This window comes from Azolla caroliniana, unplaced genomic scaffold (assembly GCF_043228905.1).
Source record: "Azolla caroliniana isolate FFs.n. ecotype wild unplaced genomic scaffold, voAzoCaro1.0.p SCAF_3, whole genome shotgun sequence".
Lineage (NCBI taxonomy): Eukaryota > Viridiplantae > Streptophyta > Polypodiopsida > Salviniales > Salviniaceae > Azolla > Azolla caroliniana.
The window spans coordinates 8419000-8491088 of record NW_028230438.1 but is presented as its reverse complement, the minus strand read 5'-3'; the positions used below and the strand labels follow the sequence as shown (position 1 = coordinate 8491088).

General features: G+C 42.2%; 3 protein-coding genes and 1 pseudogene across 3 annotated transcripts; 2 read left to right on the top strand and 2 right to left on the bottom strand.

The window, feature by feature from the left end:
- LOC147866151 (uncharacterized) overlaps positions 1-72 on the bottom strand; it is a 950-nt pseudogene extending 878 nt beyond the window's left edge.
- Positions 73-54881: 54809 nt separating this feature from the next.
- On the top strand, positions 54882-59268 carry LOC147866150 (calcium-dependent protein kinase 17-like). Its single transcript, XM_087316514.1, has 8 exons — positions 54882-55607; positions 57134-57277; positions 57564-57716; positions 57799-57905; positions 58050-58217; positions 58325-58452; positions 58550-58649; positions 58744-59268. Exons 1-8 carry the CDS (start codon positions 54977-54979, stop codon positions 58804-58806), a joined length of 1494 nt encoding a protein of 497 aa, XP_087172640.1. The 5' UTR covers positions 54882-54976; the 3' UTR covers positions 58807-59268.
- Positions 59269-64382: 5114 nt separating this feature from the next.
- On the bottom strand, positions 64383-65544 carry LOC147866149 (uncharacterized). Its single transcript, XM_087316516.1, has 2 exons — positions 65400-65544; positions 64383-65183 (listed from the first exon to the last, which is right to left on the bottom strand). The coding sequence occupies exons 1-2, from the start codon at positions 65507-65509 to the stop codon at positions 64976-64978; spliced, it is 318 nt and encodes a 105-aa protein (XP_087172642.1). The 5' UTR covers positions 65510-65544; the 3' UTR covers positions 64383-64975.
- Positions 65545-69755: 4211 nt separating this feature from the next.
- On the top strand, positions 69756-71350 carry ZR3 (Zim17-type zinc finger protein). Its single transcript, XM_087316515.1, has 2 exons — positions 69756-69993; positions 70761-71350. The coding sequence occupies exons 1-2, from the start codon at positions 69882-69884 to the stop codon at positions 71279-71281; spliced, it is 633 nt and encodes a 210-aa protein (XP_087172641.1). The 5' UTR covers positions 69756-69881; the 3' UTR covers positions 71282-71350.
- Positions 71351-72089: the final 739 nt, after the last annotated feature.

Below are 72089 nucleotides of genomic sequence, written 5' to 3'. Positions count from 1 at the left end.
TAACCAATTCATTATTGTTTGATTTGTGTGGTTTACCTGCATCATCATTGCTAACATAGCTTGAAGCATTTGCTCGATTGCATTGCTTGGAGAGGTTTGTTCCACGAACTCTGGTTGCATACTCATTTTGTTGTTGAAATCTAATGTCTGCATCTTTGTGTAGTTGATGCTCTCTTGAATTCGCGTCTTCTCGGTTGGTTTCTTGTGGGCTCAGCGGCTGCCTTTGTGTGATGATCAGTGGGATACTTGTGTGTGATGATCGGTGGGTTGCTTCTGTGTGATGATCAGTGGGTGTGCAACGGTGGTTGATCTAAAAATGGCCGTTATTTCCACCAATGTAATGTGCTCAATTACCGACCCCTATCTCTCTTGGTAGGCATCTCTCTTTATAAGGTTTCCCACCTTTCTTGGCTCTACCCCTAGTTAGTTACAAGTTTGTTGGTTCCTCTTGGGACCAAACCATCTAGTGTGGTCCCCCCCCACACATGACAATATATATATTGTAAATATTGTAGTTTGTATGGTTTCATATAACCTATATATATGGTGATATGTGGAATATGTATGTACATATGTATATATGTAATGTATCTATGTATGTATGTATGTGTATGTAAATTTGTATATCATATAATATGGATGGATTATATGATATGTAGTATGTAATTTATTTGTGTGTGTGTGTGTGTGTAATATATTAAACTTGTTTGTATGTATGTAGATTTGTAATACATATAATATGTAATCTTATATATTTATGTGTATGTGTATGTGTATATATAATATGTAATTTATTTATGTATGTAAATTTTTTGTGTTTGGTATGTATATATTGTGAAATGCACACATGCACACCACAATGTGTTTTTGTATATAATTGTGATTTGTGTGTATAATAATATATGTGTGTAATGTTATGAACTCATGCATAACATGAGTTATGCTATACTTATCTTAGTCTTAAACTCTAGTTAAGAAGACTTCATGATGTAAATAGTATGCATGCATCTCATCATCTTGTGAGTCATAAAACTTATGTATCTCAATCATTTTGAAGATATAGAGATGAGCATAGCCTATGAGCTCTATCTAGATATTGTATTGTGATCTTGATTAATATCTAATCACTCTTTGATCTTACTTAATCACTCTATTCTATAACTTGTTATCAGCATGATTAGCCTCTATTATAGTAATTAATTATTCTCTTATATAAATCTACCTTATTGTTACCATTAGCATGACTTCTCAAGCTCTACAAATAGAGAAATGCTTATTCCCGCCACATGCATTGGATGGGTCCAATTATATGACTTGGATGGTTCATGTCGAAGGCCATCTCACGGCAAAAGATATCCTTCATACGATAAGTGATCATTTTAATGATGCGGAGAACTCAAATACTAGGAAGATGGGAGCGGAAGCATTCATTTTCATTCTTCATCACCTTGATCTAAGCCTTCAAAATCAATACTTCTCCATCAAGAATCCATCAACTCTGTAGAAGCAACTCAAAGCCCGCTTTGATCATCAACGAACTGTTCTTGGCCCCAACACTTTGCATGAATGGAATCAACTTCGTTTTCAGGATTTCAAGACAATTGTTGAATATAATTCATCAGTATTTGGTATCGTTTCTAAACTTAAATTTTGTGGTCATGATAACCTTGTTCAAGACGCGAATCTAATCAACAAAACGTTAACTACTTTTCATCCCTCAAATTTTAATCTTTTCGAACAATATCATAATCGTGATTTTAAAACCTATGCTGAACTTTTATCTGCACTTCTTGTCGCTGAGCAACACCACCAAGTTCTCATCAAGAACGACAAACTTCATCCAATAAGTCAACCTACGGCTTCTCTACAATTCAAGGATTTGACACATGTCGAGAGTAATTATTCTAGACGACAACATCGTCACCAACATCCATATACACAGAGTCAAGGAAGAGGAAGAGGAAGAAATCAATAAAGGAAACAATATCACACAAGTAATCAAGTCAAGTCAATGTATCATCAATCAAAGTCAAGTCAAGATAAGCCTTCATCGAATTCATGTCTTTGATATGGTTTACGAGGGCATTGGGCAAATACTTGCCAAACTTCTAAGTTTCATGTTGATCTTTACTAGAAGTATGGCAAGCAAGGTTGAGATACAAAACCAGAGGCTAATATGGTAGTAGAATCATCAACGATCTCACCATCAATTCCAATCTTGGAATATAGTTTTATGGATCATCCTTTGGAATTTGAGCCCGAAGCCAACATGTTTGAAGCTCATATGATTGATTTACATACAAGCTGTTTTCTTTGTCTTATTGATTGTGCCTCAACACACACTATTCTATGTCATAAAGAATTCTTTCATCATATTAAAGATCAAGCCCCTTTCGACATCAAGACTATTGTTGGTTCTTGTATTGGACAAGGAAGAGGCCAGTATCCGCTAGTATCCAACTTCCAAGTGGTGTTTGCTTAGAAATACATGATGCTATCTATGCGCCTACCTCACTGAGAAATCTTCTTGCATTTGCAAGTGTGCGATGCAATGGACACCACCTCATGACATGGGAACAAGATGGGAAAGAGACAATGCGAGTAGTCAAGCACCTATCAAATACTACCCAAGTTATTGATGAGTTAGAAGTCTTACCAAATCAATTGTATTGTTTCAACCTTAAAGCCCCGAAGATCCGCATGGCTTTCATTTGCCCACTACTCCAATATTTCTTCGAATGTCAATACTGATATAATGGATCTTCGGCATGATAGACTAGGTCATCCTGGCCATACAATGATTAGGAGAATGATCAATAATGTTCAAGATCTACCTTTAAAGTTGGAATACTTGAATCGAGTTCAAACTCGTTTTTGTGTTTCATGCGCACAAGGAAAGTTGGTGATTCGTCCTTCCTTGCACAAGGAACCGTATGAGTCACCAAACTTTTTGGAGCGTATACATGGTGATATCCATGGACCAATACACCCTCCTTCTGGACCATTTTATTACTTCATGGGAGTTAAAGATGCTTCATCACGTTTTTCTCATGTCACACTTCTTTCTACTCGCAATATGGTGTTTCCTCGACTCCTCATCCTTATCATCAAGTTGTGCGCTCAATTTCCAGATTTTCCAATTAAGTTGATTCGGATGGACAACGCTGACGAGTTTACGTCAACAACCTTTATTCGCTTTTGCAAATCTATCGGTATTAATTTTGAAGTTTCAACTCCTCATGTTCACACTCAAAATGGTATGGCTGAATCTTTGATTAAACAAATTCAAGTAATTGTGTGGCCAATTCTTCTCAAATCAAATTTGCCTAGTTCAACATGGGGACATGCAGTACTTCATGCATCGCAACTTCTCCGACTACGGCCATCATCATATCATGTTTACTCTCCCCATCAACTCATGACAGGTTTTCCACCTTCTGTTTCTCATTTACGAGTATTTGGTTGTGCAGTTTATGTTCCTATTTCTCCACATTACCATAGGAAACTTGGTCCTCAATGTCGTCTCGGAATTTATGTGGGATTCAACTCTCCTTCAATCATCCGCTATCTCGAACCTACAATTGGCGATTTATTTACAACTCGCTTTGCCAATTGCCAATTTGATGAATCAACTTTCCCGATTTTAGGGGAAGATAACTAGAAAAGAGAAACATCAAGAAAGATTGATCAAAGTCTAATGTTTAATTGGCCCAAGGATAAACCAGTGCCACCAGATCCTTATATTAGAGAGGGGGACAAAGAAGTTCAACGAATATTACATCTACAAAGTATTGCCAACAATGCACCAGATGCTTTTGTTGACACTTTCAATATGAAGGTCTTCTCAAACGAGGAGTTTTTGGTAAATAGAAGCTATTCAAACTAAGCTAAATAGTCTTCTCAAACGAGGAGTTTTTGGTAAAATTCAAGAGACACCTATTGGTCATACACCTGTTGGCTATCATTGGGTTTTTGTGCAGAAGCATAATGATAAAGGAGAAGTTATCCGTTATAAGGCAAGGTTTGTTGCTCAAGGTTTCACGCAACGATTTGGTATTGATTATACCGATACATATTCTCCAATTATGGATGCAACGAGTTTTCGTTGGTTGATTCATTTCACTATTCAGCAAAGTCTTCATATGCATCTCATGGATGTGGTTACAACCTATCTTTATGGTGATTTGGATAAAGATATATACATGAAGATACCTGAACATCTTTGCAAATCTACGCAGCTTGGAAAATTTCTCAATCCATCGATCAAGTTATGTAAGTCACTTTATGGACTTAAACAAGCCGGTCGTATGTGGTATCAACATCTTTCTCAATATCTTCTTTCTCATGGATTTAAGAATGATGATATTTATCAAGCATTATCTCAAAGAATTTGTCATCATCGCTATTTATGTTGATGATCTCAATATTATTGGAACATCCAATGCTATTGAAGATGTTGTTGCTATGCTTAGATGCCAATTTGAAATGAAAGACCTCGGTTTAACTACATTCTGTTTGGGTCTTCAGATCGAGCACCTATCTAATGGAATTCTTCTTCATCAGAGCTCTTATATCCATAAAATATTAAAACGGTTTTCTATGGATCAAGATCATTCTATTAGAACTCCTATGGTTGTGCGCTCTCTGGATCCTTCTCGTGACCCATTTCGGCCAAGATCTTCTAACAAGTCTGCATTGGGACCACAGTATCCTTACATGTCTGTTGTTGGTGCTCTTATGTACTTGGGACAATTTGTTGGCTCGATATAGTCACGATCCTACCAGAAGACACTGGATTGGAATTAAGCAGATTTTCCGATATTTACGAGGCACTCAAGATATGGGTCTTTTCTTTACCAGTGATTCTATGCACGGTCAATTGACCGGTTATTCTAACATTGGGTTTTTATCTGACCCTCACGTTGGTAGATCACAAACAGGATATGTTTTCCTTGTTGGTGGCACAGCGATCTCTTGGCGATCAACAAAGCAAACATTGGCTGCAACATTTTCAAATCATGCTGAGATATTGGCACTACATGAAGCAAGCCGAGAATGCCTATGGCTACAACACTTAATTGGGCATATTGAAAGTTCTTGTGGTTTTATCGGCCCATCATTACCAACAGTTATCTATGAAGATAATTGTACTTGTATTGATCAATTCAAGAAAGGCTTTATTAAAGGCGATCGAATCAAACATATTTCTCCCAAGTTTTTCTTTACTCGTGAGCTTAATGATAATTATATCAACATACAACCTATTCAATCAAGCAAGAACTTGGCAGATATTTTTACCAAAAGTTTACCTGCATCAAAACATTGGCTAAACATTCCTTCTCTTGGACTCAAAAGATTATCAGAGCTGATGAGCTAAACCAATGATGATGAGATGAGGGGTTATGAACTCATGCATAACATGAGTTATGCTATACTTATCTTAGTCTTAAACTCTAGTTAAGAAGACTTCATGATGTAAATAGTATGCATGCATCTCATCATCTTGTGAGTCATAAAACTTATGTATCTCAATCATTTTGAAGATATAGAGATGAGCATAGCCTATGAGCTCTATCTAGATATTGTATTGTGATCTTGATTAATATCTAATCACACTTTGATCTTACTTAATCACTCCATTCTATAACATGTAATATGTAATATATAAAATATGTTTGTAAGAATGTGTATGTATATATGTAATATGTAATTTTTATGTGTGTATTATGTATATATATGTATGTCAATATATATGGCTTATTCTAATATGTATGTAGAATGTATGCATTTATATATATCTAGATATGTATGCATTATTTATATATGTAGTATGTATTGTATTTATGTATGTCTATGTACGTATTTACATATGGTAATACATATTTGGATTTTTGTCTCTCGTGTGACCTATATACAAATCATTCAGCGGAGCAGGAGAGAAGAACGGAGCAGGAGCGGGCAGCGGAGCAAGAGCTAAAGCGCGCTGGCTGACTTGCTTCTACCTGCCAGTGCAGAGCGGAAGCCAGACGTGGGGCACACAGACCACCACACTCTCTCTGCAAGTCTTGCCACTGCACCTCTGTCACCGTTGAACAGTCGGTAGATGCCACAATCGCCGCCGATTCTTCTTTGCCAAACTAGGGTTCCCCCCGGAGTGGGCCGTCACTAACGTTCGACGAGTGGGCCCCACTAAAGTTCGACAAGTGGACCCTAGTTCAACGAGTGGGACCCCCCCAAAATTTTGATTATTACTCCCACAAGATAAATAATATTAAATAAATACTTAAGAAATAAGGGAAAAAACAAGGAAAAAAGGGGGACCTACCCCCCCCCCCCCCCCCCAATTCGAAGAGTGGGACCCAACCCACCATATTTTTAAATACTACACCCCCCCACCCAAATTTTGATTATTACCCCTACTAAAAAACAAATAATAATAAATAAATACATAAAAAACAGGAAAAAAGAAAAGAGAGGAAAAAAGGAAAAAAGAGTGAGAGCCCCCTTCCCCCCAACACAACTTTGGAAGATTTCTTCAATCATGGAAACACCATACATCGGCACTACCGAACACATATCTCAAACAGGCCCCTCGATCGATAAAGACCAAATGCAAGATCAAAACAATCCAAATACAGGGTGTCCTGTTGAGATTAGTTTCAATACCGACGAAAAGCTTCTACTTGAGTAGGAGATAGGTCGACTCGAGCACATAACGGTCATATGTCGCGTGGTGGGATCACGGCCAAATAGAGGACTATTGTGAGATATGTTGCAAGGCAAATTTCATTCACAAGTAGGTGGAATAAAAGAAGTCCAACCGCTTGGTAAAGGCTTCTATCAAATCATTCTGGAGGACAAGGTGTCCGTAGTGAACCTCATAACCATGTCTCCCTGTCAGGTCCGAAATACTTGGTTATTCATGCGTAAATGGACACGTGGTTTTAACCTAGAGAAGGCAGCGCAACATGAGAATTCCATGAAAAAGGTAACAATGTTGTTTCCTGGATTATCCTTAGAATACAACATGTTACTTCCTACTATTGGCAATTCCTTTGGCATGATGTTGGACGAGGAACTAACACTAGCGGATAGGCTAAAGAAGCACCTGGGCCCTCCCTCTATCTACCTATTGGTGCAGGACATCAACAAACTTCCCTCCAAGATCCTCATTCCCGGGAAAAATGGAATGCATATTGAACAACGCATTGAAGTGATTGGCGCACCGCGGCAATGTTTTGCATGCAAAAAACTTGGTCATTTAAAAAAGCACTACCCCACAAGACGTATTAAAGATCCTATGAAGGAGAATCTGGAAGGTCGGGACAACATAGGACATCAGAAGCCTCCCCCACCATGACCCGATAAGGCTGTGATGGAATGGCGAGTGGTGGGAAAAACCCATGTCCTTCGGAAAACTCCACAAGTACAAAATCCTCCATCGCCCATGAGCCCCAATCGATTTGATCTACTACAAGAGCTCACCCCCATGGACGAGAATTCCCCTAGTTCTTTCTGAAGCCCCCAGGAACGGCCTAAGGTGATACCAAGCACACAAGAGAAAGTTCTCGTTAAAGCTTACAAAACAGGGAAGCGAAGAAGGATAAGTCATGTTAAGACCTTAACACAGAGCTTGAGTGGAACGGCACCCAATGCAGAAGCAACAAACCAAGGCAGAAGTCTGAATGTCACGCCTCATATCATAGTCTTCCCGGACAACAATGAGTGTGATTCCTCTAGCCAAGACCTTGAACCACACCCGTAAAACGCCTTGAAATGGCTAGGTATTGGGCACAAGACAGTGGAAAAAATAAGGGTACATGTATCAGCAGTACACAATAAAGGAGTTTTGACGACCTCAATCTCCTTTCCACTCTTGCTTCCGACACAGGAAGATTGGTCGAAATCCAAGATTAAAGATACACTATGTAGCCAAGCAGTATGCTTTGTAGCAAAAATCAGTGATGAAGACCTCATGAACGAACTAAAGCAACATTGGCATAACACTAAATTCTGGTGCACCATGGATGAAGAGGAACCTCATCTCTGCCACATCCACCTGTGAACTATCATAGACACCCAACTAACTCCAAGCTTTTTCTATTTCTATGAGAAGCATGAAGGGGCGATTGAAGCTCACAAGATAGCCCACAAACTCCACTCATGGATGTGGACCATCATTCCATCAATGGAAATGACTGGCTATCTAAATGGTGAGTGCTCCCCACTCACAGTATGTTGTGCAAAGCATTAGGCACAAATCTCCCACTCCATTCCATGATTATGAAGATTGTAACATGGAATGTTTAAGGGCTCAGGAGTCAACTAGACCAACAACACAGATGGAAATTGAGAAGAGATCTTGAGGAATATATATTAGGGGGTGATGCTAACATCATCATGTTGCAAGAACATCACCTTGATAGTACTCCTTTAAAGGAAGTCGGAGATCTTTTACCATGATCATGGCGAACAATTTGGGAGCCAACAATAGGGGAGGATGGAAATCATGGTGGCATTTGCACTCTAATTCGTGAACATCTAGCCCAAGGCCTCATACACCAGGAATCACTTATACCTGGTAGGGCACATTTTTGCACGTTGGCCATCCAAGGGCAACGTTGGAATTTCATGAATGTTTATGCTCCAAATAGCAGAACAGAAAGGGAAACATTCTGGGAACGCATCCGCCTACAAGTAGCGGGTGTGGAAGAGTGGTGCATTGGAGGGGATTTCAATATGATTGAATCCATTCACGATAGCTCCAACAACAACCCCATAGTTCTACAAGGAAGGGAACATAAACAATGGGAGAAGCTATGTGTACACCTTAACCTGCGAGACATCTGGCATTCTGACAACTTCCAACGAAAAAGGGACTCTCTCTTATTCTCCCGATCAGACGGGCGGAATAGTGAACCCACCCTTTCTCGCATTGACCGCATTTATGTGGGCGAGGCTCTAGAAGCGAAGGGAGGGTGGTGTCGCATAACTCCAGGCATGACTTTCTTTGACCATTACCCGGTAGTTGGTCATTTCCAATTGCACTGAAATGGGGCCCTTTCCAACCTCGCATCCCGCACATTATCTACACAGTTATAGAGGGGAAGGAACAACTCTCCAACCAATGGTCCTTACCCGTCAATGTCTCATCAGCATCTGACAAACTTCTAGCTAAATTAACAAGAGCTTCAACTCTCCTACATGAGTTTGTCAAGACCAGAAGCAAGGATGCTCAAGAAAAGCGACAAAGGACAAAACGGGGCCTAATAGCCTTACAACGACTCCAACAGACATACTCGTCATGTCCTTAGACTGCAGGACAAGTTTCCATGGCCAAACATGAACTCAGCATGGCGGAAAAGGAAATATACGACATGGAGTTCCATGGAAGCATGGCACAATGGATTAGAGTAGGAGACAAAACCACGAAGGAATTCTTCCGCTCCAAATGCCCGAGGCACGCTAGAACAATGATGTGCAGCCTCAACCGAGCGGATGGAACGACCATTGAGGATGGCGATGAAATGAGGAATATTGCCACAGGTTACTATAAGCACCTACTTACTGAAGATACTATGGCCACAGGGGAAGACATAAAAGAAGATATTATCCTCCAAAGCATACCCAAGAAAGTCACGATGGAAATGAATGCATGGCTCGTGCGTCCCCTATCAACCATCAAGATATGGGAAGCCCTCTCTGATTTGGATGTAGATAGTTTCCCCGGAATCGACGGCCTCACTCCTCACTTTTTCACATGCCTTTGGGGCACTATTAAAGAAGACCTCCTCCAGGCATATGAGGAGATCATCACGTTTGGAAACATGCCGGAGGAATTTGGACAAGGGATGATACATCTCATTCCTAAAAGTGGTGGCAGTGCCAACGACATTAGTAAGTGGCGGCCCATAACTCTTCTCAATACTGTTTATAAGTTGCTCGCAAAAATCATGGCACACCGGTTAACATCTCTTCTCCCTCAACTCATTCATCCATCCCAGACAGGTTTTGTTAGAAATCGGAGCATCCTAGACAACCTCTTCTCATTCTGGGAAGTAGTAGCCCTTGCCAAACGTACCAACAACAAGGTAGTGGTGGTGCTACTAGATTTTGAGAAAACATATGATAGGGTTTGCTGAAATTTTCTTGAAAGTGTGTTGGGGAAACTCGGATTTCAAGAGACATGGATCAAAGGCATTGCAGGACTTTATAGGAACGGCAGTAGTTGCGTTTCATTGGCAGGTGAAAGGGGCCCTTTTTTCCAAATATCCCGATCTGTACGACAGGGATGCCCACTAGCTCCATCATTATTTCTATTATACGCCGAAGCACTCCCTTGCTTTCTCAACTCACAACATCTCAACCTACATGGTCTTGTCGTGCTTCATTCTCATCAAAGCATCCTGGATATAGAATTTGCAGATGACACAGCGGTCTACCTGCAAGGGGACTTGGAAACCCTACAAAAGCTCGAAAGTGGGTTAGCCGTATTTTGCAAGAGATCCAATGCTATGACAATTGGCACAAATCATGTGCAATATGGCTTTCTCATGAAACTCATCCTGCGTGGCATCCACATCCCGCTTTCAAATGGATCAACCAAGGAGCAAGCACCAAATATTTGGGGTTTCAAATTGGTTTCAACATACCGCTGTCGTGAAGAATGTGCTTCACGATATAAGAATGAAGCTATATATTGTATTAAGTAAAATTGAGAGACTTGAACTCTCAACCTTGTATGCCAAACACAAAGTATACACCACTAAGCTAGGTTAGTTATTGTAGAATGCATTTTTATCATTATACTTATCCCATATCTATTTTCATACATGGGAGCTCAAGTGAGCATGATGGCTACCATGCATCACGTGCAATACATGTGCGCCAAATGGCGATCATGCATTAGATGTAACTCATGCATTGCATGCATGCCATGCTCCCATAATACATTACCATATGCATGGCAACACCTATATAAAGAGGGGCAAGGAAAACAAGAAATCAATCAAGAGAAAGTGGGAGAAAAAGGAATCTAAGCAACTGTTGAAGATATCTTATTTGATGAAGAGCCTCGCGTTTCAAAGTGGAAGTCGTGGGTTCAAATCAAGGGTCGGTATTGAAAATATTCATCTTACGATCAAGGATTGTAAAGTTGGTAAAATATTATATTTTTAATATACATCATGTTTATATCATATACTCTTGTTTCTAGAATCATACTTTGTCTCAATCTTCTTTCTTGAATCATACATTGTCTCTATCTTTTATCTATGCTCGTCTCTCTCTCTCTCTCTCTCTCTCTCACACACACACACACACACACACACATTACTCGTAACTCTTCGTCTTACTATCCTTAACCATTCTATCATCACCATACAAGCCTTATTAAAAGTTAAGTTTCTTGAAGTCCCCTTAACCTTAGTCCTCGCGACTTTGCCGCACAAACCACAACTACTCCAACACATTTGGTGAACCCGACGTGAAGGCGGCGACGAGGACAAATGGAGGAGCAAATGAGGCTTATGTGTACGATGATGGAACGAGTGATGCGGGAACAAGGGATGATGGCAAGCATCGACAAAGCCGTCAACAATATTCTCGCACGAGTAGGAATCTTCGAAGGTATAAATTTAACAAGATTTTTGAAGATTTATATTGAAGAAATGCTTAAATGCAGTGTCGACGAAGCTGCAAAAATTAATAGCTTTAGTCGAGTCGTTGCGATTGGGCTACAAGAAAGGGTCCAGGAGCTACAGAGAGAGCATCATACATGGGTGACTTTCGAAAGAGCATTATTGAATGAATACAACCTCAACGATATGTCAAGGATGACAAGGAAAGCTTTGATGGATTGGGTAGAGTCTGATAAACATTTAAGTGTTTTGGAAGTATTAAAAGAGTTTTCTGAAAGATTTGAGCAACTAAATGTTAGAGATAGAAATATAATAGTGCCAAATAAAGTCATATTGCTTCTACAAGCTACTAATATTAAAGACAGGAAGGACTTGGGAATGCTTTTAGAAGATCAGAATAGTCCAAGTGGACTTATCGAAGACTGGGAGGAGGTAAAAAGGACGTGCGCCCATTTCTACAAAAGAAAGTTATGGTTTATGAAGTTGCCCGACAGAAATGATGAAGAAACAGGGAACGAGTCGGGAGAGAAGAAAGTAGAAGAATCACTCTTACACGAATTGGTGAAAGGCATGAAAGACTTGTCGATCAAAGTGACGAAACTAGAATCGGGACAAAGCTCGATTTCATCAAGGCAGGGAGGTGGAATGGTCCGAAGGTGTGTGTGGTGTGATAGTATTGACCACCAGAAGAAAGATTGTCAAGAGGATAGGGATGCTCTTAATCATAATAAAATCTACTATCAAGAGGGCAAGATTCACTCAACAGAGACTCAACAACCACTTCAACTCAACTTCGGGCGAGGAGGAATGAAAAAGCTAATGGAAGATGCCGAGAGAGAAACGACTCAAGCGATACAATCCGTGGCAACCTTAGGGTTGCGCGTAGAAGACGCATATGATGGATCTGGATTTTGGCAAGATGTGATGGATTATGCAAGAAAAGGGAAGGTTCGAGTGGATGAATTAAAAAGAGCGGGAGATGAAATACAAAACTTCACTGGATGGAATGATCTAGTAGACGCACTATCAGCATTCGCCCAAGTGAATGCACAAGATGTGGTAGTGGAAGAGAAGCGGAAGAGAGCTGAGGAAGCTGATCCGACAAAGAGACATGAGACACGAGAACAGAAGAGAAGGGAGATGGAAAAGGGTGCTACTGAGCCGAAGGAAGCTGATAAAGTAAAAGGAAAGACATGCCCATCTTTCAAGCTTGCCTCAGACATAGAAACGACGACGGATATAAAAAAGGTACTAGAAACAAGAATACTAAATAGTAAGGTAGAAATTACTTTAAGAGAAGTGTTGGGTATAGCAAAGAAAGAATTTCATGAAGTTATCATAGATATTATTAGAAGGAAGACACAGGTGACGGAGGAAATTACAGGAGGGTGTGCAACAGCACTCCAAGATTTGTATGGTGGCACCATCAATGCTGCAAGTGTAAAAAACCAGAATGATGTCGGCGTCCATGAAGGGGATAGGAGTCACTATACAAGGGACCATTGGGCTCGAGCAACAACGGAGGCACCTGCAAAAATTGGGGAGCAACAACTTCCATGTATTGCTTTGATCGATCGTGGATCCGAAATTAACATGATGTCATCGGAATTTTACGCTCGAGGACGGTGGCCGATCGACAAGAATCATGGGTGGAAAATAAGAGCCGCCACAGAGACTACGAAGGATCTATATGGAGCATGTCCTAGTGTGAAGGTAACAATTGGTGATGTGTCAGTGAATCAAAATTTCTTTGTGCAAGATCGATCAACCTACCCCATCATCCTTGGTCAGCCCTACATCACCGTAGTGAGGATGGAAACAAAGGTTATTGATGATGGTTCGGCTTTCGCGAGAATCAAGAGTCAAGATGGAAGAAAGACTGTCCAATTCTTAACTGTGAGGCCCAACCATGAAAGAAACAAAGAATGCTTGAGGGAACATCCAATTCAAGAGATGGATGAAGAGTTTTCCCAGGATTTTTAGATAGGGATTTTACAGGTAGGGGTTGTGATAGCCTGAACATAAAAGAAAACCCCATGAATAATAATGTAAATAAAGATATTCCTTGTACAATCTCATCTAATGGTGCTACTTTTATACTAAAAGTAAATAATAATAAAATACAAAATGCTTTCGAGTACTTTAAGTGTTCTGGATTAATAGATGGTGATGAAGAAATTCAAGATATGTTTGAAGAATTAAGTTTTGAAGATACAATAACTCATTTGGAAGCAATGGAAGAAGACAATGAAATCCAAGTTCCTGTCCATTCAATCAAGATGTACGAGGTCATTGAAGAAGTTGCTCGAAAGGATCATGAAGCACATGTACTAATAAAGTACAAGACTGTGGAGAAGAAGGTTCTTCCTATTGCTGCTCCACTTCCAAGGGTGAAAAAGCAATCAAAGAAGCAGCCACAGAGCCAATGATTAGAGACCCACGAAAGGTGGGACATGTGTTTACTTCGGAAACAATACAAGGGATGAAAATAGGAGGGGGTGACTTCCTATTACCTTCTGAAGAAAAGCAATTCAGGGAGATGTTAAAAAGGCATGGAAAGGCGTTCGCATTCCAACCTGAGGAAATTGGGTGTGTGGATCCAGAAATTGTAGAGCCCATGGTTATATTCACTATTCCTCATATTCCATGGAACTTTAAGCCAATACCCATGCCTAGGGCTAGAATCCCTCAACTATTAGAACTTCTAAAAGAAAAGATAAGGATGGGTATCTTGGAACCATCAAACGCTCCTTACTCGAGTCGATGGTTCACTGTGTTAAAGAAAGATGGTCGATTCCGATTTATCCAAGATATGCAACCCGTGAATAAGGTAACAATCCAAAACTCGGGAGTAGGGCCAATTGTGGATGAGTTTGTTGAGATGTTTGCAGGAAGAGCTATATATTCAGTGGCAGACCTTTATTCCGGGTATGATCAATTTCAACTTGCTATCAAAAATCGAGATATAACTTCTATCAAGACACCTATAGTATTAGAGATCTAAGTACTAAAGTAAGCTTAAGATAAGGATAAACAAATGATAGATAGAAAGGAGAAAGAGAAAGAAGGGTGCCGATCCACCCGACCACCCCCGAGCGAAGGGATCGAGACGGACTCGAGCCTCGATCGGCGTTCCATACCACCGTCGTGGCGTCGAGTCATACCTGGTGCTGGCGCGCTCACTACAAGAGTTGACCCGCCACAAGAGCAGAGTCTTGATGTAGTCAAAAAGATCATCAAATGAGGGTAGCTAGGCCTCTTATTTATAGCGATACCCAAGGCCCTTAGGCAAGTTCACACTTAACCTAATGGGTTGTCTCAATCCCGAGGATTAAAAGTAATCCTCCCCTTCTTTACACTCTCGTTTAACCCTCATACTTATCCATGTGTATAGAATACTACGGTAAATTCTCACCACGGGATATTAAATGGTCATGCCCGTAACATACTCCCCCTCTTTAAAACATTGCACACTTGCAATGGAAAGTTAGGGAAATTAGTTCTAAGAGTATTTTCGCGTTCCCATGTGGCATCTTTTATTGATTTATCCATCCATTTTATTTTAAATTCTCGGATTTCTTTAGTACGTAATTTTTTTGTTTTAACATCGAGAATTCTTTCTGGTACATGTGGTTTAGAAGATAATTCTTCAGAAGTAACCAGAGTTTCAGTTGTAACTGTATTGTCGCCCGAACCTAGAAGTTCTTTTAGACGACTCACATGGAAGACTGGATAAATTCCAACACCATCGGGAAGAGCAAGACGATAGGCTGATGACCCAATGCGGTTGAGGACTGTAAAAGGTCCACAAAACCGTGGGGCTAACTTAGCGCACTTACCCGTAGACAATGTCTTAGAATTGTGAGGTACACGTAAAAATACCTTCTGTCCAGGGTTGAATACACGAGGTTGCCTATGATGATCGGCATAAAAACGCGCTCTATCTTGAGCTGTTTTTATATTATCTCATGCAATATGCAACATATCTTGCATATCCCGAAGAAAGATTTGCGTACTTCGCAACTCATCATGATGTATATTAACATCAATCGGGGCTCATGCCTGAAAACCATACATCAACATAAAAGGACTATATCCCATTGACGTATGCTTGGAACTGTTATAAGCAAACTCCAAAATTGGGAGATAACGTTCCCATTTTGTTGGTTTTGCACCAACGTATGCTCGAAGCCTGTCCTCAATAATTTGATTTACTCGTTCTGTCTGTCCATCGGATTGAGGATGATCCGTGGAGCTCATGCTCAACGTAGTTTCTAACTTCTTAAAGACTTGCATCCAGAAGTCACTAGTAAACTTTGGATCTCGATCACTCACGATATCCATCGGTAACCCATAAAAACGAAACAATTCGTCAACGAATTGGTAAGCCAATTCAGGAGCTGTTACCATGGTTTTAGTAGCAATAAATCTGGCCATTTTAGTTAGTCGATCAACGACAACCCAGATGGCATCATGACCTTTTTGGGTGCAAGGAAGGCTAACAATAAAATCCATGGATATACTTTCCCACTTATTATTGGGGATGTCCAAGGTATGTAAAAGTCCTGCGGCGGCTTTAAGTCGCTTGGCTTTGTTAACTTGACACTGGTGACATTTAGTCACATAGCTATGTATGTCAGGACGCATCTTAGGCCAATAAAATTGAGTGGAGATGAGAACGAGTGTATGATGTATTCCAGGGTGCCCTGTTGAGGGTGCATCATGGCATTCAAAAAGAATCCTCTTTTTTACCTCGGGTAAATCTGGAACACAAACCTTCCCATTACGGTAGAGCAAACCGTTAGCAATGTGGAAGTATTCCTTCGAGGATGTGGTGGTGTCTGTTCTAGACTCAACTCTTGCCCAGTATTTTGCAAAATAACTGTCATCAGGATACTTTCCTCGAAGGTGATCATAAAGATCTGATGTTATTTCAGTGAAGCTAAGCATGTTAACTTCACGGATGCGACTTACTGCATCAGCGACAGTGTTCATGGAACCTTTATGATATCGTATGGAAAAATCAAAGTCCTGGATGAGATCAGCCCATCGTACCTTATGACCTTTCAGGTTTTGTTGGTCACAAAAATATTTCAAGGACTCGTGGTCCGTAGTTACCACAAAGCGATTTCCATAAAGATAATGGCGCCATGTTTTGAGCGCATGTATAACTGCAAATAATTCCTTTTCTTGAACGGTATACCGACATTGAGCAGAATCAAGTTTCTTACTCTCGAATGCTATTGGTTTACCATCTTGATACAAGACAGCACCTATAGCATAATCGCTTGCATCGGTTTCAACCTCAAAAGGTTTTGAAGGATCAGGTAAAAGAAGTGAAGGAGCCTTGCAAACCAAGTCCTTGAGTTCCTTAAAGGCGAGCTCTAGTGTAGCATTCCACACAATAGGTTTTGTAGACTTACGCGTTTGACCTTTTAAAAGATCAGTAAACGGCGTCGTCAATTGGGAGTAATTACGAAGAGACTTTCGCAAAAACCCGACAAAACCAAGGAATGATCGAACTTCTCGAATATTCCGAAGAGTGGGCCAAAGCTTGATTTTCTCAATGCGAGAAGGATCAATTTCAACTCCTCGTTCGGTTATGAGATGTCCTAGATAAGTAATTGATTTCTTGAAGAACTCACATTTTGAGATCTTTGCATAAAACTGTTTGTCACGCAATGTTTGTAAAACAAAGCGGACATGTCTAGCATGTTCTTGTAATGTACGGCTATAAACTAAAATATCATCCAAGAAAATAACGACAAATTTTCCAAGTTGTTCTCGGAAAATGTCATTCATTTCTTGTTGAAAAGTAGCCGGAGCATTGGTCAAACCAAAAGGCATAACCAAAAACTCGTAATGGCCATAGCGCGTACGAAATGCCGTTTTAGGAACATCGTCCTCACTTATTCGTATTTGATGGTAGCCAGTACAGAGATCAAGTTTCGTAAAATACCGAGCTCCTTGGAGACGGTCAATTAGATCGTCAGCCCGGGGCAATGGGTACGAATTCTTGATCGTCAGTTTATTCAAGCGTCAGTAATTAATACACATATGCCATGTGCCCTCTTTCTTTTTAACCAAGAGAACTGGTGAACCCCATGGAGATTTACTATAACGTATATAACCCATTCGTAAATAGTCCTTGAGTTGCTTAGATACCACATCTTCTTCGGATCGACTTAAGCGATACGGAGGTATACTTATTGGTGCAACACCAGGTTCAATATCTATACGATGGTCTATATTTCGTTTAGGAGGTAACCCATCAGGTAGTTCACTTGGAAAAACATAATGAAAATCATTTAAGATTTCATCAAGTTGTTGTTGTTCAAAATATGTTAATTGAACCGGGACATTATCGATATTGTAAACGTGAATGTCCGAATCAAGTACACAATAAAATAACGTAGAACAAGACAACTCGGATATTGATGGACACGAGGAAACAATTGAGAGGGATTGTTTTTTTACACATTGAATAAAATGCGTTGTCGCATTGTTACGCGCGTGCGTGGAGAAACAAGGCGGGACCACCGGGGTCCTGAACCGAAGAGCAGGTGATAGAAGGGGAAAGAGAAGGAGAGAGACACCCGGTCACGTATGAGCAAAGAAACACAGGGGCGTGGCCCGTCAACACAGAAGACACGAATGGACACAGAGACAGGGAGAGACAAGTGTTTGTATATTAACGAATAACAAGTACACAGCAGAGCACGCGACAGCTACAACCGAACAGGCCGGCGAACAGATGTCGACGCCTGTTCGTCTGCGCACAAAATGGGGATAGGATGGAGGTGTTGCCGGAAGCACACGGGCGTTCCTCGAAGCAACGCGAGCCTCCCGAAACCTGCAGAGAAGAGTAACAGAGAACAGACAGAGGAGAAGCGTTTGGTTCCGGTCCGACAGCACTTCGTCCTCCTCAATGCGCGATCCCCTTCTCCCTGCGTCTGCCGCTCCTTTATAGCGTCAAGAAGGGAGCTGTCTCCCCTCATTTACTTCCTACCTACCGAATCTAACTACCCCGGATCTCTCTCTGTACCTAATTCTCTATTATATACATTAAGAGTGCTCACACGTGAAGGGCCGGTTCATGTGCGCTATTCACCGATTGCGCCAGGGGACGGTTTTCTTCACGACATCCGCCCCCACCTAACCGCACATCCACCAGTATGCACCAAAATTAGTTTCTGGTTGGAGAAAACCGGTCGGGGTTCCGTCCATCGGTTCGCCCTCCGTTTCGGACTGTTCGTCTTCACTGTCCAGGCCTCGTAGGTCCGGTTCGCCGTCATGGCGCTTCTTGAACGCTTTGATCCGCTTTCCCGCCACTGGTGTCGCCATCCTCGTACCGTCGAGTTCCGCCAAGTGATACGTCCCGTTGTCGTTGGCTCTCGTTACCACGTAAGGCCCGAACCACCGCTTCGCGAACTTCCGTGTTGCTCGGTGTTGGTTGTCGAGGCTGCTGTCGTAGACTAGCACCCAGTCGCCTTCCTCAATTTTCTTTGGTCGGAGCCGGTGCGTCCGGTCGAACCGGGCTTTGTTCTTCATCCTCGCCGCCCGAAGTCTCTCCGCCGCTCGTTCCACGTCCCCTGGCCTCCGCTCGAGCTGCCGTATACGCGCAGCTAGCAGTTCTTCCCGACTTATTTCGTCACTCCAGTCTACTGTCGCCCAGGAGGAGATCGTCCGTTCCATCGTCATGATCGGCTTCTGTCCGAACATGAGTTCCGACGGCATGAACCCGGTTACCGAACTGTGCGTTGTCCGGTCCGCCCACAAGGCATAGGGTAACAGTCGTGGCCAGTTCCCGACCTGTCCTTCGCACGCCCGGACTAGTGCTTTGACGATTAGCCCGTGCTTGCGCTCTACCTTCCCGTTTGCCTCTGGATTGTACGTTGTGGTGAGCGAGAGCTTGACCCCTAACCGGTTGAACAGCTCCTCGGCCTCTTCGGCGTCCAACTCCCCGCGGTCAGCCACGATCTTTCCAACGCATCCGTACCGGCATATCACGTCCTCGATCAGGAACCGACACACGGCCGCGGTCGTTTTGTTCTGCAAGGCTCGGCCTTCCACCTGGTTTGTCAGATCCTCCCGGGCCAGCACCAGATATAACATCTGCCCTACGCCCATCGGCATCGTCACCAAATCTACCATCCATTTGAAGTGGATGGCCGGAGGGTAAGTTGGGTGAAGCTCGTCCCGATGTCGGATTATGGAGTGCATCTGACAACTCTCACAAGTTGTCACGAACCGATGCACGTCCCAGTACAGTCCCGGCCACCAGTACTTCCCCTTTAGCTTCTCGAACGTGGCCCACGTCCCACGGTGCCCAGCCCAGGGGTTGTCGTGGTAGGCCTTCAGTAATTCCTCCTGTTCCTCCTTCGTCGCCACTACTCGGGGCGGGATGCCGTTCCTCTTCTTCGGGTGCTTCCACAAGTATCCGTCCCGGAGAAAGAATCGGTACGCTTTCTTCTGGATCCGATTGGCCTCGTCCCTGGTCCACGATGCGTCCGGCACCATTGTCCTTAAGAATCCCCCAATCTGCAGCCACTCCTCGTCGTACTTGGTCTCGTCGAAATCGTTAAGCACCGGAGTGCTTTCCCCCTCGATTGTTGCGTAAGCCGCCTCGAAGAAGTCTACGCCGACTTCCTCGTCCTCCGAAACCATGCCGCCCTCGTCATCAAATCGCGCCCTTGAAAGCATGTCGGCCATGTCATTGTCCTTCCCGGAAATATGTCGTATTTCCGGATCCAGGGACTTGATGTACGCTATCCACCTGAGCATTGCCAGGTCCGGGGTTGCGCATCTGGAAACCATGGCGAGGATCGGCAGGCAGTCCGTCTCGATAATTACCTCTGTCCCGATCAGATAGTCTTTATCGGCCTTTACCGCCGAAACGATACCCCAGAGTTCGCGTTTAACCTGGGCGTATCCTCGCTGTCACTCACTGAGGACCTTCGCGCCGAACCGGATTGGGAACCGAATACCGTCCTCATCTTCTTGGTTGACGACCCAACCGATCCCGGTCGGACTAGTATCTACCGTTATGTAGACGGGGTTGCCTTTCTCGTAGACAGCCTTCCGGAGCACCGGAGCTGCAGCAAGAGCCTCCTTCATTTTTCGAACTGCCTCCGTATGCTCGACTCGCCACTCGAATTTTTGCCCCTTTTTCAGCAACCCGTATAGCAGCTCGGCAATGTGGGCGTAATGCGGGATCCATATGTGGTAGAACGCGCATGCTCCCAAGAACCTCCGTACCTCCGTGACCGAGTTACAGTCGGGCTTCATAGCGGAGATGGCTTCTACCTTGGCCGGAGACGGTTTCCGGCCATACGCCCCACATAGATGTCCGACGACCATGATCTCCGATTGCCCGAAGGCCGATTTCTCCCCGGAGAAGGTGAGCCTCGCGTCCTCTAGTCTGTGCAACACCCTCTCGCAGTCGTCAATGTGTGTCGTCACGAATTTCCGGCATCCGTCCGGTCCGATCGTTTCGTCCTTTTCCTCCACCGGACATCCCTTGACCGGGATGTCGTCCAAGAATGGCATGGTGATGTCCGGGATACAATCCCTTAGCACTTTGTTCATCGCATTCACCATGTGGGCCACCGAGTTCGTCCCTCCTTGCGGCAGGGTGCACATCCGCACTAGGCCGAGAGGAGTCCGCATCGTCGTAATGTCTCTGCTCTCTGCGGCTAGTTGGAACTGATCGTACCCCGAGTACAGATCACCAATCAAGTAGATCGACCTTCCGGCGAAGGCCTCCGCGAACTCGTCTATCGTTGGTCCGATTCCTGCGTTCCGAATGGTCACTCTGTTGACCGGCTGCAGGTCTTGAATGAAGCGCAACGTCCCGTTCTTCTTCGGTACAGTAAACCACCAGTTCGAGTACGGGGCACTCGACGGTTCGAGGATGCCCATATTGACTTTCTGCCTCAATAGCTCCATCAGCTCCGGGATGTGAGCTCTCGTTACCGAAATTGGCTTGAGATTCCATGGTACATGCGGTACCGTGAATATCACCATCGGCTTCACGACTGTCGGGTCTACGCACCCGATTTCTTCCGGCGAGAATGCGAAGGCTTTCTCGTGCCTTCCGAGCATTCTCCGAAACCGGTCTTCTTCCGCCGGCAGTAGGAACCCGCCCCCACTGATTTTGAGCTCCCGTAGCGTTCTATCGGTGAAGGTGTGTCCTATGCAGGCCGGATCACGTAAACTGGGGTCCGACGCGACCCCCTCGATTCGCAACTCGCTGCCCTCCGGTAAGGGTGCCGCGACTGGCCTTACCTTCCGGTCCACAGTCTTGTACTTCGTGTTAACCCGGGCCGTCCGATCCGACTCGAGCCCTCAACTGAAGTCCGCCATGACTTCATACATCTCTTCTGAACAAACTGGTATCGTCTGGTCCTCTTTAAGGCCCTCTCCGACCACCTCTCGCAGTATTCCCAAGGTATCGTCGAAGGAGACCGCCTCCACGGCTCCATTGATTTCCTCGCTGGGCCCGAGAACTCCGCACGCCCGAAGTCGCTCTTTCGCCCTTGTCTTTTCTCGGCCTACGACGCCGACTATCGTACACCCTCCGTTGTCGGAGAAACAAAACTTCCTACTTATGGTACAAGGATTCTTCAATTTTGCTTTTATCGTACATTTGTGGGGTTTTCCCGGAGTGTCGGGACTGTCGCGGCCCCACGCCTCAGCAGCCCTCTCTAAAAATCCTCTCGGTTCTCGGCACCGAGGGACTCGCGGTTTCGCTCGTGGTTGGGTCGTACCGTCAAGAACTGGACCGAATGACGCCCGTCCTGGCTCTTAACCCTCGCGTAAGCCGACCCCTTGTCCAGCACATTGGTCTCCATTCACGCCGCCGTAATGTACGGTTCCCCTAGAATGACCGGGTGCGAGGACGTTTCCTGCACAAAGAAGTGCTGGTCTATTTCGACGTCGCCGATCTTGACTCCTACGTTTGGGCAGGCCCCGTGTAGTTCCTCGGTGGCGCGCGTCGCCGCCTGTATCTTCCACCCGTGCTTAGTGTTGATCGGCCATTTCCCCTTTTTGTAGAAGTCCATGGACATCAGGTTTATTTCCGAACCGTGGTCCACCAGTGCCACCACCGGTTCCTGAACATCTCCGATTTTCACCGGGGTTTCCGTGGTCGCTCGGGCCCAGTGTGGCCTCGAATAGTGGCTCTCCGCCCACTCGTCTTCCAGCGCCATGTCCTCTATGTGCGTCGTCCGCACTTCCACCGGCCTGTCCGGTTCTACCTCCGTCGACAGCCTCTTCCTCTTCACCAAGTCCACGATGGAGTCGTGGAACTCCTTCTTGGCTATCCCGAGCACCTCTCGCAACGACAGTTCCACCTTGCTGTCGAGGATTCATTCTTCTAGGACCTTTCATAGGTTCGTGGTCCTTTCGATCTCCGTGCCCAACCGGTATCCGCCCTTCTTGTGGTTATCTCGGGCACTGGACTCACCGACCTCGTTCCGTTTCGGCTCGAATCGGGTTTCGTATCTCTGTGAGGGTCCGGCCCCTCCGTTTTTACCTACCCGTTTGTCTTCAACCAGAGCCTCGTAGTTCTGGCAAGCTGCTTCGACGAAACCCGTCTTTTCTTCGACCGGGTCACTCCACCCCGTTACCTCCTGGACCCGCTTCTCCGCGCGGTCCGCCTCGTCTCTCTTCAGCCGGGCACCAGCAAGGCCTTCCAGCACCGTCGGCCAGAACTCGGTTTTGCTCTCCTTCCGGGCCCCGCTGCCCCCGACCCGAATACCGCCTGACGCTGAGTAGTGGATGGTCTCGGCGTGCCGGGCTGCCGCCTCTTCCATCAGCCTTTTCATTCCTCCTCTCCCGTCGTTTCGGTTCAGGGCCCTCCGGGTATCGCTGGCGTGCACCTGACCCTCCCACAGGTACACTACTCGGCTTCTCAAAGCCTCCATAAAGTCCCCGCAGTCTTTCCGAATGTGGCCGACCTTGTCGCACCACATGCACCTACTTCCTGCCAAAGGCCGTCGGTCACGAGCCTGATCGCCGCCTTCCCTCCAAGCTTGGGCGATCTAGAGATCCTTTACCGCTCGTGTCAACTCCTCCAGAGCTGTTCTCCCGGACGAACCTCTGGTCACGCCGGTCAAAGACGAACCAGTTTCGAGCCACTCCCGGGTCTCTTCCCTTCGTGCCTGCGGTATCGGTTCGAGCTTCCTTGTTGCGATAGGTCCCGCCTCGGTCGCCTCTGTATCAGCCCACTCCCACCGTTTGTCAAAACGGCCGCAGACTTTCTTTACCGCGGCCCAGTCGGTCGTCAGCCCGTCTTCGGTTTCTAGTAAGGAGCCAACTTGCCCCCGATCCCGTGTGTCAACGGATTTGACAAACAGTAGGACACGACTTGTGTCCAGAACAGTTCGATCGAGCGCCGAAAGGCGCGCAAAGCGTTCCTCAAACTCCCAGAGGAGTACCGACACATTTCTTCCTTTGTTGGGGGACTCCACCCACTCCATGAAGCTCCACTTCGAAAGTCGAAGCGCGTCATCCAGCCCGTATTTCTCTAGGATCCGTCCTTCGAACTCTTCCCAGGTCCGGCTCTCCGCCCGGACCTCGAGCACCTCCGCATGGATGCCCGGCATCGCCACTCGAGGGAATCCGGTAAGACGCCTCTCTTCCGGAATATCCCTCATCAACATCTCCGCCCGGTAGGACGCCAAATAACTTGTGGCATCCTTTCCACTGAACCGGCCGATCGTACCAACGATCGCCTCAATAGCCCTGTCAAGGGCGCCGGTGCCCTCGCGCGCGCTCACTATCCGGTCCACGGCCGAAGCCATGGCCTCTGCAAGATCCGACCCCCTCATCTTCTGCTCCTCTGCCGCCTGTTTCACGTCGGGTTCACCAAATATGTCGTGTTGTTACGCGCGTGCGTGGAGAAACAAGGCGGGACCACCGGGGTCCTGAACCGAAGAGCAGGTGATAGAAGGGGAAAGAGAAGGAGAGAGACGCCCGGTCACGTATGAGCAAAGAAACACAGGGGCGTGGCCCGTCAACACAGAAGACGCGAATGGACACAGAGACAGGGAGAGACAAGTGTTTGTATATTAACGAATAACAAGTACACAGCAGAGCACGCGACAGCTACAACCGAACAGGCCGGCGAACAGATGTCGACGCCTGTTCGTCTGCGCACAAAATGGGGATAGGATGGAGGTGTTGCCGGAAGCACACGGGCGTTCCTCGAAGCAATGTGAGCCTCCCGAAACCTACAGAGAAGAGTAACAGAGAACAGACAGAGGAGAAGCGTTCGGTTCCGGTCCGACAGCACTTCGTCCTCCTCAATGTGCGATCCCCTTCTCCCTGCGTCTGCCTCTCCTTTATAGCGTCAAGAAGGGAGCTGTCTCCCCTCATTTACTTCCTACCTACCGAATCTAACTACCCCGGATCTCTCTCTGTACCTAATTCTCTATTATATACATTAAGAGCACGCACACGTGAAGGGCCGGTTCATGTGCGCTATTCACCAATTGCGCCAGGGGACGGTTTTCTTCACGACAGCGTACAATCGTTCAGTACAAAAGAAATGGAATGGCGAACCCAGTCAATAAATAAAGAAGATTTTTTATTATAAAACCAGGGATAACCCAGTATTACATCGGTGGTACAAAGATTCATTACATGGAAGTCTACTTCCGCTATATAAGTATCAATAGAAATTCCTAATGAATGAATCGCCCCGTTGATGTATTGTACTCTTCCATCAGCCAAGTGCACCGTGTAGGTGTGGTCACTTACAGTGGGTTGGATTCCCCATATCTGAACCAAACGATCATTCACAAAATTGTGTGAGCTTCCCGAATCAAATAAAAATTGTACGGGAGATCCATTGATATACCCGTTTGCACGTACTAAATCATTGGGACCCAATACATAGTGAGGGAAAGAACATTGACAATTACTTAAATGATGTGTATAGACCTGAAGGACATTAGGAATCTGACCTTTATGGTCTGCAGCTTTAGCTTTGTTGTCGTGCTCTTTTCGTTGGAGCTTTCGACATTGATCTTTTGTATGACCCTTCTTTTTGCAGAATACGCAAAAAGGATGTTGTCGCTTACAATCGCGATCCAGGAATTCGTTGGGTGTCTTGCGTTTCCCAACAAATTGCGACTGCTTAGTCCTGGGCGCTTCGTTGGGTTTGTTGTGGTCCTTCTTCGAAGTGCGTTGATAGCGAAGAACTATTTCAACGGCCTCTTCGAAGGATTTTGGATCCTTATCGTGCACTATCCAGTGATAGTCCGAATTGGGGATGCCATTGACAAAACAAGCTATCAACCAATTGTCCCCTTCTAGACCCGATTTTTGGATTTGGGTTCTAGCATGGTGAACATATTCTTCTAGAGAGGAAAATTTCCTGCTAGAGAGGTTCATTAAAGCTTGTGCTGCCTCGGTTTGAGAGGGAGGTTGCAAAAATTGGCCCTTAAAAACCGTGACAAAATATGTCCAGGTATCGGGCAATTTCCCCATAGTATGGAGCCCACGCCACCAGGCGGCGGACTTACCCCCGAGTTCTCGGCCGACATATGCAATCTTCATACTATCTGGCGTGGGATAGAGCTCAAAATGATACTCCCATCGTCCTAGCCATGTGCAGATTGCTTCTTCGGTTCTTTCCTTTTTGTCTCCCGTAAATGGCTTAACGACAAATGATGGTTCACCTTGTCGCTCATCAGGTCTATTAGTCTCACGTTGTAGACTAATGACACGTGCCTCAAGAGCACTCTGAGATTGCCGAAGTTCGGTCATCTGTTGAGCGGTGAAACTAAGGTATTGGGTTATTTGTGCCAAATACATCTCAGTGGACATTTGTCCAGGAGGATTCCCTTGAGTTCCTTCCGCTTGAGCGGATGACATCGGGTCGTTAATTTGAGCCATTAAAGATTATTTTTGGAAAAGAAATAGGATAAGGTCAGAGAGATAGTCATAACATCATGTCGTGATGTAAACATATCATGGGCAAACATTAATCGATATCGTGATCTCACGTTAATACCCCTCTAGACGTATGAGATGAGGTTCAAGATCAGGTTACTATGGTAACACAAAGGTGTTTTAAAAACCATGGGGGTGACAAATAAATGTCTTTCCTTGATCTCTATATCGATTTTTTCATGGTGGCTCCCCGAGGCTCAACCATGTATGTTCGCGTCATAAATAGTTTATACACGAAAAAAATGTTAACAATAAACTATGTTTCGGTGCCCACATATGTGGTTTCAGCTCTTTAAGTCTTATTACGAGGACCCCGAGGTGCACTTAGACCTTAAGTCTAAACATGTGTTATAGTCATATGTATCAAGGATGTTGTATGGTCTTGGTCATATTTGAACTCGAGACCTCGAGAACAAATACATTAAACACTTGAGCCAACCAAGTAAGTTGCTCTTCTTGAATGCTTAATGTTTGATGCGTATAAGAGATATGCGACATCATATATGTTTTTTCTAAAAGAACATATATGTCAAGGGTCCTTATTTCACCCTCATTTACCAAAACTATGTTGGTACGTTACCTAACCTCAAGTCTCATAATTACGATGGCATACGCCAAAGTGCAACCTAATGGTCAAGCCAAATGAGCCCTCGTTTCGTAGTAGGCTCACGTGGCCCATCACATGGTCACGTCATTACGAATGCCTCTCGTAAGAACGAGCTCATGGTGGCATCGTATCCATGTAACGAGGGAGGGATGTTGGATACGTGTGTCATTGGAGCGACCTCACTTGAAATAGGTCAAGCCCTACGTACTCAACATTGTTATGGCTATAGGCGTTTCTTTACGTAACGAAATCGAGGTCATCAACGGGGTTGTCAACAATAAAAAATTGTTGAAAAAGGGATGGTGACAACGCCATTCTCACAAAAATGTGAGGACGGCCACCAACATCCTTTTCCCGACAAGGACAACTTTCGATATAATCACGTAATAATGAATATACACATATGTTTACTTATCACATATATACGATCAAATACGTATATACGTGACCACATATGCCTATATTAACATATCGTTATATTAAATAGCCACAAATGATGTGATAGAGATACGTAATCGAGGTATATACCTATACGCACACGAAACATCCACAAATAAGAGATCATCGTAATACGCAATTGAGGTATTGACCTCTTACGCATACGAGACCAACCGCATATTGTTTACAACAAATCAAGGTATTAAACTCATACGCAAACGTAACATATGTTCGTGAACGTAATACGTAATTGAGGTATTAACCTCGTACGCATACAACACTCATCACATATTATTAATATGTCAAACGAGGTATTGACCTCATGCACATATGTAAACGTTTTAGATAATCAATTAAAGACCACTACAACATCATTGACTTAATGAAAAAAAATGACATATAAACTAAACACATGATTAGATAGGAGAAGAGAGAATAGAAAGAAAAATTATGGATAGAGTTACCGAAGTTCTTTGTTGATCGTTGTCTGGATCAAGGCCGACCGCACATCGATCGATCAGCATCAATCAAAGGACAAATGAAAAACAAAGAAACATTAGTACATAAATCTGATACCAAATATTAGAGATCTAAGTACTAAAGTAAGCTTAAGATAAGGATAAACAAATGATAGATAGAAAGGAGAAAGAGAAAGAAGGGTGTTGATCCACCCGACCACCCCTGAGCGAAGGGATCGAGACGGACTCGAGCCTCGATCGGCGTCCCATACCACCGCCGTGGCATCAAGTCGTACCTGGTGCTGGCGCGCTCACTACAAGAGTTGACCCATCACAAGAGCAGAGTCTCGATGTAGTCAAAAAGATCATCAAATGAGGGTAGCTAGGCCTCTTATTTATAGCGATACCCAAGGCCCCCAGGCAAGTTCACACTTGACCTAATGGGTTGTCTCAATCCCGAGGATTAAAAGTAATCCTCCCCTTCTTTACACTCTCATTTAACCCTCATACTTATCCACGTGTATAGAATACTACGGTAAATTCTCACCACGAGATATTAAATGGTCATGCCCGTAACATATAGGGTTAGTACGGATGTGTACCTTGCCGCAAGGAGCGACCAACTCAGTGGCACATATGATGAATGGAATGAACAAGGTACTTTGTGATTTTATTCCTCATATTACAATGCCTTTTTAAGATGATGTTCCGATTAAGGGATGCAAGGAGGAAGAGAAGAATGAGGAATTGGATGAAAGTGGTTGCCGTCAATTCGTCGCTAACCCATAAGTTCTTCTTGCATGAAGGATATCTATGACGACATCCAAATACCAAGACTGGAAACCCACAAAGAGTAATAGATTCTGAAGTGCAAAGAAAGGAGGTAATGAGAGTGTTGCATGACAAAGAATGGGATGGTCATCGAGTGTGGGCCACTTTCAGTAAGATTAAAGAACGGTTTTGGTGGCCTCGATACTATGAGGAAATAAAGAAGTATGTGGAAACTTGCCCCACTTGTCAATATTATTCAAATATAAAATTTTGTGATGAGTTAAACCCAACATACTCACCAAGGGTGCATTACAAGTGGATGATAGATTTGGTAACAATGTCACTTGGAGTAGGACAAAAGAGATACTTGGTTCTTGCTAGAGAAGATCTAACAAATCAAGTGGAAGGCCATTCATTGCGAACAAAAGGGACATTAGGAGTATGTCAATTCATCTTGGAGGACATTGTTTGTAGATATGGATGTATTGGGAAGATAGTGGCAGATAGGGGAGAACTCAATTCTGCGGAAGCTCAAGATTTTTTCGACAAAATAGGAATTCGGCTTTCTTTGACAACGGCGTACAATCCAGAAGCTAATGGAAAGGTAGAAAGGGGACATGCGCCAATAGTCAAAGCTTTGGCAAAGGCATGTAGAGGACAAGTTAGTGATTGGCCAAAAACCTTACCCTATGCACTATGGGCTAATAGGACAACTCACAGTACTATTACTGGATATATGCCTGCAGAATTAATCACAAGACAGAAGCCAATAATGCCAATTGAAGAAAAGATAACTACATGGGTTGTGTTGCCTTGGGAATTGGAAATGAGTAGGGAAGATTTACTTGCGGTTCGAATACGACAACTTCAATCAAGGACAAAAGACATAGAAAAAGCAGCTACTAGACTGAAAGAGGCAAGAATCAAGAATAAGGACAGATTTGACAAGATGAAAAGAATACGACCAAGAAAGGTGCAAGAGGGAGATTGGGTATTAGTATATGATAGTAGCCTAGATAATCAATACAGTACTATCCGGAAGATTGCAAAAAGATGGTTTGGACCTTATGAAGTTAGGAAAATAACAAATAAAGCCACATATTTCCTCAATGAATTAGATGGGACAGAAATTCGTATCCCAATTGCAGGAAAAAGGATTAAAATATTTAAAAGGAGTCATTAGAGCCCGAATTTTATGAAGAAGTAGAAGAACTAAAAGAATCGGAAGAAGTGTTGGATGAACTCTGCACAACCAATGTGCAAGTTCAGAGGGGGTGGGTGTCGTGAAGAATGTGCTTCACGATATAAAAATGAACTTAAATGTTGTATTTAATAATATTTGAGAGACTTGAACCCATATCCTTATATACGAAGTACAATGTACATACCACTAAGCTAGGCTATTTATTTGTAAAAGTATGTAATAAATGTGCTTCATGATATAAGAATGAAGCTATATATTGTATTAAGTAAAATTGAGAGACTTGAACTCTCAACCTTGTATGCCAAACACAAAGTATACACCACTAACCTAGGTTAGTTATTTTAGAATGCATTTTCATCATTATGCTTATCCTATATCTATTTTCATACATGGGAGCTCAAGTGAGCATGATGGCTACCATGCATCACGTGCAATACATGTGCGCCAAATGGCGATCATGCATTAGATGTAACTCATGCATTGCATGCATGCCATGCTCCCATACATTACCATATGCATGGCAACACCTATATAAAGAGGGGCAAGGAAAACAAGAAATCAATCAAGAGAAAGTGGGAGAAAAAGGAATCTAAGCAACTGTTGAAGATATCTTATTCGGTGAAGAGCCTCGCGTTTCAAAGTGGAAGTCGTGGGTTCAAATCAAGGGTCGGTATTGAAAAGATTCATCTTACGATCAAGGATTGTAAAGTTGGTAAAATATTATGTTTTTAATATACATCATGTTTATATCATATACTCTTGTTTCTAGAATCATACTTTGTCTCAATCTTCTTTCTTGAATCATACATTGTCTCTATCTTTTATCTATGCTCCTCTCTCTCTCTCTCTCTCTCTCTCTCTCTCTCTCTCTCACACACACACACACACACACACACATTACTCGTAACTCTTCATCTTACTATCCTTAACATTCTATCATCACCATACAAGCCTTATTAAAAGTTAAGTTTCTTGAACTCCCCTTAACCTTAGTCCCCGCGACTTCGCCGCACGAACCACAACTACTCTGACACCGCTGGAGACTATGATTGCACCCGTTATCCATTCCATTCGACAAAAGTTGATACATTGGAGTTCGAAAAAACTGTCGCTAGCGGGTCGCATCATAGTGGCAAACCAAGTACTACTCGCAACGGCATGGTACAGTCGATCATGTTGGACAATCTCCAAGGACAGTATACATCAGATTCGACGACTAGTACACAACTACATTTGGTTTGGTAAGGAAGATCATGTAACTCGCGCCAAGGTGGCATGGCCTATACTCACAGCACCTAAGTCGAGAGGGGAGTTGGGTCTGGTTGATCCCCTCTCACAATCAAAAGTTGTACTTGCCAAATTTGTGGTGGGAGGACTCCAACCAGGAAATGACTGTTGGAAAATGCTATTGCGGTTACGTTTTGCTTACTTTAGGCAAGGAAAAGGGGTTAATTGGGCCCCCCAAATGGGATGGATTCTAAAGATGGATCTCAAACCTAGTTTCTCCCGCCAATTGGAGGATAGATTCAGTGCATCCATGTGGAAGGCATGGTGTGACATTAGACGAGGGCTCAAGTGCGATCAACCGAGTTCCGAACCTGCCTGGCTCAGTCAACGTATCCTACGGAACCCATGTATCAAGGATGAATCAAATCAATTACTTGGGTCAAGTAAGGGGTTGTCATGGGGATACATTGCAGAAGGTCCGGGAAAAAGTATAGAATGTTGGACACGGTTTATGTCATTGCCACTACAAGATCAAGCCAACATACTCCATGGCATCCGGGGCGGATGGACTATGAGATCGGAAATCAATAACGCTCTGTTGTTTATGGAAGCCGCTACTCATAGGACGACAATGGAGAACTGGATAGGCTACGAGGAGGGATCTTTGATCCCGAGAGGTAGGGGATCACCAGACAGGATCGAAGGCTCTGAATTGCGCGCCACTAAGACACCAACACAGAATAACGCAATTCGAGTACTCGCGTATACTGGTCTTAAATGGATTGTAGATCCTGATCCGATCAAAGTACAACCCGATTGGCACATATGTACTCATGAAAACACATGGCTACGTAAGGTCAGTTGGGACCCTTTACAATGGACATGGTGTGATCCTTATGCAGAGCAAGGAAGCAAACCCATCCCTTTCTTCCAATTCACAACTAGATTGGGTTGCCACATGCTAGCTGCTCAAACTGCCCGAGAGTCGGCTGCTGCAAAGGTCAGGCACACATATCAAGTTCCTCACACAATTATCACCAAGTTTTGGCAAAAAATTTGGAAAGAACAACACGCAAGGCGAATTACCATGTTCCAATGGCTATTAATACATAAGTCACTAGGTGGGAGCATGGAAACGTGGGCACCTTAGCTCTCCTAATTGTGTAGAGTGTCCAACTGCAGTAGAATCAATACGACACGCTCTATGGGATTGCCTAGCATCCCATCGAATATGGCAGGGGGGTTGGCCGTTTGTTGCAATTATGCCAGGTGCAAGGCTCAATCAAGTGGGGAAATATATGTTGGCTATTTTGGCTAAACCAACCCCCCCCCCCCCCCCCCTCCCCCCACAAAGAAAAAAAATCTCTGATAGTTCTTCCCCCATTTTGGCCCCCCCAAACCCATTTTTGTTCCCCTCCCCCTCCCTCACCCAAAAAAAAACATTTTGATAGCTCTCTCTCCCTCACCAAAAAAAAAACATTTTGATAGCTCTTTTATAGCTCTCACTTCGTAGCTCAACACATCGTTGTCCCCTCCATTTTGCCCCCCAAATTTCTAGTAGTTCTCAACATTTTGGCTATTTTGCCCCTCAATTTTCTGGTCGTTCTCAACAATTTGGCTATTTTGCCCCCCAAATTTTTGGTAGTCCTCAACATTTTGGTTATTTTGCCCCCCAAATTTCTGGTACTTCTCAACATTTTGGCTATTTTGCCCCCCAAATTTCTGGTAGTTTTGCTAATCCCCCATTTTGGCTTCACAACATGTCTCCCCAACCGTCTTCAGCTTCAATTATCAATAGAACCTTCACTGAGAGAGGGGCTCTAATCAGTTTTATCAAGGATCATTTCCGTGCTCAAAATATAATTGTTGTGGTGGATAAGCATAGTGACAATAGAATAGTCACTTTCAAGTGCTACTATGGGGGAAAAGTCACTTTCAAGTCCTCCTCCTCCAGTGGCGGCACCCAGCAGCCACCACCGACCCTCCCCATTGCCTAAGACATCATGTAAAAGAAAAAGGAATCCACAGTATTGATTGGAAACTTGAGGAAGAAGAAAGAGAAAGAAGGAAGAGTAACTATGCCTTTTTTTAGGGGGGGGGGGGGGGGGTTAGGCAATATAAGCTCAACCCTAACGTTGTAACTATAATCCTCTTGTACCTTGAGTCTTGTAGAGAGAGAGTTACAGAATAACAAGAACTTCCATTGAAGCTTCGATCTATGTCGATCTATTGTTTTCTTCTCGTGTTGCATACTTGTGTTGTTTGTTGTTCACATACTTATAGGTCCTCACACGTTCTTCCACGTATATCTGTTCACAACTGGTATCAGAGAGACCTATTGTTCGGCGGCGACGAATGGCAGAAAAGTCAAGAAGAGGAAACCCCACATTTGAAAGAAAAGACCAGGTCAATCAAATCTTACTTCCTACAGAACATGTCTTCAACATCCGGTACAAGAGTTGAGATCAGAAAGTTTGATGACAAAAACTTTGCCTTGTGGAAGGAGATGATGCAAGATGTGTTGATCATCAGAAGACAAGTCGATACATTATCAATTTTTAGTACAATTTAGGAGTGTAAAAAACTCGACACAAAGTATGAAGTTTTAGTATAAAATCATGTTTACGAAACCAACTCGATACTTTGTATCGAGTTGGTAGAGATGTGTAAAAAACTTGATACTTTGTATCGACTAAGAGTAACTTCAAATCAATACAAGGTATCGAGTTCTATCTCTATGGGCCAAATTTGGTTGTTCCTTGTCATGTTTAAGTGAGTTAGGGGCAGTATGGTCTAAGATGTCCATACAGTTGGCCATGGACTCACCTAGAATCCGTACGCTCAGTCCTCTTGCTTGACATTGTTGTCGTATTGTCTGCTTCCTTCATGTAATGTGGGGTTTTTGGCTACTATGTGTTGTGTTGACATTGGTCGATCTCCTCGCTCTGTGCTATGTGTTCTCTTCTTGTCTCTGTGCTCTACTCCACACTCTATGGTTTGCTCTGTGCTTTGTGCTCTATGTTCACGCTCTGCTCTATGCTCTGTGTAAAAGAAAGGTCCCTTTTATTTATAGGGCACAAGCGTTTAGTTAGGGATAGTATGATTAGTTAGGGTTACTAAGTTATAGTTTTGGTTAGTTACATGTAGTGTTAGTTATATTTATCATTAGTTTTAGTTATAGTTAGTGTTAATTATAAGAGGTGTTAGTTAAGTTAGAGGCACATGAACTTAATTACTAGTTTAAATGCACGTTTAATATAAGCATGGTCTCTTATATTAGGCAAGTCGGACCTCATTTGAACAAGAGAATGTGATTTCAGAGAAACGACTATTGAAGGAGACACGAGTCAGGCCTCACCATTTTCTGTTGACGAAAATTCTATGTCAACATGTTCACTATTTTCTATTGAGGAATATTGCGTAGGCCTATCATCTCCTCAGTCAGCAAAAAGTATCGAGCTAAACCACGAGTTCTCCGTTGAAGAGTACGACTACAATGTGGATACACTCAATGAAGGGCATGCCAATCAGGCTACCACAGATGGCCAAGGTCGTGCACATATCCACATGGACGAGTTAAATGAGGTTACAAATGTATGTGTAGAAGACATCTAGTTGTCAATTTTCATGCATTTAAGGAGGGTTACACGTCAAATACGTCAAGATAGGTACGACCTAGTAACATCAAACAAACAACTCACATTAGATGTCAACAAATTATGTTGTGCATGTGGGTGCATGTCCATGATTGGAAAGTATAAGTTACGTGCATTGAGGTGTTACTATTTTTCACTCATTGGTGATGAGCGAGACACTTATCTATAATCACACATGCAGATGATTTCCAACATATCAACAGACATCTCAATCTCTTTTGAGTATTATATCTTCGATACACAACAATGTTGCAAAGTTCCATTTAAAATTTCATTATGTGTTAATAATATGAGATTACATAGAGTACAACAATGAGTTCTCCATGGTGATCTATTTATTAATAACGACAACATTCCAAGTATGAAAAGTGCAACTAGAAGACATGTTGTTGGTTTGATGAAGAACTACTTCAAGATAAATAGTGAAGTAATGCCAGCTACAGGTAGATAGCATCTCTCAAATAATTACACACGGCGAGAAGTATACGATGTCTACAAATCAGAAATGAATATGTCAAATGATAAATACACCACCTATAGATAGGTAACTAGATTGTGGACAGCACAATAACGTTAAATTATATAACCTCGAAAAGTTAGAATGGGGTATTGCTCAATATGCGCAAACCTCAAGAACATGGCTAAAGGTGCAAAAACAACAAAGAAAAAGAGAATCAATAAGAAGTTGTTACAGGACCATCGTAAAGCGCAAGCATTGGAACGAAATAAAGTGATGCACCATAGAGAGAAGTCATTGAAGAAACTAGAACAATACATGTGTTTAATGATCGATGCTATGGATGAAAAGACGACATGTCTACCTCATTTTTTGACACTTCCTAAAGACGTTAGTGACGAATGTCTTGTTCAAATGCACTTGGTGGGTAAGAAAACTCATGACTTCATCACTTACCCGAATGTCCAAAATGACCCCAACTTAATAGTTACAGTGATTTAGAGGGTTTTGATGTGATGGGGGCACACGTTGCCCCTTGTTGTCGACATTAAGCTAGATAATACTACGAGGGAGAATAAGAATTCAACTGTCTTCAGATATTTGAGTATGTTGGTGGAGCAGGGAGTGTTTAGGAAAGTGAAAGTTAACTTCCTTTTGGTTTGTCACACACATGACCATATTGATCAGATGTTTACTACATTCTAAAGACAATTGTCTCGAAACATGATGCTTTCACATTGCTGAAGTTATTTGACATCATATGTGACGCATATACGCCACTGTCATCCGAAAGTGTTCCACTTGAAAGAGATATATGACTTTAAGAAATATATATCAAATTGTGGTGAGGGAAATCTTAAGTTTTAGCCCAATTAAGCAATATAAGCTTTAACCACGTTTTCTTGATAAAGAAAAATTATATAAGCGGTTGTACATTGTCGCATGTAAAGAAATATTCCTCTTCCCCACAATGGGAGCCTCAAGGCAGTTGCAAATTCTTGCTTCATATACCATCTACTATGGTTTATGGTGCAAAACAAATTCCAATTGAGACTAAAAACCAAGTGCATAATGAGTTAGTAGATGAACAGAGGATCTTTTGGATGCAAACATTAAAAGACAAAAAGAAGCATATAGATAATGCAAAGAAGTATGTTGCACAACAAGATACCTCATTGTGAAAATAGCGTGTGGAAGCTTGTAGACACAACCGGCTCAACCTTATAGCAATAGAAAACAGAACTAAGGTTTAATGGAAAGCTTGAAACACACACATACAGAGGGAAAGACAAAAAGAAGCATATAGATAATGCAAAGAAGTATGTTGCACAACAAGATACCTCATTGTGAAAATAGCGTGTGGAAGCTTGTAGACACAACCGGCTCAACCTTATAGCAATAGAAAACAGAACTAAGGTTTAATGGAAAGCTTGAAACACACACATACAGAGGGAAAGACAAAAAGAAGCATATAGATAATGCAAAGAAGTATGTTGCACAACAAGATACCTCATTGTGAAAATAGTGTGTGGAAGCTTGTAGACACAACCGGCTCAACCCGATAGCAATAGAAAACAGAACTAAGGTTTAATGGAAAGAGATATATGACTTTAAGAAATATATATCAAATTGTGGTGAGGGAAATCTTAAGTTTTAGCCCAATTAAGCAATATAAGCTTTAACCACGTTTTCTTGATAAAGAAAAATGATATAAGCGGTTGTACATTGTCGCATGTAAAGAAATATTCCTCTTCCCCACAATGGGAGCCTCAAGGCAGTTGCAAATTCTTGCTTCATATACCATCTACTATGGTTTATGGTGCAAAACAAATTCCAATTGAGACTAAAAACCAAGTGCATAATGAGTTAGTAGATGAACAGAGGATCTTTTGGATGCAAACATTAAAAGACAAAAAGAAGCATATAGATAATGCAAAGAAGTATGTTGCACAACAAGATACCTCATTGTGAAAATAGCGTGTGGAAGCTTGTAGACACAACCGGCTCAACCCGATAGCAATAGAAAACAGAACTAAGGTTTAATGGAAAGCTTGAAACACACACATACAGAGCACGTGGGAGAGACAAAAAGAGCAGAGCAACAAACTCTATTTTCAAAATACTCTATGAACTTTGTACATACAAATGTGCATCATTGCACTTTTTATACGAGTCCTTAAAAGGACTGACAGAAGTACTGACAAGTACTTCAATGCTCGTACTGAGCGATTGATACTAACTCCCAAAAATATGCCTATGTACTAGGCTAGGACCGTAGGCCTCTAACGGCCTACCTATTACACTCAGATCTGGACACCGATCTGGCTCTCCGTTTCGGACACCGATCCGGCCCTTTGTTTCGGACACTGATCCAACTCTTGGCTTATTCCGCCGATCCGGATCATGTTGAGCTTGTCCGCTCAACACTCCTCCTCAAGCTCAACTTCAGGTCAGATCATGGTGTCTAACTTTGTCAGTCCTTGCTTCCGACTTCTACTGGTGTCTTCACACCTTGCTCGAGCTCCTCGTCTTGTCCGATCTTGCTTTCCACGACTCGTCCTGTCCGGCGCACCTCGACCTTCTAAGTCGGCTTGTCTGCTCATTAGGCCCATCTCAGCTTCTTTGTTGTTGTGACTTCGGCGCTTTTCGACCCATTGGTTCCTCCGTGTCAGTGTCGACTTTCGCTGCCTTCTTGTCCGCTTGTCCTTTAAGTGATTCGGCTCCTCCGAATCGAACATTCTGACTAAATCAGCTGCCTACGATTCGTTCCCACTCTTGTTCGAATTGGTTGTCTTCAATTCATCCTTTGTCTTCGGGCCCTTCACAACATCAAACCATGTTCGATTCTTGGCCTTCTTCCGGTCAGCTATGTCCTTCTTTACTCTGCTACCAGCACCGCTCATTCCGACTTTATCGGATGTGCCGACTTCTTCAGTCGATTCGGCTCCCTTTTTCTCCTTGTCTCCCCCTATTTTGGTTTCATTCTTCTTTTCTCGAACTGCGGTGCCTTTACCTGTTCTCCCGATTCCTGTTCCGGTTCTCCCCCTCAAGTGTGGCACGTTGAGATGTTGTAGCCCAAGCATCTCCCAAAAGTGTTGCAACTTGTCCAATCCGAGTGGCTTGGTGAAGATGTCGGCAACCTACCAATCCGTTTGAACATATTGAAGTTTGACTTCACCACTTAGGACCCGCTCGCGCACAAAGTGATAATGCACTTCTATGTGCTTTTTGCGAGGATGGAACACAGGGTTCTTGGCCAATTGCATGTTGTTGATGTTGTCGTAGTAGATCGGGATCGGAATCGGTACTTCGATCTGGAGGTCTTGCAGCAGCTGCCGAAGCCATATGGCTTCACAGGTCATGACAGTAGCTCCTTGGTACTCAGCCTCAGTGCTCGACATAGCTAATGGCAGCTTCTTCTTGCTGCTCCATGCAACAATCGCGCTATCAAGAGAAATCATGAAGCTGAATGTTGACCGAAAATCCGACGCATCACCGGCCCAGTCGGAATCAGTATAACTGACTATTGTTCGATTACACCATGTTGGTACAATGGTTCCCAATCCTTCGTGCCACTCACGTATCGTAGTAGTCGATGCGCGCACTAAAGGTGCTCAACGGTTGGGCGCTACATAAACTGACTGATCACTCCGACCGGATAGCTGATGTCGGGTCGGGTGATAGTGAGATATATAAGGCTTCCGACAATTTTTCGGAACCATTTCTCGTTGCAGGCCGGTCTGGAGTCGGGACGTAGCTTCTGATTCTAGTCAAGGGGTGTTGAGACTAGTCGGACATCCGTCATGCTGAACTTGAACAACATATTCAACTCATAGTGTCTCTGTGACAACAATATGTTGTCGGGGGTGTGGATCACTTCAATCCCGGGGAAGTAGTGAAGGTCCCCAAGTCCTTCATCTCAAATGATGTCGCAAGTTGAGACTTTACGGGGCCAATTTCTAGGTCGATGTCGGTGATGACTAAACCATCAACATAAAGTAAGAGACTTGCCGGCCCATTCCAACCTTGCCAAATGAAGGTGAAGAGTCTGACTTGGATGTAGCAAACCCTATCCGACATAGATGTTATGTGATCTTCGCATTCACAGCACGCGAGGCTTGCTTTAATCCGTAAAGGAACTTCTTCAATCAACATATTGCCGATGAATTCAATCCAGAGTGAAATCCGGGTGGTTGCCCCATGTATACATGTTCCTCAAGTTCTCCTTGCATGAACGCGTTCTTCACATCCATCTAGTGCAAATGCCAACCCTTTGCCATGGCGACCACAAGCCAGACACCAACGGTCGTCATCTTTGCGACTGGCACAAACGTCTCATCGTAGTTGATGTCGTGTTGCTGAACATAGCCCTTGGCCACTAACCAGGCCTTGCACAAGTTGACGGAGCCGTCGGCGTTGTACTTGATCTTGTACACCCACTTACATCTGATCGGCTTCACGCCCTTGGGGGCATCAACCAAGTCCCAAGTCTCGTTCTCCATTAGCACTCGCATCTCTTCCCACATTGCGGCACACCAATTTGCATCTTTTGCCGCTTCTGCATAGCTCTCTAGCTCACACACTTCCACCACTTTCATCATGTATGCATAATGATGCGCCATGTATTCGTTATAACCATACCACTTCACGGGATTCTTTTGGTGGGTCGATCGGCATAACTTATCGTTTGTCAATTTTAGGGCCCTCTTGGCCGACGTGGACTTCGTTTCAGAAGGTCCGTCTTCATGCTTTCCGGAGTCGGATTTACTCGGATCCAACTATTCCTTGTTTGTGTCGTACTCCAGCATTTTCTTCTTCCCTTTTTCCTTCAACGTGAACCATCTCCTCGGTTCCTTGCTCGGGGAGAGCACAGCCTAGTCTCCACTACTCATTGGCTCATCATCCGACTCAGTCTTTCATTCATCCCACTCAGCCGAAATGAAATCGGACTCTCTTCCAGAGTGTCGAACTCTTCTTCCTCTTCTTCTACCTGAATCATTTCGGGTTCACTGGCCTGATCCTCAGTGATTGGATGGTCAGAATTATCGGGGGTTGGAGTCGGAGTTGGTAAGGAATACCATGATGCCAATGTGAACAGATATACATGGAAGAACGTGTGAGGACCTGTAAGCATGTGAACAACAAACGACACATATATGCAACACGAGAAGAAAACAGTAGATCGACAGATATCGAAGCTTCAATGGAAGTTCTTGTTATTCTGTAACTCTCTCTACAAGACTCAAGATACAACATCATTATAGTTACAATGTTAGGGTTGAGGTTATATACTCAAGCCCTAACTTCAAGACGTGTTCACACTAGGGTACAAGGTGGAAGGAGTCGGCCTTTTATGCCAACAAACTCCCCCGTAAAAGGACTACTCTTTCTACATACAATGGTAAGGGGTTATCTCCATCGTAAACCTAGATTACAGTTTTAAACTAAGGTTATGGTTACAAGTCAGTTGGCATATAGTCGAGCCAGCAGCGGTAAAGTTGGTATCTAGCCTTATTCGCCTAGTCATCTAGGTTGGCTTGTCTAAGTCAGTCACAATGACTAGTCTAAGTCGAATTGTGTTCAATTCGAAGTGTTCTCCTGACTCCTACTAGAGCTTGCTCCTGCGCTCCTCGCTAGGTCCTCGATCTATCTCAAGTTCGTTGGCCCTTTGATCATTTTCTCTCCAGTCGGTGTCCTCACTCAGTGTTGCGTCTTCAGCCTCCGATTTTTTTGACTTTGCCTTGTCAGTTCGTCTGATCGGGTAGGTATTCGACTTACCTAATGCTCCTCATTTAGCACTCTTCTGCTCTGTCGCTTGTCGTAATCCCATCTTTGTCCTTAATGCTCTGAAGTGATGTTCTAGGAGTGGCGTCGTCAAGCAATCGGCGATGTTCGCGTTGGTGTCAATCTTCCGGAATTCAAGCTTCTTTTCTGTTACTAGCTCCCGGATGTGATGATACCTTACCTCAATATGCTTTGTCTTTGCATGATAAACAGTATTATTGATGAGGTGTATTGCACTCTGTGAATCACAATAGATGGCCAGCGTTGGTCGGTCGATTTGGTTTGTTGCTAAGAAGTCGGCATGTAGTCGATGCAGCCAGATCGCTTCCTTCGTTGCCTTCGATGTTGCTATGTACTCGGCCTCTATGGTTGAAAGGGTCATGCACTCTTGAAGTTTCAACCTCCATGATATGGCACTGCCACCATAGGTGAAGATGTAGCCCGATGTCAACTTCCGATTGTTCGAATTCCCGGCATAGTCATAGTCAGTGTACCCTTCGACTTCGATCGAGTTTGTCAATCCAAAAGTTAGTTGTGCATCTTCAGCCCCTCTTAGGTACCTGAATATGTGTTTGACAACCTCCCAAAGCTTCCGTCATGGGTTCGACATGTACCGGCTAACAACCTCTACGGCATATGCAAGATCGGGTCGAGTCGCCACCATAGCGTACATGATACTTCCTACGGCCGATGGATAGGGTATCTTTCCATTGAGCTCTCTCTCCTTATCCATTGAAGGAGATTCTCTATTCGATAGTCGGATCATTGTCGGAAGTAGTGTTGGTGCATGCTTCGCGTTCTCCATATTAAAGCGTCTAAGCACCTTTTAGATGTAGTCAGACTAGGAGAGCCGAAGAGTTTTCGTCATCCGATTTCGGCTTGATTGCTCCCTGATATCAGCATGTCGTTAACGTATAGGGACTTGTCAGCCAGTTGCCAAGTATATAAATATGGGTCAGAGTCGGACTGGTTGTAGCCGAGTTGTCGGATGTAGGAGTCCTTGGCGCTTGTTATAAGCCGTTTAGGCTTTTCTTTAGTCAACATACGAGGTGACTCTCCCCCCCCCGTCGCTAAGAAGCCTACCGGTTGAGACATGTAGATGTCTTCTTCTAGGTCTCCATGGAGGAATGTCAACTTTACTATCACGGACACACCAAGTGCAGACTAGGACAGAGCATAGATGATGGGGCTACGAGCGACGGATAAACTTGGAGATAGATGTGATGAGCCTAGTAACTCTAGATGTTGTGAGCGACATGAGGGGCATGAAGACAAAAATAATGATCAAGGAGACAACGATGAGGTGAAACGAGAATACTAGATTGATGTGTCAATCACTGGTGTTGAATCCCCGAAAGGGACCAAGGATGTTACAAGTATTTATACAATTTCCGAGATTGAATATCTCTAGAATATACTCAAGAAATATCTCGAGAATATAATCGAGAATATACCCGTTTAGAATATACCAAAGAATAATTCTAGAATATACTAACGACTAGAATATTCTCGAATGTACTACACACTAGACTCTACAATATATATAAGTTCACAATCGAATGTGGATAGTTCACAAGAGTTTCCATATGGTTAACACAATACAATGTATTGTGTGTGTTAAAAATCAGACGTTTGAGTCTAGAATGTGACATTATCCCCCCTCTTACGTTGTTTTCCCAAACCGATGGTTGGCTTAACGGGATACTATTGATGAAAATCTTAGACCACCTCCAAAGTATTTTGTAAATCCTAGACAAGGAGTAACCCTTCCAGAAGACGAGGTACTGAACACCAACTGGCATGAGCGACGATGTGCGGTCCTCGTCAGGAACTAGAACACAAATACCACGAATACCAACAGGCGTGAGTGACCATGTGTGGTCCTCACAGGGAACACGAACACCAACGGGCATGAGAGACCATGTCGGTCCTCGCCGAGAGTTGGAACACGACCCCCAACGGGCATGAGTGACCATGTGTGGTCCTCACCGGAAACTGGAACATGAACAGCAAGCATGAGCAACCATGTCGGTTCTCTCCAGGATCTGGAACACAAACAATAGTTGGAGTGAGAGATCATGGGCGGTCCTCATAGGGAATACGAACACCAACGGGCATGGGAGACCACGTCGGTCCTCGCCGAGACTTGGAACACGAACACCAATGGGCGTGAGCGGCCATGTGGCCCTCACTGAGAACTGGAACAACAACGAGCGAAGGAGTGCAAGTGAAGCGGCCAACTCGACTTCTTCTATTATGAGAGGGTAAATAGTTGAGGTTGACCCAAGACACGGCACAAACAGTAGCGCTAACGAGAAACCCACGTGATCCTCACCAAGAAAGTGAGCGGTTGCGACCCCTACCGAAATTAGAAGGTGAGCGATCGAAATCGGTCCTCGCCAATAGAAAGTGGCGCGAGACTTGGACTATAACGAAAATGCAGTGCAAGCAAGAAATGATCCGATCCCCACCAGGAAAGTGAGCGGTTGTGACCCCCACCAGAATTGGGAAGGTGATGCAAAATGATACCTTAAAATGATGACAAGTAGTGTTGATGACAACGATGGTTGGGCGAAGAGGTGCTGAAAATGATGATATCGAAGACAAGGATGTTGATGATGGTAGCTTCGGAAGCAAGGACGATGATGATGGAAATTCTAGAAGCAAAGGTGATGACAAAGACGGGTGGTGCTCCCAGTTGGAAGGGATTCCAACTGTCACGGACACACCAAGCGCAAACTAGGACGGAGCACAGATGATGGGGCTATGAGCGACGGATGAACTTGGAGCTAGATGTTGTGAGCGACATGAGGGCATGAAGACAAAAATAATGATCCAAGAGACAAAGATGAGGCAAAACGAGAATATTAGATTGATGTGTCAATGACTCGTGCTGAATCCCCTAAAAGGAACCAAGGATGTTACAAGTATTTATACAATTTCCGAGATTGAATATCTCTAGAATATACTCAAGAAATATCTCGAGAATATAATCGAGAATATACCCGTTTAGAATATACCAAAGAATAATTCTAGAATATACTAACGACTAGAATATTCTCGAATGTACTATACACTAGACTCTACAATATATATAAGTTCACAATCGAATGTGGATAGTTGACAAGAGTTTCCATATGGTTAACACAGCACAATGTATTGTGTGTGTTAAAAATCAAAGGTTCAAGTCTAGAATGTGACATTTACGTCCACTTGCTCGAGCTCTAGGGCTTTTGTTGCCACGACCCCAAGTAGGAACCGAAGGGTGGTCATCTTGACTACTAGTGCGAATATCTTGTCATAATCGACCCCATGTTCTTGTTTGAATCCTTTCGCGATGAGCCGAGCTTTGTATTTGGGCTTTTCTAAATCAGATACATATTTGTACCTGAAGACCTATTGGCAGGGTAGCAACTTCCTTCCAGTTGGTCGTTCAACCAGCTCCCATGTCTGATTCTGATGAATCAAGTCCATCTTGGATTTCATGGCTTGTATCCATGTGTCAGCATCTGGTGTGACTATGGCTTCTTCATATGTGCTTGGTTCGCCTGCATCGGTGTAGTTGATGTAGTCGAGGCCCGATTGATAGAACTCCATCGACCTCCGAACTCGTCTAGATCTCCCGAGTGTTGTATTGATCGGTCTGTATCCTTCGATTGGAATTTGTTGAACCACTTATGTCAGGAGTCCTGTTAGATGACTCGTCCCTGTAATAGGAGGTCGGCGATGTCACGTCATCCTCTACTGCTTCGGGATTGATTGACTTGGAGATAGGAGACTTAGCCAACTCGGTTTGGGTTTTCGCTTTAGCCTTTGTGGGTGTGTATGTTTTGCCTTGGTTTGCCAATCTCTTTGTCGAATCCAATTTTTGACGATTCGGAGTCGGCTAGTGTGTTGTCGGCTTGGTCGAGTTCGACTGTTTGTCGAATCTCTGATTCAGCCCGGTGGGTTGGTCCTTATCTTCATCAACTTTGAAGGATACCTTTTTACCAACTATTTTCTGCGGGTTCCTCTCAGAGAGAATAGATTCTTCATTGAAGATTACATCACTACTCCGGATCAGTTCCGGTTCTCTGGGTCCCATAGTTGGTGGCCGAATTCCCCAACGATTCCATAATCGAGAAATAGGCATTTTGTTGCATGGGGTGCCAACTTGGTTCTTTTCTCCCAGGGGATGAATGTGTAGGCTTCGCATCCGAATATACGGAGCCTATCGTAGGTCGGGTGTTTGCATGACCATAGTGCCTATGGCACTTCAAACCTGATTGCTTTCGACGGTGATAGATTTATCAGGTATATTGCCGTCTCCAATGCTTCAGCACAGAACTCCAGCTTCAGCCTGGTTTGTTGGAGCATTGTCGTCACCCTCTCTTGGATCGTTCGGTTGATCTGTTCTACCACTCCATTCTGCATGGGTGTGTATGGAACGATCTTTTGATGCCGGATCCCTTTGTCGGATAGGTACTATTTGAAGGCTCGGGAGGTGTATTCTCCTCCATTGTCAGATTGGAGTGTCTTCACTCTGTGTCCCAACTAGTTCTCCACTTCAGCTATCCACCGAGTGAAGACCTCGAGCGCTTCATCTTTCGACCTAATCGAATAGGCCCAGACTTTCCGTGTACAATCATTTACGAATGTGATGAAGTACTGGGAGCCACCTAGGGATCTCTCAGGCATATGCGCACATATTTCTGTGTGGACGGGCTCTAGGGGTTGTTGTACCGTCTCGTAGTGGAGAAAGTGCGGACTTCGGTTCTATTTCCCGTTGTGACAATGCTCATAGAAGTTAATCTTCGCCAGGAGTTTCAGGACGTAGCCGACCACCATTCGTCGGTCTAGTCCGGCTTGAGACATATGGCCGAGTCGGCCATGCCATAAGTTCGGGTCAGTCGTTTTGGCTACATCCACGCCCCCTTCTGGATTGATTGCCATCAGTGGATACAAGTTATTGTACTTGTGTCCATTTCCGATCTTTAGGTTCCCTCGTGATCATTCATGTCGACTCACTAAGAGTCATTTTGAACCCGTCTTCGGCTAACATGCTAATGGAGACCATACTCCTTTTTAGTGCACGTGCATGCCGAACTTGGTATAGGACAATTGTGTTGCCATTCGATAATTGAATTGGTACTTCGCCTACTCCGGCGATTTTGCATTCCTGCCCATTGCCTAGTCGGACTGTGCCGCTGGCGCCAGCCGAATAGTTCGAAAACCATTCGATGTTAGGGGTCACGTTGTCGTAGTGTATTTTGTACACTACGTGAAAAACGTATATAGTATTAGATTCAATAAAAAATGAAGAAATAGAAGAAAATAGCAAAATAAATGGAACATGCATAGGGCAAGATTCGAACCTTGCACCTCCATGTTAATAATGTAATGTCTTACCATTACACTAGCATTTCATTAGTGTTAAAGCATAGATGTCCCACGTAGAAAGGTAAATTCACGCTAGGATAAACATTAGAAAAACGCATAACAAAAGAAAAAGCTACACATACACATCTAGCGTGCATGATAAAAAACGCACAAGTTAGAAAAAAGCATGATCACTTTAGATAAAGCATATAGTCTATCTATAGGAAAAGCATGGGGTCTATAGTTAGAGAAAAAGCATGGATTACTAAGACTTCCTCATCACTACATAAGGATGGGGAGCACAATGTAATTGTGTGTGAAAAATATTTGGAAACTAGATATGTTTCTAAAAAACACCAATTAATAAACTATACTCGTGGGATTCACGAGAATTCTATATCATTCTCTTTCAACCGAAGTTTATATTCTTATATTCATATTGATTAATCTAATACAATACACTCGTGGGATTCACGAGTTTGCTATAACTCTTTCTTACAACATATTTATATTCTTATTAGCCTTAAAACTCTCCTCTTCCTAGTCCAAAACCCCAATGGTTCCCACCCGACTCACGCAAACGATCCGGAGCGGAAAGGCACGACACAGTTGGTGAACCCGACGTGAAGGCGGGTGGCAAGGAGATGGAGAATCAACAAGAGGCGATGAACATGATGATGATAATGTTTGAGCGGATGCAACAAGAACAACGTGCGATGTCGGAGATGAAGGCGGCAGTAGAGCGGCTTCTGCGACGAAACGGGGAATTCAACGGTAAGGGTGTGTCACGCTACCTACGTGAATATAAGGCGGAGATGATGCAATATCGGATACCGGAAGGATTGCAAGTGATATCCTTTAGTCGGGTGGCCTCGGACGAACTACAAGAGAGAATCCACAAGATACAAGAACAAAACTCGACATGGGAGTCCTTTGAAGAAGCTTTACGGGAGGCATATGACTATGAGAGATGGACGGGACGAGATCGACGAGAATTCGACGAATGGGTGGCGTCGGAGAAGACTCACCGAAGTGCAACGCAAGCGTTCCTAGAGTTCGAGCATCGTTTTGCTCGACTCTCGGAGCGGGAACGAAGATTGGTGGGAGGAGATAAAGTCTTAATGTTCGTAAGATCGATCGATCCGAAAGAAAGGATGGACATTGGGATCGAACTCGAAGATGATGACGGTGCGAACGGCCTTACCGAGGATTGGGCTAAAGTCGAAAGGGTATGCCGAAGACATGATGAAAGGAAGCTGAGAATCTCGTCAACAACGACATGGCCCATGAAGGATGGTCGATTGAGGAAAAACGATGAAGCCAATATGAAGGCCGAAATACAACATGATGGTACCACGGGAGAAAGAGTGGAACAAGACACCCACTCGTCTTGTGAAAGAACGATGGCGAAGGATAAGGCCGATAATTCAAGTGTAGAAGGAAATTTCGGGATACAAGTGCTCGAGACATCGGGTCAAAAAGGGGTAAGCATAATAGATGTTTGCATAATTGATGCAGATAAAGAGTGTGAAGCGGATGTGATTAAGGAGGTAGCCACAAAAGACGAAATCGAATCGGAGGTGGCTATGGACGAATCAATGGCGGATTGCCATATCGAGACTTCCCCACCATTGATTCCAGAGACTCCGGCGGTTGCGATCGAAAGGCAACGTGAGACCGAAGAGACGGAAGGTGGCGGAGAGAAAACGAATGTCGAAGCCGACGAATACGATGAAGAGATAGCCGAGAAGAATGCTAAGGGTGAAACTACGAAAGAAGGTAATACCGAGGATTCATGCCAACAATATCTAGAGACTTCGGCGGTTGTGTCCGAGAACCAATGTGAGACCGGAGAGACGGGAGATGGCGGCGAGGAAGGTAAAGTCGGAAGTCGGTTCGGATGGAAAATGATCCATCCGAAATTCCAATCTAAAAGAAAGTGCGACAATGCGGAGGTCGGGTCTACGACGGGAGAAGCGCGTAATACAGAGCACGCTCTACGGCGAATAAAGAAACGCGTGTTATGGCGAATAATGAAGCACGCGCTACGGCGAGAAAAGAAGCATGCATTACAACCACACGAGGACCGAACAACGAGCACATATCGGAGGACCTACGTGGCGAACAACGGAAAGAAGTGCCGAAAGTCGAACCGGACAAGGCAGGTGAAAACGAAGAAAAGAAAGCAAATCCGGACGAAAAGAAAAGAAAAGAAACCGACCCGAAAGAGCACTGAATCGGTAAAAACCGATCAACCGAGTCCGGATCGACCGAATACAAATCGGAAAGGAAGCCGAACTAAACGAAAGACGATCTGACGAGACCGAATCGGAAGTAAGCTAATCCGACTAAACCGAAAATCCGAAAAGAAGTCGAGATTGATGAAGAAAAGAAAGAGGGCAAGAAAAGATACTACCGCGGATGACAAGGACCAAGCGGGCCATGCAAAAAGCGAACGAAGACTATGGTGGATCGGATGTCGACAATGGTTCGGGTGGAAAGAATGGATGTGCTCCAAATGGAGAGACAAAGTCAACATAACAAGAGAAGTCGAGGGTACTACGAGCCGGCAACGAAACCAATCGGGTAGAGACCGGACGGAGGAGACTAACAAACACCAACAACTTCGGCACATACCGGAGGATGTGCGGGTTTGGAGGGGGCGAGTGTCGTAGTGTATTTTGTACACTACGTGAAAAACGTATATAGTATTAGATTCAATAAAAAATGAAGAAATAGAAGAAAATAGCAAAATAAATGGAACATGCATAGGGCAAGATTCAAACCTTGCACCTCCATGTTAATAATGTAATGTCTTACCATTACACTAGCATTTCATTAGTGTTAAAGCATAGATGTCCCACGTAGAAAGGTAAATTCACGCTAGGATAAACATTAGAAAAACGCATAACAAAAGAAAAAGCTACACATACACATCTAGCGTGCATGATAAAAAACGCACAAGTTAGAAAAAAGCATGATCACTTTAGATAAAGCATATAGTCTATCTATAGGAAAAGCATGGGGTCTATAGTTAGAGAAAAAGCATGGATTACTAAGACTTCCTCATCACTACATAAGGATGGGGAGCACAATGTAATTGTGTGTGAAAAATATTTGGAAACTAGATATGTTTCTAAAAAACACCAATTAATAAACTATACTCGTGGGATTCACGAGAATTCTATATCATTCTCTTTCAACCGAAGTTTATATTCTTATATTCATATTGATTAATCTAATACAATACACTCATGGGATTCACGAGTTTGCTATAACTCTTTCTTACAACATATTTATATTCTTATTAGCCTTAAAACTCTCCTCTTCCTAGTCCAAAACCCCAATGGTTCCCACCCGACTCACGCAAACGATCCGGAGCCGAAAGGCACGACAACGTGGAATGTAGCACCGAAATCCAGCAACCACGTATGTGCGTCTTGCACACTATAGAGGATTTCTCCGATCATTGAGTCCTCTAAGGAGAGGATTTCTCCCGATCGGGTGTCAGCAACATTGCCTTGGTTGTCGACGGGAGAGTGGTTCGAGTCGGATCGCCGACCTCTCTCTTTCCTCTTGATTGACCAACAGTCGGAAATGTTGTGACCGGCTTTTCTGCAGTGGGTGCAGAATTCACCTAATCAACTCATTCTTGAGTTCGACCGTTATCAATCTCCCCTCGTTTTTGACCAATTGGTGTTCCGATCTGTTCTATGGGCTTGTTCTCTCAACCGACTGAATCTGTCGATCGACTCGGTCAAGTGGTGGGCTTCTACCGACTCGTTGATGGTGAGCCCTATGGATTTTCACCTAACATCCTCAGTGAGGACTTGTCTGATTGTCTCATCCAAATTGAAATTTGGATAGTTGTTGGCAAATGTCGTGTAGAAAACCTCCCAGCTCGCTGGCAAGCTCAATAGGAGGTCAAGGGATTTCACTTCTTCTTTGAAGTTAATCCCTTAGGAGGAGAGTTCAAACATACAAAGTATCCAATTGGTCTCCAAAACCCTATTTATACTAAAACTCGATAAACAGCATATAGAGTTAGGGATTAACATGGGAATGTCCCATTACAAAATCCCCCTAGAACATCTAGGGGTATGGCCAAATCAATTAATGAACTTCAAGAGGATACTTCTTGGTTACTAATAATGTGAACACTAGACATTACATAACTACCACAATGGAATTAAGCAATCATCAATGGTATATTAAAATTAGTATAAAAAGGAAAAATAGGTTAATATGTCTAGAATTAGAAGAAAACAATCAAATTTGGTAGATGTTTGGCGCATGTTGATATGAATGTACATCAAAATCGAACATTGATTAACATGGGAATGTCCCATTACAAAATCTCCCTAGAAGATCTAGGGGTATTACCAATTCAATTAATGAACTTCAAGAGGATACTTCTTGGTTACTATAATGTGAACACTAGACATTACATAACCGCCACAATGGAATTAAGCAATCATCAATAGTATATTAAAATTGGTATAAAAGGAAAAACAAGTCATATCTAGAACTAGAAAAAAAATAATCAAATTTGGTAGATGTATGGCACATGTTGATGTGATCATACATCAAAATCAAACAATTCTCAATCTCACTATTCTTCGTCGAGTTCAAAGGTGGGCTTTCACATACAGTTGCTTTCCATTTTACTTCCACTCACACCCAACAATTGTGTAGTCCAAAAAAAGAAGTAAGAAGATTTAATTGGGAATTTGACCAAGGGTAGCGATAAATGGAGAAGAGAATCTTGAGACACTTTGGATGAGGACAAAAGCTAGGGTTTCAATGTAAATTCCACGGAATATGAATGTGTGTTGAGATCGATCGAGACTATTTAATCTACCTTCTTCGGACTTCTTTCTCTTTCTCATGGAGAAATTAAGTGTTGTCTCCTCAAGGAATAACTTTTCAACACTTTGGTGACGCTCGTGCTTCTCTATGGTGTGGAAGTATGGGGCATTTATGCAATGCTAATGTAGCATGACATGGGGAAAATGTGTTGGCTCACACTTCATGCATTAAACTACAAATGTTGCACCTAGCTACAAAACCATATTCTTCGTTGAACTGGGAAACTGCACACACCATCTAGTTGTCGCTCATTCAAACCATTGCTTCCATGTGATTTAGCTCAAATGCATTGTGCTGCAAGACGAGGCGTTGGGCACTAGTTATGAGAGTAATCAACTATGCACACTTTGTTCGAATAGGAGTTTGAGCATCACACTTTGATACAATCCTTTGCTTTGATGATATTCAATTATGCTTTCCACACATCTTTGAACAAACCCAATCCTTGCACGAATTTCTCACTGTCACTGTGTACACTTTTTGTTGCAACATTCATTAGTAAAGTTCTTGAACATCAAGAGTCTCTACTCACTTCACATGTATTACGTGAAAATCTAATGTTAATAAATTATGTACGAACCCATTTGGACCTAAAGCTCAAGTGAAAATATATAATGCATCGAAGGTTTGTTGCAATTAATTTATCACAACTCACTTATTTTGAACCTAATCTATGAAGCCACACCTACCAAAGGCATTTCAATGTAAACACAATGGTCATAGAATATTGTTCAATATATTTTGAAATATTGTTCGGTAGGTTTCAAACAAATGTCTAAGAAAGAATTTCATTGTGACATTGTTACGAGCAAAACTATAATTGTGGTTGTGGGCAGATTTGTAAGGATGAAGGTGAGGATTGAGTTATCTCAATCCTATGGTGGGAGATGACTTTAGAGTGTTTCATCACTTTGGCTATGTCTTAATAAAAAAACAACCAACTATGAAACATACACAAGTGCCTATGGTTTGAACCTATATAAGAAGGCTAGCTACCTTCATGAAGGGGCATCACTTTTCTTTATTGTCTTGAGATAGAGACTCTAATAGTGTGGCAAAGCTCTAGCTTCATACATGTGTGCCTCCTTCAAACCCAAGGTACGATCCTTGTCCGTACATGGTGGTATAATATCGGGGGGTACTTGGATCCGTATCTCACCTTCATTATGGGGTGGTTGGGTGGATTAACACTCTTTCTTCCTTATTTTCCTCTTTAATTATGCTTAATGTTAATTAAGATCCTACCAATCATACTCTAATTATATATTCAAGATTGTACGAAAGAACACAACTTGGAAATATTAAAACACATAAGAAAACGGATCATCATAAAGCTCATTAATTAATGAATAGAAGGAATCTAATAGCTAATTCTTGAAAACATATTATTAGACGGACATCAAATGTTAACATAAATTACAAGACCATTGGGAAGATATATTGCAATTTGCTACCATGCAAATACCCTCACATATATTGCAATTTGCATTGACATTCCACCAAGGCATAATAAGCGAAATTAAGCTGTCAAAAATTTTCTATTGTTTTTTATGGTAGTTGTTGATGTTAGCCAAGAAAGGCAGTAGTTTTGTGTTGCAATTCTATTTTACTAATAGTGAAACTTGGCTTGGGAGCTACCTATCGATAGCATCACACCAACAATATTTGAACACTACTTAAAAGGAGATAACGCAATATTTTTTATGCCACATAAAAACATATTTAGAATAACTTGAAAGTTAACTTTAAACAGGGAAGTTATACTATAACTAAGAATTCGAGTCATGGCCCTTGGAATGGCAATATTATACTAGTAATCAAATCTTTTTTTACATGTGATATCTAAGAGTTCTTGACCATTAATGTTTAAAGAGACAACCCATGTACACTAGGAAATCCAATTTGTTTTGACTTTGTTAACCATTCTAACCAACAAATAGCTTTTTAAGATTAATTAAATATTCTCTTCTTATTTCCACGACATGATTGAAATGTTCATATGATTACGATTAAGATGATGAGGATATGGTGATGATGATATTGCTACCTTATTTATAGGTTGCATTCCATTTGAGTCACAAACAAGACCTTGTAAAAAGTGTTATATCTCCTACTAATCAAAATCAGAACCATTTGCCGAAATAAAGAAAAAGTTTTCTTTTGGGTGGGAGGGGTTGTGTTTTACCTTCTGGTCTACTCCCAATACATGTGGGTTGGAGGAAAACTGTCAACTGTGTTTTACAGTCGGATAGCCAAGTTATGACACATTCCCTATAAACTTCCATGCACTCCCATTGATTGACACATGTATCGACACATCAATACTCATGGGTTTGGATTGTGCATGGAATGGAGTGGCACTCTCTCCTCCTATTCTCGTATACAATGTTATCAAAAGATCTCAACACTATCCATGAAACGACAGTAAAGAGCCAATAAGAGGTGTGAGATTTGCGACACCAAGTTTATGTCGAAGAATCGTCAGTGGTTCGATTTCAGCTTGTCCAAACCAAACCGGTTTGGGAGTTTCAAAACTTGAACCGAACCGATTCCTAAACTGGTTAAGGCTAACCGGTTAAGCTAAAACTGGTTTATGAACCAATTAAGCCTTAACCAGCTTGGCCCAATTTGGTTCAGTTGGGTTGAGCCATCCCAAATCGAGCTCAAACTAGTTATGAAAAGTCAAGCCTAAACCAAACCAAACCAAACTGCCAAACTGACAAACCATTTAAAAACAATTAAGCCTGAAACTGTTTGGCCCAAACTAGTTCAATTGGGTTGAGCCATCCGAAACCGAGCTCAAACCGGTTATGAAAAGCTCAAGCCTAAACCGAACCGAACTACCAAACCGACAAACCATTTAAAAACGATTAAGCCTTAACGAGTTTGGCCTAAATTGGTTCAGTTGGGTTGAGCCATCCCAAACCAAGCTCAAACAGGTTATGAAAAGCTTAAGCTTAAACCGAACCGAACCAAACCGAACTGACAAACCATATTTAAACGGTTTAACGGTTCAGTTCAGGCTTGAGCCGAGCCATTGCCGATTCCTAATTGGATTATGTCCAGAACGAGGAGCTCGAGAAATGGACACCATCCCACCTAAAGCCCATCTTGACTAAGTCTGTAAATTATATTAATATACTACTTATGATCTATCATACTACTAGTGCCCATGATTCATCATGAAAGACTTGTTCTACCAAAACCTTCCTCCACTCCACATTTTCTCACATGAAACAAAATTTTAAAAATCATTCCAAGGTCTTCTTGCATTTGACCAGAATCTCTCATGAACAAGAACGTGTCTCTCTCTCTCTCTGTATTTTGTATATATGTCCATCTCTTACACAATCTCTGATCATCCCTCTCAACTCAATCTCTTGGGCTGCCTGAACTTTGTGATCATCTTCTTCCTCTCTTGTATAGTGTGTTTTTTTTTTAATCAGATTTTTTTAGGGTTTCTTCAATTGTTCTGTTTTGGGCTTACTTTGAGTATTTATTTTAACATATAACGTTTTTACCTTCATCTCATCCATCACCATTAATAATGGGGAATAGCTCCACAACTCATCTTGAGGACAGCAACAGATCATCAGAAGGGAGCAATCCAAAGACTAACCCTAAATCACGTCATAGGACAATCCCTTATCGTTCTTCGGTCCAAAAGAAAACCGTGTTGAATCAACCCATGCAAAACATCCGAGAAATCTACACACTTGGCAAAGAATTGGGTCGAGGTCAATTCGGAGTCACGAGGACTTGTACGAACAAATCTACGGGAGAGGTCCTCGCATGCAAATCCATCTCTAAGAGGAGTTTCACGTGCCGAGAAGATGTTGATGACGTCCGATCCGAGGTCCAAATCCTCAAAAGCATTTCTGGGAAGTCACCAAACATTGTGGAGTTCGTGGGAGCCTATGAGGATGCTCATTCTGTGCATTTGGTCATGCAATTTTGCTCAGGAGGTGAACTCTTTGACCGGATCGTTTCTTGGGGTAAATACTCAGAGAATGCGGCCGCAGCTTCTTGTAAGACTTTTGTAAATGTCATTCGCACATGCCATTTGAATGGTATCATGCATCGAGACCTTAAACCAGAGAATTTCCTTCTTCTCAATAAGGATGATGATGCTCCCCTTATGGCTATCGACTTTGGCTTGTCCACGTTCTTCAAACCAGGTGAGTGTAGTACCCACCCTACATGTGTGTATATGTAAGGGAAGAACTTCAAAATATCCTCGAGTCATTCCTCATTTTCCTAGATATCCCAGTAAACTCCCGAAAGAAAAAGGAGAAGGGGTGAATTGACCATAAAGTTTCTCATTCAGCATGTATAATTCCTTGAGATGGGTTGATCATATGCATTCAGCAAATAACTATAACTTAGGTGCATTCGGGGAATTACTACCAATATAGATGTATGCTTGCTGGGTATTTACTGGAATACTTCGAAGTTCTCAAAATTGTAGTGGTGTTGCATATTCACCAAATATGCAATTTTTTCAAGAAATACTAGGGAACCTGATATAGTATAGTTTTGACTACTTTTAAAGGGTTATTCTTGCAAATTATAGAGATCTAGGCTATTTTAGTAATAAATTAAGGATATTTTCATGTTTTTCCCTATAATGCATGATAATATTCAAAATATTATATTTTAATCGGATATGTAAAATGAACTTGGTTTACTTCAAGTACACTGGCGTTGATACCTTGGATGGATGCTTGAGGGTAACGTCCAATGTGCTTAAAATGTCATTTGGTGATACAATGCATTCGTTTTTGCTGCATTTGCTACATCCAATGTCCGTGGATGCCCTTGGGGTTATAATGTGTTATGGATGATTCATGTTAACATCCAATTTGATTATGAACCCCTATGGGATATCATAGATGCTTGATGGCAGCATCCAATTTGATTAATATTTCTCTTTGGGATATAATAGTCATGCATGCTTGATAGCAACTAGTGATGCTTCTGTCACTTGGGGATGTGTCAGATTCTTATCAATAACAAACGATGGACCCTAGTTTATACAATGTAATCATGTATGTTTGATAGTAACACTCAATGTTGTTACAGCCTTTGATGGATTAAATGAATGTTCCATAGTAATATCCAATGTGCTTTATGGCATTTGGGGAATATGATGAATGTTACGTCAATCATATGAACTTTGGGGATGTGATGGAATCATGTAGGCTAGATGGTGACACCCATTCTCATGATCCTTGGATATATGATGGGTGTTTTATGGTAGCGCCCATGCTTAATGGTTCTTAGAGATTTTATCAATGTTTGGTGGTAATGCCTATGTTTATGGTCATTGAGAATATCATAAATGCTTCTTAGTTCATATGATCAGCAATCATATGAACTTTGGGGATGTGATGGAATCATGTAGGCTAGATGGTGACACCCATTCTCATGATCCTTGGATATATGGTGGGTGTTTCATGGTAGCGCCCATGCTTAATGGCTCTTAGAGATTTTATCAATGTTTGGTGGTAATGCCTATGTTTATGGTCATTCAGAATATCATAAATGCTTGCTTTCAACCAGCTCATCTCATTTCCATGTGAAAAGATTGTTGCTTTAAAAGTTAAAAGAGAAATGCAAAGCATCTGTTTTGTATATCAATGTAAATGATCAGCAATTAAGTATGTATTCTTTCTTCTTAGTTTTTCTATATTCATAACGTCAGGTCAAGTATTCACTGATCTTGTTGGTTCGGCATACTATGTTGCCCCTGAGGTTCTAAACCATTGCTATGGACCTGAAGCAGACATCTGGAGTGCAGGTGTGATACTATACATCATGTTATCTGGTGCTCCACCATTTTGGGCAGGTGTGGATATGCATTATTACTACACAAATACTACCTATCTTTGTTGGTTATTTACTAGAATACCCCCAAAGTTTTCAAAACTTGCCAGAAAACCTCAATGTAGTTGTAAAGGTTTTACAAAGGGTTTTTTTGGGGCAAATTTCGGAAAGGTAGGGAATACTGAGTAACTTTGGGTATTTTTGTTGTTTTTCTCTTATTATTTCTACATAGATGTGTACACTGTTAAGCTAATCTATTGTGAAGAATTTCACATTTTGGGCTGACCGAATCATTCTATGTATTATAGATACAGAAGAAGGTATATTCTCTTCTATACGGCGAGATTCTTTGGATCTCACAAGTGAACCGTGGCCCTCCATTTCTGCCCCAGCCAAAGACCTTTTGCAAAAGATGCTGAATAAGAACCCTAGGGAACGAATTACACTCGATGGGATTTTAGGTTAGTGGCACATAAGATTATATAATGGGTTTGTCTGGTTTTATCACATTTGGGCGAGTCTTTATTATGTTCTGTTGAATAGAGCATCCATGGATCTGTGAAGCACCTAATAATCCACTTGATAGTTCAATTGTGATGAGATTAAAGCAATTTAGTGCGATGAATAAGCTCAAAAAAGTTGCTCTCAAGGTATATTTATTCCTCGCTGTTATTGGAAGAGTTTTTTTGTCAATGACAATATAGTCACAAGGGCCTTACATTTTTTTCATCATCTTGTTTCATACAGCTAATTGCTGAAAACATTGACCTCATTTCGTGATCTTGTTCATACAGTTCATTGCTGAAACTTTAACTGAAGAGGAGATTTCTGGCTTGAAGAGTTTATTTCAAAGCATGGATATTGATAATAGTGGCTCTCTCACAATAGATGAACTGAAACAAGGATTAGCAAAACAAGGAACCATACTTTCACAATCAGAGGCTAATGAACTACTGAAAGCGGTAAATTGCTATTCATCATTATTCTCCCAAGAATAGTGATTCAAACCTTCTAATTCCAATAATATTTTGTTAGGTTATATTGTTAAACTTTGCCGATCTTTGTCTAGGCGGATGCTGATGGCAATGGGAGCATTGACTACATGGAGTTCATTACTGCAACATTGCAAATGAGCAGCATGAATGATGACAACCGGCTTCTTTCAGCTTTCAAATACTTTGACAAAGACAATAGTGGGTATGTATGAGGGTTATTTTTAGAAGATACTAACTTTCATTGACAGTTGGTTTTCTGAAATGCATGGAAGTGAATATATGGTCATTTGCCTATCTAGATATATAACTGTGGAAGAGTTGACACAAGCTTTACAAGAACACAATATGGGAGATGAAGAGACAATCAAGACCATCATAGCTGAAGTTGATGCCGACAAGGTGAGTGTCATTGGATGGGATGACCATGAAATCTAGAATTGGTTCTTCGTTTTATGCTAGCTAGTTCCTAAATCAAATTGAGAGCTATATGCAGGATGGTCATATAGACTATGAAGAATTTGTTGCAATGATGAAGGAAGGCACATATAGACCATAAACATTACCAAAACGTGTGGCCGATCCAATTCCAAATAAACCATGGAGTACATGTAAGATGGATTAACATGGTATTTGGAATTGGTTTTTTGTTTTTATTTTACTGACTATGATCAAATTGAGGGCAACATGCAGGATGGTGTCATGCCAATCCAAATGAACCATGAAGGTTTTTTTCTGAGAATCAATAAGCAATCCAACAAGTTCTTTAAACAGTACATAATGTATAGAGCTTCTATGTGAACTTCAAAGATGGCAATAAGATTGGCCAAAGGTTGAGTTGCAGCATGTGGTGCATATTGAAAATGACTACGTCGTGAGATTCTGTTACAATGGAAAAAAAAGATCAAAGAGACCCCAAGCAATGATAGCATCTCTTCATTACAACCCAACGCAATCAAACTACACATAAAATGAAACTGACATTATCTTAGAATAAAATCTAATAATATTGCTTCTTGAATATTGATTAATAATTAAAATGCAAAATTCTTATTCATTCCTTTGCAGTAAAACGATCAAGTGTTAAAATATAATGAAAATAATGTAATATAAAAGTTGGTCCTTTATTGTTGAAAAGACCAAGTGTTAAGATATAATGAATAAAACTTGGTCCTTTGTTGTTAAAAAGATGTTAAAAGTGGTCTAAACCAAAGAGTGGAATTGTTGGCCAGTTCAAACAACCAAGTGGGAAAGGGGTGGAAAACGGTTAACGGGCCGAATTAAAAATGAATGGGGCCAAGCGTAGCAATAAAGAAGCAAAAAGTAGTAAATGTTTTAATCGTAGTAATGGTTCACGCTTTGTTTGTAACCGTCCATGACACCTATAAAAGGGGTCATGGGAAGCTTGTAAAAGGCGTCGAACAATATTGTATCATTGGGTGTCTTTTAATAGAATCCTGTTTGCTTGATACTCTTGAGTACTATATTGTGTCGTAATTGATATGTGTTGAGTCTCGACATTCTGTATAACGTTCACATAACTAGTCGGTTGTAGCCGGCTCATATTCTTCTCCACAGTCGCATAGTCACGTTCTGTTCAATCCACATGTGAAGTCCTTATCGTTCGGGGTCTATCGAACGATTCGAAGCGGCGCAGCCCATTCCCCAAACACAAGACCTTGAGTTGAGGAGTATACAAAGGACCGGATATTCAACACCGTGTTACCTTGAGCCGATAACACTTTTGGCACGCTTGGTCGATCGGTGAGTACACAGAAGAACATCGGGGAATGGATGTCGTCTAGCCGACGAGGCGGCTAGACAGCAAAGAGACATCGCGACGAGGCAAACCTCAAACTTGGGCGGAATCCCGGTGCGCGGTCGAGCTTGCATTGGAATAGTCGCGAAGAGACGTTCCCTTATCAGACCACGAAGACAGTGTGGTCAAGTCCATGCTCACTGAGCAAAGCTTCATAGGACAGGAAGTCCTATCACCAGCCCAACAAGTCACCGGAACTACCAGCGGCAGTAGTTCGGAGGCCGACCACAGTGGTAACCACACATCGCTCACTTCGGACCACGCACCCGACATTATCAATATATACGACTCCGACATGAAGCCGATGTAGAGGTCCATGTGAGGTCATTCCTCACCACTTGGCAAGCCAACCACGTGTCGCAACGACTAGCGGAGGCCAACCGACACCAACGCGTCGAAAATAGTAGAGTTCGGGTTATCCTTGGATGGCCGGGTAGTGAGGTGGTATTCGCAACACGACGTGGCCGCATTTCCGACTTTTGAACAACTACAGACGGGGGCTTCCTTCGATTGTTCCATCGTCAAATCCCACAATGCAAGATAATCAGTCAGTTTTACTCTATCGGACAGTATGGCCATGAACCCATCTCAAAATTCGTGATTCGCTCCACCTTCTACCCTATTTTGGGTGAGACAAACAAGTGTAGTTCTCAACTACATGAAAGCTACATGCAACACATACATACACTAACTAGTAAAACTCTACACTCTCTTCTAATCACATATTCACATGATGAACACCTGCCACAAGATACTATATGACTTAACCACACTTCATAATACTTAAAACAAAGAACAACAAAGTAAAAAAAATCACAAAAATGTCACATGTTTGCATGAAGTACATGGTTTAAGGCCTATGATGGTACAAGTCTTGTGAAGAAACTCTATTTATTTCCAATATTGTATCCAGGTACATCATGATTCACCTTGACAATATGGAAGGAGCATTTCTTGGGTTGTATACTTTTTCCATTCATTAAATTACTAATGTCGCCCATGAGTCTCTCTACTAACTTATGACATTCATGTAATTGTTGATCTTTAATAGTTAGGAGGTCTTTGAGGTGGTTTTTCTCTTGGAGACTTTGTTTTACATATTGTCTAGTCTTCAATTGCGAGTTATGATTGTGCTTTTCTTTCATCAAGAACTACTTTGGTTGTTATATGGCGTTTTTTGTGCTAATTGGCTTTGTAACTAAGACACTATAATCCTCTTGTTTGATGTATAGCCCATCCACTTGTTTATCTCCATTTGGATGACTGTGCAAGTTGTTCACAATTCTAATAAAGAAGATGGATATCTATGTTTCTATTTGCAATGGTTAGATGGGATTAAATCAATGCATCATCTAATCTTTGGATTTTGGCATTTTCTATGTTAAATGCTTCTTTATTCCGACTAGTTTGCTCTTGGAAACAACTCTATTTGGAAGTGGTTCTTCTCTTTGCATACTCATTCGTTTGGTGTTTGAACTTTTCACACAAGTTGTGATGGATACCTAGGTGAGTTGCATTATAAATTGCTTGAGGGGAGTTCAAATGGCTCTCTAGGTTGTTTTTATGTGAGCTATTTATTGAACATCTTATTTAATATTGACACTCATGAACAATAGAGATATAAGTTTATTATGCATTGATTTGTGAAGGTTGTTTCTTAGAGCATTATGGAGAACTTCCCATTCCCCCCTCTTTCTTACTCATCTCTCAATGTAATTAGGGACATTGTCTCCATTTTTATTTGCTCAAACATGTCAGATGTAGTTAGGAACCATTTCGACGGCTGAAAATGCCAATAAGGAGTGCCGTAATTGGATGTCAAGAATGGAGTAGTTGTCCAGATAATAAGAAACTCACTCCATTGAGCAATTTTAGCCTCAGAATCTCCAACTATACCATCCCATTGACCCTTCAAAGTATGAACTATGTCTAACCAAATGTTCAAAACCACTTCAACTGGTGGTGTTTTAAGTTGATGGAAAACGAGAGAACACCTAGCCTTCCTAATGTGATATACAATGGTACTACTCAGTATCTCCCATACTAGTTGGACTTCCTTCCTTACTCCTGAAAACTGTAATGACAGCAATGGTAATGTATGAACACTTCCATATTTAGTGTAAAATCCATGGTCCATAGATTCATTGTCATAATGGGACACATCACGTACAAGGGATGTCCAAACCACCATGCCCCAAGTGAAAACCAATGGGGGAAAATAATTAGCAAAAATTCTAAGGAATTGTTGCCATATCTGTTGAGACTCAATGCATTCCCATAAACAATGTTTTTGAGTTTCCATTTATAATTGACATCGAATACAACCAGAAGATACTCCCATTCTATGCAACCATGTACCTACCGGCAAGGCCTGGTGTACAACTAACCATTGTACATGCAATATTTTGTGTGGCTGTTTTCTTGCCCATAAAATACCCCAAAATTTTGCAAGGAACTGGGGAGTAATACCTTGTTGATTCCAATATTGAGATGTAGTTGGCAACACATCACGTGTATCTAAAAGTACATGTCTTCCCAATTGTACAGAATATTGGAAGAAATTGAACTTATTACTTGTGTAAGGATCTGTCCACTGATAATCAATTGGGTCCCAATCTAACCTGAATATCGGTTTTTTAGTTAACACCCACAACTTCCAATGTGGCCTTATTTCCACTATCATCAGATCAATATACCATTTACGGTCAGCATATCCAATGACCCTTATCTTGTGCTCAATAGCATAGGGGTAATCTATCACCATTTCTGGGGACTGAGATAATTGGTTTGTTTCATCCACATCAAAAAACCGGTATGTCTTATCATCTGAATATCCCTTCACAGCCAAGAGTACTTCCAATCTTGAAAAAACCCCAACCCATCTATGGTTAGCATTATTGGGTGGTATGGGAAGTCTACTCATTGCTTCCTGAATTTGTTGATCCACAATTTCACATTTGACAAAGGGTACCATATGGTTAACATTGACTATGCATAAAATATAGAAGAGGATCAAGTCACAACTGTAATTCAAAATAGTGGGAAAATAAAAACAAAAGTAGGTTTAATCCCAAATTTTGCTTAGGCAGAATGGAAGATGTTATCAACTAGGCAGATAGCATGCTACGAGTCCCACATAATTGTGAGTTAGAATGACCCTGCTGCAGAAAGAAAGAGAAATGAAGAAAAATACAATTGATTACACAAGAAGAAACAAGGGTTGTTAGTTCACGGCATGCATCTCAATGCACCAATATCAGTTATTCCTAAATGCCATACATTGTCGGGAGAACTGATAAAGTAGAGTTATGGCAGCCAACACATCCTTGACTGGTTTCCACATTCCCTTCAACGACCGTAATTACTAGAATATCCAATTACACAGTAAATATTGATGATCATTGATGAATACCATAATAGCTTAGATAAGAATAAACAAACTATCCATAAAATGAGGGGCAAGGGTCAACAAAATCCTAAAAGATATGGCATGCATTCAATACATGTGTGAACAAGGATCAACTTATAAATGACAGCACAAGACGAGCTTACTACCAAATAAGGCCTCACAAAGATGATAATGAACTCGCCGAGCCGGGTATATCTTGTATGTGCTCCTCTATATCTGTCTAATTCAAGCTTCAACTGGGCCTCATGGCACCCTGGTTAGAGACTTGAAAGCCATCAAGTTAAAGAATTTTTTCCGGGAACCTAAATATATTCATGATTTGTGCACATCTTTTTGATGCATGATCTATCAAGTAGTCCCTGAAGTAGATAATATACTGAATTGCAATAGAATATGCATCAAGGACATTGAAAGAATACGCTGATGGGAAAATTTTATATATGAGATCATACCGTGGAATTAGATGATGGTCCAATGATTCTTTCAGGAACATACATGAGATACCTCAGATGAGGCCCATCCGAAGTTTTGATAAATTATAAACATTATAAGGAAACAAATCGTGGAATTAGATGATGGTCCAATGATTCTTTCAGGAACATACATGAGATACCTCAGATGAGGCCCATCCGAAGTTTTGATAAATTATAAACATTATAAGGAAAGAATACGCTGATGGGAAAATTTTATATATGAGATCATACCGTGGAATTAGATGATGGTCCAATGATTCTTTCAGGAACATACATGAGATACCTCAGATGAGGCCCATCCGAAGTTTTGATAAATTATAAACATTATAAGGAAACAAAAAGGAATTCACAAAACATTTAACACTTACATATCAATTCAGCAATTGCAGCACATAAAGTAAGTCCTAGTGCAGCATATTGTCTATAGCTATGACTGAAAAAGAGATATATTTTGTTGGTCGGATAAGATATTCTTAGGTAAACACTTACAGCTTTCGAGTTTGCATTATAAGCTCAATAAATAAGACCTGCAGAGAGAAATGGCATGCTTCGATTTGTCATTGTATTAAAAAAATGTCTTGCCTGCCTCTGAGGCGAGAGTTCCTGCTGAAAACTTTGTTACAGTTAATCGCAAAAACTTAATGGAGGAATGTCCTCGATGATTCGACATAAGCCTTTGCACGGCACAGACTAATGTCATCCACTATGGCAACTTGTAACATCTAAAAATTTGAGTTAGAGATTTTTGACAAGAGCTCAAAAGTCATCCACTAGATACACATTGATCGCAAATTTCCATGTTATGCCCAAATTTTCTCAGACTCCCATGGAAATAGGGTTTTCTGGGGTTGGGCCTTTGAAGAAAAAAATGAATAGCGCTCTCTCGCTCTCACTATCTCTATCTCTCTCTCTCTATACACAATCTTCATCTTTTATGCAAGGTCTTCTGATGTGCCACAAACATGGAGGACCCATCCAACCTTTTGTTTGTTGCAAAATCACTCTTCCCAAATGAGTTTCCTTTCATCTACATAGAAAGGGGCAAAAGCATCCTTCGCTGCCTCTTTTTCGCCAATTTTCGCTGCCGGATCATCTTTAAACAGATCGGTAGGAGGATGGCCATGACCAATAAAATTCCAGCCATTCGCATGTACCCGAAAAAAAGAGACAAGATCGACAAGACCAGTAAGAGAATGAAGAGAAGAGCCAGCAAGCCCGCCTTCGCAACATCAGCTCTGTGCACACCGTACACCATCAGATGATAAATCCCACCACATGCACACATAATCGGGTCTTATACACTATTAATCAAGCATTCACACATCCATACATTCGCGATGTCACGCATGGCCATCAGATCAATGGAAAAAAAAAGAGGAGTTTCTTCTATCTTTAATCACAGATTTCAAGCGGATTAGGGTTTAGATTTCAGAGAATAGACGAGCACATACCTGCTGGCGATATTGGCGGTGGCAGAGAAGAAGGTGAGGGAGGCCCAGTTCTGCTGTGATCGGAGCTGGTAGTCTCTCAGCTGCTCTGCAAGGTTGGATCGAGTGATCATCCTTCCTTTCCTTCCGCTTTTCTCTGTGTGCTTAACAAACGAATGAAGAGAGATGTGTGTGTGTGTGTGTGTGTGTGTGTGTGGACCCCTGATCAGAAGAAGAGATGTATGGGTCGATTTGCCATGGAACCCTAGGTAATGAAGCACCCACCTTAACGATTCGATCCAGCAGGGTGCAGCGACACAGACAAACAGACAGACAGACAGACAGAGATGCAGAGAGAAGCCCTTCTGGACTCACTCGCTCACTCAGGTATCAGAGACCTCCGATCCATCCCCTTCTTTCGCTGTATGTATCATACATACATACATACATACATACATCCATGCATGCAGTCATACATAGCATACATACATACATGCGATCATACATAACATACATACATACATACATATGTACATACATACACACACAAACCAATTGTCTGAGTCGGGGGGAAATGGTGATAGATTACCCCTATGCTATTGAACACAAGATAAGGATCATCGGATATGCCGACCGTAAATGGTATATTGATCCAATGATAGAGGAAATACGACCACATTGGAAGTTGGGGGGTGTTAGCTAAAAACCAGCTATTTAGATTAGATTGGAACCCAGTTGACTATCAGTGCACAGATCCTTACACGGGTAACAAGTTCAATTTCTTCCAATATTCTGTATAGCTGGGAAGACATGTACTTTCAGATACACATGATGTGTTGCTAGCTGCATCTCAATATTGGAATCAATAAGGTATTACTTCCCAGTTGCTTGCAAAATTTTGGGGTATTTTATGGGCAAGAAAACAGCCACACAAAATATTGCATGTACAATGGTTAGTTGTACACCAGGCCTTGTCGGTAGGTACATGGTTGCATAGATTGGGAGTATCTTTTGGTTGTATTTGATGTCAATTACAAATGGAAACTCAAAAACATTGTTTATGGGAATGCATTGAGTCTCAACAGATATGGCAACAATTCCTTAGAATTTTTGCTAATAAATTTCCCCCATTGGTTTTCACTTGGGGCATGGTGGTTTGGACATCACTTGTCCGTGATGTGTTCTATTATGACAATGAATCTATGGATCATGGATTTTACACTAAATATGGAAGTGTTCATACATTACCACTACTGTCATTACAGTTTTCGGGAGTACGGAAGGAAGTCCTGCCAATATGGGAGATACTGAGTAGTACCATTGTATATCACATCTAGAAGGCTCGGTGCTCTCTCATTTTCCATCAACTTAAAACATCACCAACTGAAAGTGGTTTTGAACATTTGGTTAGACATAGTTCATACTTTGAAGGGTCAATGGGATGGTATAGTTGGAGATTCTATGACTAAAATTGCTCAACGGCATGAGTTTCTTATTAGCTGGATAACTACTCCATTCATGACATCCAATTATGACACTCTTTATTGGTATTTTCAGCCTCCGAAATGGTTGTTTCCCCCACTGATCACATAGAGGTTTAAAATCTTGTAAAATATTTTATACTAATGACAAGATATCTTCTTCTTCTTTTAAACATACATACATAAACACATACACACGCACACATGCATGCATGCCATGGAGGATCCATGACCAAAATTTGTTCTTCTTTGGAGACCTTGATGTTGAGGCCTAACTTGCTTGCTTTTCGGTTCATGTCTACCATGGGTGATGGGTCTACCAAATCTATGGACCATGGGTATATGAATTCATCCTCTTACTTTTGAGGGGACAACCTTGTCCTAACATCCAATTGCAAAATATCTTGCATCATAATCCTAATGACGTTATGTTGCATCCTATATGTAGGTTTACATATAATTGAATTGTGCAACCCAAACCAACATGAAGTGTCTCATCTTTTGTGAGGACTCAAGAGCTAGCTAGCCTCACATATCTATGTTGAAGGAACTCCCATGGATTGTGCATTAAAACACCACCAATAGTGGTAGATAGTTAGGATGTCTTGTTATATTGGCAAGTGATGTCATATCTAGGAACAAAAAAGATTGGATAATTAGACAAGCATATTACCCAATTGAAACAATTGATTGAAACTAGTAAATAGATTTATTAATGAGTAGCAATGAAATAGAAACCCAAGCCTACCAATACTAAAAAGATAATCTAATGAGCATCCCTCTCACACACACAATCTTTCTCGCCCATTCTCTAGATTTGATCATTCATTATATTGTGGAAATTCTGTTTAAACAGTAACATTCAAATGGTTTCCCGATATGTGGTACTTACCCATTTTACGAGCTATAGTGCCGGTCATTAAATCATTAGGGATATGTTGTGTGTGCTTGTTTTAAATTTCAATACGTATTCTATGCTCTTTATTTTCATATGTACCCAACAATTGCAAAAATATAGGTAAAGGATGTCATTCTCACTATGAATAAAGATAAAAAGTCAATAAGGAACGTATCAAACATGAATAAAATAAGGAAAGGGGCATTCCCATGTGCAAAGCTTCTAGGATCTCAAAGTTTCATAAAGTTGCAAAGTTACAAGTGTTGTTGTTGTGATGTGGCATGTGCAAAGGGAGAAAAGTGCCAAAATGACAAGTTTACCATAAGCAGAAATTTATGGTTAACGATGTAAATAGGTGGAGATATGATGAAATGAAGGCTTAAATCCACAATTGAAGTCAACAGAAGTGACAAGAGCTAACCACTTTGGATGATCAATTGAAGGATTTGAACCTCACTAGGGGCAACAAAGGTGAAAAGTCTTGCTACAATGTACAAGTGATGACAACAAAGCAAGTAGCACATATGAATAGGTTAAATTTGCTAGAGACAAGATTTTGGCCTGCAATTCTGAGTAGGAGTAGTTAGTGCTCCACTGTTGAGCCACTTTGCCAAGGGTCATGAAAACAAAATTGGCTCGGAATTTTGAGCGTTCAAAGCTAATTTTATTTGAAAAGAAGAAAATTTGACAAGCAATAAGATTGGAACCCACCATACTATATTTCGAGATATTTCGTAATCGACCATTCGAGCAATGCTCTTATCTAGCATGGAAATTTCCCCATGAAGAAGAAAGTTATTCGACAAAAAAATCATCTATGACCCTTTGATTCAGACCTATGGAATTTAAATCATCCATGGGTCCTTTGGATGAGCCTAGTCATTTCGCCCCTAGGTGATTCAAACCTAGAGCATTCACATTTCAACATTAGCTACAGCCAAACAAGGAAGTGTGTGAAGAAAGTGAAAGGAAGGAGAGAGAAGGGAGGACGAAGGCCATGACTGTTCACCAAGCTTAACCACATTGCCCATTGAAGGTCAAACGACATCTGATTTTCCCTCGAACATACAGAGTGCATTTACAAGTTCACCCACACAAGTCAAGAAGGGATGGTTTGATCACATGCCATAACAAATATAATTTCTACAACCCATAATTGATAAAGCCATCTTCCTTGGTTTAGGTCCACGATGTTAGAAAACCAAGTCTTGAGGCATCCAAGAGGAGGGCATCCAAAATGTTTCGAGTGATTCAAGTTTTTAGTTTATTCACGTAGTTCTTGAAAACACTCTTATGTACTCCTACAAGCATACCATAAGTAAAATAAAAAACACCAATGGATGTCATGGTTCCATAAATACCATTGGTCTCAATCTCCCCACAAGTGCAATTATATATGTGCAATCCGAGCAATGACATGGTCAATTCATACTTGCTCTTTTTTCTCTCACCAATTAGTTGACAATGGGGGAGAGGGGGGGGGGGGGGGTCACTTAAACAGTGGCGAATCCAACGACATTCAAGGAAGTAAAGAAAAACAAAATGAAAGCGCTATGACTGGAGGTACTAATAAAATAAGAGTGTTAATCTCCTTGTTAAGAGAAGGCAATCTAGCCAGGTAGGCTTCGTGGTGGTCACGAAGTAATACGAACAATCTATACGAGCGAATTCATGGTGTTTGTCTTTGTTGAGTTGGGCGGACACGATCACGTCCATCCATGCAATATGTGAGTAAGTATGATGCGGGCGCCCACACGCGACGGACACAGTTCGTGCGGGTAAGGCTCCTAAACCGAACCGTTTTTTAAAATCGTTTGGAGGTTCGGTTCGGTTCGGTTCAGGCTTGAGATTCCTTAACAACAGCCGGTTGTAATGGCTCAAGCCAAACCAAACGGTTAAGCCGAAACCGAACTGTTGCCGATTCCTAATTTGGTAGCATTTAGGGTTTCATGGAACAATCTCTTCTTGACTTGACTTGACTTGACTTGACTTAGGTTAACACATATACACACACAGACGTGTTGATATGGATCTTGACGGAGAAGGAGACCTCAACAGCAGATTCTAGGGTTTCTCTGCCTCCCCTGTTTCTCTGTATTTGGATCCATCCCCCTCTGTTTCTCTGCAATGGCTTCACGATGTCCCTTTATACGCCGGATTCTGCACGCTCCGACCTCACAACCTCTCGCTGCCAGACGACTCTCTGCTTCTGCTTCTGCTTCTGATGCTGCTTCTGTCGGTGAGTTTCTTTACGCAGACCCCTCCCTCTCCCTCTCCCTATAGAACGGATGATTTTATCAGTCTGTTCTCTACGGTATGTGACACGGTCGCCGTCACCGGATCGGCTTCACTTAGATAGAATTACTGCGTTGACAAGTGTGTTCTAAAACTTCTGCAATTTAGCATCTTACTTACCATTATTAGCCCACAGTTCTGGGGAGAAGAGATTGCTACATGCGAGAAACAATTCTTGATTTTTTGAGGCATTAAGCATCAATCCATAACTTATGTGATTGTACATCTTTCTACTAGCCCACTCACTGTGCTGGGGAGAAGAAATTGCTACAAGCAAAATGTTTTTCCTTGATTTTTTGAGGCATTAAGCATCAATCCATAACTTATGTGATTGTACATCTTTCTTCTTCAAGGCACTGCAAATTTTGGGTAGGCAAAGATTAGATTTTCCATTCTATGCCTAGAAATGGAGTAGATACTTATGAAGGAGCAGGAAATCACCATATGAGAGATTTAGTTTCATGTGGTTTTGTCAAGGTAGGATATTGTCAAGAAAGTCAGAAACGGAAAACTTTTTAAAGCCTTCATTCACCTGGTTTTCATATGCCTCTTCTCTGTTTTTTCTCTTTTCAACAGTCACGCAGTATGCAAAGCTCCTTAGAACTCAAAAGTGTTGTATGTAGAAGTAGGTCTTCATATAACTGTTTTTATGTACAGCCTCTACTGTCCATCTATACTTCAGATTTCCCTGATTGTTATAAGTGTTTATAGGTGATTGGTCAAGGAAGCCATCATTTGCCGAATATTCAAAAAGTGCTCTACCAAGTTTCAACTCCATCTCTCCATACCTAACACAAAGACATTATTACAGCAGTGGAATCTCTGTTGTGGATGCTGACTCTGGCAACAGCTCCAATTCACATACTGAGACAAGAAACTCAGGCATGAAGATCTCAGAACGCCACAACCTTGTTATGGTATATACTTGTAATGTATGCCAAACTAGGTCAGCAAAAACCATGAGCAGGCAGAGCTATGAGAAAGGGGTGGTCATTGTGCGCTGCTTCACATGCAAGAACCTCCATCTCATTGCCGATCGCCTTGGCTGGTTCGGAGAGCCAGGTAGTGTCGAGAACTTCCTGAAGGAGAAAGGAGTAGAGGTAAGAAAAGGATCCGAAGAAAGCTACGAGTTCTCTTCTGAAGACCTTGCGGGGTGGAGTCGTCCTCCTACAGAAGAAAGAAACATTTCTTTGTCTGATTGTGCGGATAAGAACAAAAGTGATGGAGATTAATGGGTTTTGTGCTTATATTGTTTGTAATTCTGATCCTCCAAATTATAATTTACGGAAAGTAATGCTATATAGATTTCAATCTTTAGTAAGAAGTATGTAGTTTAGCCGATTGATCGTTTACGCTGAGTAAAAATGTCTGCAGTCACTGGAAAAGATCAAGCTGAGTAAAAATGTCTCCAATCACTGAAAAAGATCAAGTCAAAATCGGTTGTTTTTGACAGATTCTTTTCTTTTTGTCTATTGACAGTCTAGAGACACTGCTCTAGATAGATGCTATTATCCAATCGAAGTACTAACCTATTGCTACCAGAACATGAGCTTCATCTTGTATACCTAGTGCTATCAGAACATAAGCTTCATCTTGTATACTTCTTGAACAAGGTGAATTGGTTGTGAAGACTTTGGTTTAAAATTGTTACGCATTTCATGTGGAAAGTATTGCATTGAAACAGACCAAATAGGTTTTTGCTGGATATATACCCTGTATTTCTTTAATACTTATGTAAAAGAATAGTCTAGTGTATTTTTCTGAATTGGAAATACAGTGTACATGTCTATGGCTATGCAGAATGGATTTTATAAGGATTTATTTTTGCTAAAGTTTTGTGAGTACAAAGAATAGATTTAGTCGAAATATAAAGAACAGAAAACAAAAATGTCTTTTGACTGATTAGAGTCGCACAATACTGCATCTGATGTGACCACTATCTTCAACAAAGGTGAACTCTATAAGAGAAGTAGGGAATGCAATCCAAGCGCAATATAATCCAAGATTTTTGCTTTTGCTTTAAACAAATGCAGTTTTGTG

Bases quoted from the DNA above. Each gene is read 5' to 3' on its own strand.
- LOC147866150 (XM_087316514.1), top strand. From the start codon at position 54,977: ATGGGGAATAGCTCCACAACTCATCTTGAGGACAGCAACAGATCATCA. The intron at 58,453-58,549 runs GTATGTATGAGG...TTGCCTATCTAG, and splicing joins TTTGACAAAGACAATAGTGG to ATATATAACTGTGGAAGAGT. The intron at 58,650-58,743 runs GTGAGTGTCATT...AGCTATATGCAG, and splicing joins CTGAAGTTGATGCCGACAAG to GATGGTCATATAGACTATGA.
- LOC147866149 (XM_087316516.1), bottom strand. From the start codon at position 65,509: ATGATCACTCGATCCAACCTTGCAGAGCAGCTGAGAGACTACCAGCTC. The intron at 65,184-65,399 runs GTATGTGCTCGT...CGGTGTGCACAG, and splicing joins ACCGCCAATATCGCCAGCAG to AGCTGATGTTGCGAAGGCGG.
- ZR3 (XM_087316515.1), top strand. From the start codon at position 69,882: ATGGCTTCACGATGTCCCTTTATACGCCGGATTCTGCACGCTCCGACC. The intron at 69,994-70,760 runs GTGAGTTTCTTT...AAGTGTTTATAG, and splicing joins TTCTGATGCTGCTTCTGTCG to GTGATTGGTCAAGGAAGCCA.